Below are 72,089 nucleotides of genomic sequence, written 5' to 3' on the forward strand. Positions count from 1 at the left end.
GGGACTATGGTGGTGGACTTTGGTGGCGGGAGCACTGTGGTAACAGCACCTGAAGGGGGGCTCCTATACTGACAAAATACAAACAACAATGAAATATCAATAAAAGTTCATTCATTCATTTAAAAAAGAATTGTACTGGACTTCTCTTCAGAAACTGTGCACGCAAGAAGAGAGTGGGTTTGTTGGAGAAACAGTATGCCCTGAATGAACTCCGCCACTGATGTATTATGGATTCCAGCCCCAGCTTCATGCCAAAGAGATCCCAAGCCCCAAAGAATTACAACTCCCATCATGCCATGAATCTGCCATGACTCTTGACTTCTTGAAAGGGAGATCGCTGAGAACGAAAGGTGGAGTTAAGCAGCTGTGCTTGTTATAAAACCAAAGACATATGGGCCTGCAGGGGCTGCTTGGTTTTGCCTGCTTTCAGGGCCTCAGCTTGGACAGCGTTACAGGTAGGAGGTATTGGCCAATTAATCTCTTTCTCTCTCTGTCTTTCTCTCTCTCCTTCTCCCTCTCGCTCCTTTCATTTCCCTTGTAAATAAACCTTTTATTGACCTTTGTTGCTTGCCCTTGGGTATTGTTCTGAGTTTTTTTTAAAGCACGTGAAGACTCACACTCAGGCCATCGCATTTCCCTTGGGGGCTGCCCTGTAATAGGTTGAAAAATATGAAGTATTGAAAGAAAAAACATTACTGAACTAAAATTCTGTAATTGATATTCAAAATGAAGACGAAATAAAGAATCCATGGAGAAAATAATTAAAATGACAGGCCTTTTGAGGTATTATATGCAATAAAGTTAACCCTTTTTTAGGTACAGTTCTGGTTTTGAATAGCATAGAGTGATTGTAACTATTATCACATAAACACAGATTTTTAAAAAAAAATTTAAAAGATTTTTATTTATTTATTTATTTATTTATTTATTTATTTATTTATTTGTTTGTTTATTTATTTATTTATACAAGCACTGGGTACAGTCAGAAGCGCAGGAGGGTGAGAGAATTCACCAGAGCCAGAGCGGGGAGCAGAGCAGGCAGAAGGACCGAAGTACACTGCTGAGGGGAGCAGCGGGCGGCAGGAGAGGTCTGTGCACCACGTGGGACCCTCCTCCGGTGGCCGGGGAGCAGCCGGGGATCGAACCAGTGATGCAGAGGCTGCAGGCAGTTTCACAACCCAGTGCTCAAGCGCTGCGCCACCGAGGAGGCCCATAAACACAGATTTTTGGCATCCCCAATGTCTCCACGTGTTTCTTTGCAGTCAATGTCCTCCATCTCCTCCTGCAACCAGTAATTTAATTTGTTTCCCTTATAAGTATGTCTTTTCTAGGCAGTTGTATAACTGGAATCATAGAATATCCAGCTTTTTTGTCTGCCCTCTTTCAAATCGCATAGTGTTTCTGAGATTCATCTATGTTAGGGCATGTAACTGTAGTTTGTTTCTTTCGCTGCTAAATAGTGCTCCATTGTATAAATTTATTTTTTTCTTTTGTTTCCTGTCCTCTTTGTTTTATTTCTAAGAAATCTTTGCCTATAGGTCACATTGAATTTCTCTAGAAGTTTCATAGAGTTTGGTTTTACATTTAGAACAGTGGCACACTGGAGTTATTTTTAATATGGGGCATAATAAGAGTTAAAGATCATTTCTATCCATATGGTGGTCCAGTTATTGCAGCATGATTTGTTGAAAATTCTATCTTTTCCTCCATTAAATACCTTGTCACTTCAATTGTTGAAATCAATTAATTAAATGTATTTTGGGTCTCTTTCTAGACTGTTGCATTTTGTTCCATTGAGCTGTATGTTTACCCTTTTCCCAATACCACACTTTCTTGATTACAGTAACTTTATAGTAAGTCTTGAAAGCAGGTAGTATAACTCTTCCAGTGATTTTTTTTTTCCAAAATATTTTGGCTAATCTATTCAACTTGATCCAATATGAAACAGGGTCCTCAACTATCCACACTCATTATATAAGACATAGTTAGATACGTGGTGATTATCCCCACTTTTAACAACCCATTTTGTCCTGTTCTTAACTTGGCAAGAGTGAATGGCACCTCACGATGGATTACCTCAACCTTAGTGCCTGGCTGCACCCATTAAGGCTCCCGTACTAATTTCATGTTGCTGCTTTAACAAATTTTCACAATCTTAGTGGCTTAAAACACCCCAACTTTGTTATGCTGTAAGTCTAAGTTTGACTAAAGTCATTCTGGGTTAAAACAAAAGTGTTAAAATGAAACAACAGGGCTGTGCTCCCTTCTGGAATCTCAAGAAAGGAGATGGTTTTTCTTGCTTTTTCCAGCTTTTGGAGATTGCCCACATTACATGCCTCATGAGCCCTTTCCACCTTCCAAGCTAGCAGTGATCATTCAGAACTTTGTCATGTCACATCACCCTATCTGATTCTTCTTCTGCGTCTCTCTTCTGCTTTTAAAGAACCTTATGTTTCCATTTGTGGCCACTAGATAATCCACGACGATCTCCCTGTTTTAAGATCACCCGATTGGGTACTTAAACACCATCTGAACCTTTAATTCTCTTTTGCCACATAACATAATATATTCACAGGTTCTGGAGATTGGGACATGGACATCTTTTGAGGGTAAATATTCTGTTTATCACAATCATGATGTATTTTGTTTTGTATATATTATGGATATAATTTACTAATATTTTATTATTTTTCCATACTTTACTTGTGATGCCCCTCTCCGGTTTTGATATCAGAGTAGAGATGGCATTAAAAAAAAATGTTGGCCAGTGTTTTTTACACTTAACATTTTCTGGAAGAGTTTGCATATAATTTATTTTTCCCTTAAATGCTTGAAAGAATTTTCCACTGAGGGCATCTATGGCTGCAGTTTCTGTTTGTTCATTTGGAGATTTCTAACAAAGAATTTAACTTGCATACTTGGTAGAGGACTATTTAGGTTGTTTATATTTTTCTTGAGTGAGCAACCATAATGTCTTTCAAGGGATTTGTCCATTTCATCTAAGCGATCAAATTTATTGGCAAAAAATTGTTCAAAATAGTCCCTTACTATCCTTTTATTTTCTGTAATATCTGTAGTAATGTCCTTCCCTCCTTCACAACATTAATAATTTATGTCTTATTTTTTCTTCTTGATCCATATTTCTTAAGGTTGATACATTTTATTGTTCTTGTCTTAGAACCAGGATTTTCTTTTATTGATTTATATTGTTTTCTCTTTTCCCTGCCATTGATTTGTGTTCTTTGTATTTTCTCACCTTTTTGGCTTTGGGATTTAATTTTTTTTTCCATTTAAGCTGGAGGTTTACATTATTGATTTGAAATCTTTCATCTTTCCTGATATAAACTTTTACTGCTATAAATTCCCCTCTAAGCATGTTTATTTTTACATGCTGTATTTTCATTTTCATTAAATTCAAAATATTCTATAATTTCCTTTGCGACTTCTTTGACTCATGGATTTTTCAGAATGATATTGTTCAAATAATTAGAAATTTTCCAGAACATTCATTTCTAGTTTAATTCTGTTGTGGCCAGAAAATACTTTCTATGACCTCAATTGTTTTATTTATTTTTTTTTTTTGGACTTTTGTTTTCTTTTTACAGAGGCATGTTTTATTTATTTATTTGTTTGTTTGTTTGTTTTGTTTATACATGCACTGGGTACAGTCAGAAGCGCGGGAGGGTGAGAGAATTCACCAGAGCCAGAGCGGGGAGCAGAGCAGGCAGAAGGACCGAAGTACACTGCTGAGGGGAGCAGCGGGGCGGCAGGAGAGGTCTGCGCACCATGTGGGACCCTCCTCCGGTGGCCGGGGAGCAGCCGGGGATCGAACTGGCGCTGCAGAGGCCGCAGGCAGCTTTGCAACCCAGCGCTCAACCGCTGCGCCACCGGGGAGGCCCTGACCTCAATTGTTTTAAATGACTGTTTCTTTTATGTACCAGAAAATTAACCAGTTTTTGTGAATGTACTGTGTAGCAGAAACCAATGCATGTTCTCCAAGATACATCATTTTCTTTCTTTTTTCCTTGAAAATGCCTATGAACTTTTAAAAGGACTAAAATATTCAAATAATGTCTTTTATATCTACTTTTATTTTTATCATTTCTTTCTTTAGAGGTAAGTTTTCAACCAATATCATTTCTTTCTACCTAAATAAATTTCCTTAACGTTTTTTTGCAGCATATGCTTGCTAGAGGTAAGTTCTTCTAGCTTTTGTTTGTCTGAGAATGTCTCCCTTTTCTTTTCATTATAGATAAATATTTTCAATAAATATGGATTTTTTAGGCTGACATTTTTTTCTTTCAACATTTTAAAGATGCCACCTTATTAGCCTGTGGTTTGTATAAGTGTCTGATGAGAAGTCTGTTGTGATTCTAATTTTTGTTCTGCTGTATGCACTGAGTCTTTTTACTAATAATTTTTTGTTTTATGGTTGGTTTTCAGAAGTTTAGCTATGATCTATCTTAAACAATATGTATTTGTCCTTATGCACATTCTGTGTTTCTTGTATCTGTGATTCATAGTCTTTCATTATTTGGGGGAAGTTCTGTCATTATGCTTTCAAATGATCCTTTGGTGCTATTTTTTCCTCTGTGTTCTGAGGCTCAAATTCCTTGTATGTTCATCTTTTATGTATCATCCCATAACTATTCTAAAATCGCTATCTAATCATCCCCATATCTGCAACATCTTTGTGTCATGTTTGGTTGATTGCTTTATTTCTTATAAATGGATTCTTTTTCCTGCTTTTGTGTTTTTCTCTTAATTTTTAATTTAATTTCAGATGGTGTTTAGAAGAATAGTAGAAATGAAGATAAATAGTTGTGTGAGGAAATGACCCTGCCTCTTTTTCTATAAGGTCATTTAATGGTAGAAATGAATCAATACACTCAGTAGGTGCGTGCTTTGTGATTGTGCTGTCACATCAGTGCGTCACCGGCTGTGTCCTCCAGCGGTAGGCTGCTGTGGTTAGATTCTTAGAGTGAGAGTTACGTTGCCAGAAGGTTTTTCTCAGGGTTCCTGCTTCCCTCTAAGCTATCAGTTGCCCTTGAATGTTTGGGTCACAGCTGGGTGCCTCTCCCCTGCCCTTCCTTCAGCATAAAAATGTTATTGTTATTTGGTACAAAAATGGTTATTTGGTACTAAGCTCTGCGTGGGAGCATAACACATTCTCTGTCGCTTGATCCAGTATCAGTCTCAGATGGGCACTGTACACCTGGGACTTGGAATTGGAACCCCCTAATATTCCTGGTCATCCTTAGAGTGGCTAGTCAACTGTGTGCTTCATCTGTCATTGGTCACAGACAGTTTCCTGTCCCTGCCCAGGCCGTAGCAGACCTATGTTTGGTATGTTTGTAAGATCTTAGGCCTAAGAAAGTTTTCCATCTCTCTTTTAGAGGCAGAAGGTTTGTTCATTTTCCTTTAAAGATTTATTTATACAAGAACAGGGGTGTAGGTCAGAGGTGCAGGGGTGAGAGGATTCACCAGAGACAGAGCGGGGAGCAGAAGAGGCAGATCCACTGAAATACACTGATGAGGGGAGCAGCGGGTGAGACAGGAGAGGTCTGCTGTGCCATGTGCGTCACCTCCCTGACCAGGGATGGAACTCAGGCAATAGAGGTGATAGCGCTGAGACTTAACCCTTAGGCCACCAGGGAAGCCCCTGTTCCCATATATGGAACATTCAGATTCTTTTATGTATTTGCTTATGCTGCTCCCCTTGTATGGAAAACCCACTTTTCTTTTTAATATTTATTGTTTTTGAAGTGCCATGTTTACCATCCATGCTAGTGTTTTGACAGTGTAGGGTCTCCCCCCTCAGGTGTCATCACTGTACCCTCTCAGCACCAAGCCACCGGCAGTCCTCCAACACAGTCCTCCACCGCAGTCCACTGTGTTCTTCTTCCTCTCCTCCCTTCTTCCCATTTCTCTCCCTTCGCCTCTGAAACCCACAGATCTTTAGTCCATTTTCAGGGGTTGGAAAACCCTCTTTTATTCTTAGCAGATTCTCAAATTCTTCTTAGCCAAGCTCAACTTTTATTTCTTTCTAGATAATTTCAGAAAAGTTTGTCTCCCTTGCAACTTATTTTTATCTATTATTTTTTCCAATTTTCAAGTGGACATATAAATGTGTACCATTTAATACTTTGTCACACTTTGTGATACTGTTCCCAAATTGTGTCACAGGGTCCAGCCAGATCTACAGTAGGTGTTTAATGTCCTGACAGTAGAATTTAGTTAGGAAAAAATGTGTTAAACTACATTTTGTCACACTGACTGCAATAATAAAGCAAATACAGCTCCACCATCATGTTGATTAGTGTTTGCATGATATTAGCCTATTAACAGATGTGCTTTATAAATTATTTCTGAAAGGCAGTGTGAGTCTATAGAAAGAGCAAAGATATTGATGACCAATGGCTCTGGATTGCATTCTTGGCTTCACAATTCACAGGTTGCATGACTTTCAGCAAGTTACTTACCCTTTCCTGAAGATTAAATGAAATTACATTGTCTACACGAGCATGGAGAAGATGGTTCAAGATGAAGAGACATAAAATAGGCTGAGTTTGCTAGGAGTAAGAGAGGGCAAATTCCTGGGTATGGCTTCAAAAGTGTGAAACAAGAATTAAAATTACTGTGTATGTGTATGTGTGTATGTTGGGGGTGGGAGGGAGTAGGTAAGTAGGAAGAAATGCATTGGTATAGTTTTAAAAGCATTGGCAGAGTCATAAGAACTTGAGCTAGGCCTACACCACCCAGCTTTGTGGATCGTAGACAAGTAACAACACCCTCTGGTCTTCAGCTTCTTCACCAGTAAAATTGAGGCAGTCAATAAAAATGCTTGAATAACTTTAGATACCTGTGTCAAGGACCAAAAAAAAAGAAGAACAAAGGAATAAGAGCACACTGTGAACTGAAAGGAACTCCACAAAAGTGTGGCCTTTATGATGATGGTGATCCAGATGATGAAACTAACAAGTTCTGTGGCTCCCCCTTGGCAAAGCCATATTAAATCAGTCTGCTGCCAACTCAATTCCTGCCCAGAATGGCACTTGATTCGGTGATCACAAAAACGTGATTAAGGGTCTCAATTTTTCTGTTATTTCCTTAATATCTATCTCCGATTTTATGTTACTTCTAGGAAGGTGGATGTGAAGTTGCCTCAATAGGGGCAGGCTGAGGTAATAATTTGGAAAATGTTCAAAAATGAAATATGGTTGTGGGCCTCCCTGATGGCGCAGCGGTTGAGCTCTGGGTTGCGAAGCTGCCCGCAGCCCTGCAGCACCGGTTCGATCCCTGGCTGCTCCCTGGCCACTGGAGGAGGGTCCCACATGGCGTGCAGACCTCTCCTGCCGCCCGCTGCTCCCCTCAGCAGTGTACTTCGGTCCTTCTGCCTGCTCTGCTCCCCGCTCTGGCTCTGGTGAATTCTCTCTCCCTCCCGCGCTTCTGACTGCACCCAGTGCCTGTATAAATAATAAATAAATAAATAAATAAAAGAAATATGGTTGTGAGAAATTTGGCTATGGCCAACGAGGACAATTGTCTGTGGACTGTCTCTGTGGACAGTGAGGTGTGGTATAGGGAGGGTGATCTGTCATTTAGTAGTATAATGAAGGACAAAAATGTGGTTTGGTGGGGTATTTTCCCTGTTTCCAGATCTAAGTTTTACGTTATTCCAGAGAAGAATGTCCTTCAAGTTAAGACTAGTAATCCTCAAACAACAGTTGCCAAAGATAGGTGAGAAATTGTATTGGAAGTTGTTACTTTTTTTATTAGCAAGTTAGGGAAAACCTTAAGTGCTGGGGTGGGCAGAGAAAAGCTTAGAGTAATGGAAAGCAACATTTTTTTTTAATTTTAATTTTTTAATTTTATATATTTTTACATCATTTTTCATTTTTGCACTATGTATGCATTTTCATCTTGGTTATAGTCCCCATACAATTCCCACTGCCTTTGTTTTAATCCTACTCCCTTCTCCCCTACCCTGTAGTGTGTCTCTGGCTTATAGTTGCTTGTTGATTTTGATTTTTACTTTATGGTAATTAGTCTTTTTCCTGGTCCCTTATTTAGGTTTTCTAAATTCCTGCTATGAGTGAGACCATCCGGTATTTTTCTTTTTCTTTCTGGATTATTTTGCTGAGCATGATTCCTTCCAGCTCCATCCATGTTGCTGCAAATGGCATGAGTTTATCTTTTTTGATTGAAAGCAACCATTTTGAGAATATTCAGTTTGTCTAGTTAGTCCAGGAACTGTGACTAGTTTGTGTATGAAAGCATGTGTGTGTGAGAGTGTGTGTGGTTTGTATACTTTTATTTATTTATTTATTTATTTATTTATTTAATTTTCTAGAGGCATGTCTTATTTATTTATTTGTTTGTTTGTTTGTTTGTTTGGTTTATACATGCACTGGGTACAGTCAGAAGCCGGGAGGGTGAGAGAATTCACCAGAGCCAGAGCAGGGAGCAGAACAGGCAGAAGGAGCGAAGTACACTGCTGAGGGGAGCAGCGGGCGGCAGGAGAGGTCTGCGCGCCATGTGGGACCCTCCTCTGGTGGCCGGGGAGCAGCCGGGGATGGAACCGGCGCCGCAGAGGCCGCGGGCAGCTTCGCAACCCAGCGCTCAACCACTGCGCCACCTGGGAGGCCCGGTTTGTATACTTTTAATACGCATGTTTGTGGACTTGTATTTGTGTGATAATATGTGTTTGGCTGTTTTTTTTTCTATTTGCATATGCTTGGACATAGGTTTGTATCCTGTGAACATTGCAGTTTAGTATGTGTGTATATGTTTTTCAGAGATTGAGGTATGTTAGAAGCTTTGGTAATTTATGGACTCTTTTTTATAGAATAAGCTTGTGAGCCAAAAGGGATGCTTGTCCACTCTGAGGTATTTATAGACAAGACTGCAATTTGCTATCATATTTCAAGGTAATTCTATTGATCCTTGTCTCCTCCCCGCCCCCACAGCCGGTGTGGTCATCTGAGTGCTCCCACTCCCACTGATGCCATTTTTCTGTATGGGATCAGATCTTGCCATTACTTTTGGCAGATTTCAGAACGAGGCACAGAGACGGGACTTTTGGCTATGGAACTGACATTTATTAAGTGTGCTATGAGCCAGGCACGCTTATAATTGACATTATTGTTTCAACAATAATGTATAAATTGAAGAAATTTTGGGTGGATGAAGTAAGTGTAGATGTGGAGTAGTGAACGCCATGCCTGGCACAAAGTATGCATCCAATAGACATCATGGCCTACACCATGCCCCAGCACTTCTCTCCCCAGCACAACACCATTTAAAAAGATGAAGAAACAGAAACCAGAGGGATTAAGTAACTTCCCCACCCAGTCACCCAGGTTTCCAGCCCCTAATACTGTGTGTACCCTGTTACTTTGCACTGTCTCTGGGCTGTGAAAGCTACAGTTATTTCTCCTGTGGACCTGCCCCATTAGAACACACAGTTTAAACAGTTGGCTTAGAAGTTTCCCACTCTCTGACTCAGTTCCCCTTTGTGATCCAAGGCCTGTATTGAGGAGGTAGGTGCCCAGACGTTTTCAGGTGCAGTACGGATTTCCCTACGTAGGATTATAACTGGTCCCACAGAGCTTGAACCCTCCGTCTATGCCTCATTAACACCAGACTCGCATTCTGTGCCAACCATCCCCGAAGGAGGTACTCAGGTCACCCAGGCAAGGATTTTCTGGAAACTTTGGCTTTCAGTTCTGTTCCCCTGATGCAGGTTATGGGAGGATGGCCTTGTGGGGAAAGAGTTGGGGGCATGTTTAAATAAAAGAAAAGCACATTTGCTTGCTCGGGATTGAATTCAAAAAATCACATCCTTGACTGGCAGAATATTGAGAATTATTGCAAGAGTGGAGGATGCAGGAATAGCTACAACCAGAGAATGACACTGGCCCTAGGGAAGGAAGAAGTAGGCTGGGATTTGCTTATCCAGAGGTATGGTCTTTGGCCCACAGGGGATGTTGCTGAGATAAATGATAAAAGACTGTTCTTAGCGGCAACATTATGACTTGAAAATAGAATTCTTGTGAGGTCCATCAAGTTCCGTCATCCTCTGGCAGCCTATCCTGTGTTGCTACTTATTTGGCAGAAAGGGCCACATATGCAAAGGTACCCAGTGGTAGAGGTTATAGCGGAGGTAGTTTTGTATGAAATTCTTCACACACTGGTAACTACCGTGTGTACAGAATAATTCTGGCTTTGGGATGACATCCCTATATCTTTACTATGAGAATAAGCAGGTAGTTCAGAAATGTTGCTGCACAAAACAGATTTTGTGGTTTCTTGTGATTCCCCTCCACCTCCAGGGTGACTAGCATGACAATACTTTTCTTTCTCTCTATCTTTGTCTTTTTCTCTGTCTCTCTCACTCTCATGGGCTACAGAGGTCAGTGCGTTAATAGAGCCCTAGTGCTAGGTAACAGAAATTTCAGCTTCTGAGTCGTGTCCAGGAAAATTCAAAATACTTTGCTTTGCCTATAGAGAAACAAAATTTGCCTTCTGGAAGTATCTTGACATTCTGGAAAGACTATAGGCTTTGCAGACAGGCAACTTAATTTTTGGTTCAGAGTCTTCCATGTCCTAACCGTTTGACACTGACCAACTCAGTTTAACCACCTTGGACCCAATTTTGATCACCTGTAAACTTAGGGTAATTCTTGTACATGCACTAGGTGTGTTGTGAAGATCTACTGAGATCATTTATAAAGAGAATTAAACACAGTATGTGTTGAAGACATACTTGTTGAAAAAAATGAACAAATGCATGGATATTGGTTTCTTTCCATGCCTCCCTGTGTTAAAGTGCTGTTAAAAAAGGCTCTTGCTAGCCTTTAATTAAGTGACAAGAGCATGGATGTAAAATTCAATCAACTCAGGGTCTGCACTCTTAACTCAACCATTTACTAGCTGTGTGAAATTTGTCTGAGCCTTATTATCTTTATGCAAAAATCTGGAGAGCAAGGCCAAGTATGCAGGACTGTTGTGAAGATTAAGGGGAATAATGTATGTGATAGCACACAGCACAGCGCCTGAGACATGGAGAGTGATCTGTTATGCTAGGTCCCTTTCTCTGCCTCCCCTGGGCACCTTTGCATATGTGGGTTCTTTTAATCCTCAGAACTGTCTTGTGAAATATGTATTACTGTCCTAATAAGATAATGTATGTGGATACACCTAGTACATTATGATGCAGGTAGTCAATAAATGTTTGTTTCCTTCCCCTCCTTTTTTTAAATTAAACTAATTATTATCCTGCCAACAATCGTGCTTTTGCATGAACTATGTGAATATTTTAAAGACTGAGGTGCTCATCTTATATTGTTTTCAATTTGGAAGATAGTCTGGACACCTGGCTTATAATAAGAATTATGTTGATTTTAATAAGATGACAAAAGATCACAGAGTTTATAGATATAAAGTGCTTGCTTAATTTTTCCTTATTATAGTGAGTTATGAATAGATTAGTTTGATATTTCAAAATGTAACAATCACTAGAACAACATTTTCATATAAATTATAGTTTTACATATTAATGTAATACTTTCCTTAGCATTTAAAAATGTCATTCTTTACTCATCATGAGAAAAAGAAAGGTTTTGATATGTTTTTGGAGCCTGGGGCTGGCTGGTGTTGGGGTCCTCTAACTTTAATGTGGTCTCATCTGATCTTTTTTCACCTGGTGCCATTTAATCTCCACTAAGCTGTGTGTTAGACTATGATTTGGAGTGGGTCAAAGAGTGGATCACATTTGTGGTTGGGGCAGAGAGTGCCAGGCCAATATAAAATGTGATCTATGGTCACAGATCAGCTTAATTTCCTGTAAGTCACCATGGACAAGTTACTTAACATCTTTTTCCCCCTTAGTTTCATCATCTGACAAGTAAATATATTAGTACTTAACTGATAGGATTGTTTTGAGGATTAAATAAGATAATTTATGAATAAATTAGTTAATCGGTATAGAAGCTTCAGCACAGAGTTCACCATGTGGTGAGGGCTCAATAAATGTTAATAGCTGCCATTGCTATAACCTCTACCACTGCAATGCTAAGATATAACAAAACCATTGCAGATGGGTTAATGAGTTGACTGTCTCATAGGGTATTCCAGAACTCTGAAGAGTGGGATGAGAACTTTCTTAATTTCAACCTCCATTTTTGAAATCTTTGCAAGAAGCCTGTGCCCATCCATAACGCTTGAGTTACTTTGGCAAATCTGGGCTCGTCATTGAATCCTGATGCACTGAGACTCTTTGAGGGCCATAAGCGATCACTCATACCTCTTGTTGTCATTATCCAAAGCTTTAGCTGTAGAAAGTGTAGGAAACTGGGCTGAATGTAATTTGAATGCAAGAGAGCCCTTGACTATTTTTAACTTTAATTGTGATAGCATCTATTTCAATTTTTTCTCCCTTAAAAGCAGAATATATTAAATTATCTTAGTAAAGTTCCATCTCAACTAATCAGAATTTTACAAGAAATATCCCTGTCTCTAAATAAACCAGATAGCCTGTTTTATAGAGGGATTTTCTAGTTGCCATGAATATACGAGGAGGAAGGAAAAGGGAATACAACTGGGTTGATTAAATCCTTTTTATTTTGGAAAATTGACCAGTTGTTTGGCTGCTTTGGAGAATAAATTAATACAGGTAAATTTTCTAAGTAGCACATTGATAGCTCAGGTGGGACTAGTGAACCTTGATGTGTAGTCTGGAAATTTTTAATCAATTACAGACTAGTGTGTGAGCATGACTTTACTGGCAATAAAAATGGGAGGCAGAAGAGTCATGGAGACTTTTGTCCCATGAATTGTCACAAATGGAATGATGAAAGCTTCAGATAATCTCCAGTGTGGGGGCCTTTTATGTCCCCTTATGGTACCTCCAAGCCCTTGGAGATTTAGAATATATTGTTTTAGCACTATGCCTTTAAAATTTTTTAAATCAGATATTTCCTTCCTTCCTTCTATCCATTCTATTATTCCTTCCTAGAATATTTCCTAAGTAAACATTAGATGCCTAGGCTTTTTTAAAAAGATTTATTTATTTATGCATACAAGAGCTGGGGCACAGGCCAGAGGTGCGGGGTGTGAGAGGATTCACCAGAGACAGAGTGGAAGATGCTTAGGCTTTATGCTAGGTATTGGGGTACAGCATGTTCAAGACAGAAACTACCCCTATTCTCAAGGAGTTGACAATTTATAGTGATCTCAGGTATACTCAACTTGATATAGAAGAAAGAGAGCTTCTCAATCATGTTTGAGATTTATCTTATACACAACTTCTTATATGTACTTTCACTTTTTTTTTTAAAAGATTTATTTATTTATTTATTTATGCAAGCACTGGGTACAGTCAGAAGCACAGGAGGGTGAGAGAATTCGCCAGAGCCAGAGCGGGGAACAGAACAGGCAGACTGAGGAAACACACTGCTGAGGGGAGCAGCGGGCGGCAGGAGAGGTCTGCACACCATGTGGGACCCTCACCGGTGGCCGGGGATCGAACAGGCGGTGCAGAGGCTGTGGGCAGCTTTGCAGCCCAGCGCTCAACCGCTGCGCCACTGGGGAGGCCCTGTACTTTCACTCTTTTCTTTAACTTGCAGGATTGAAGGATTTAGGTTAAAAGATCCTTTTAATATTTATTTACTTATATCTTTATATTTCATTTTTATTATAATTTTTGAATGGATATGAACATTGAGAGAATTCCATAATCAGTCCTGGGGTATCTTGCAACACTAACACCTAGGAATAATTAGAGTCAGTCCACTTATTTTATCTAAAAGGGAACTCAGGGCTGGACTGCTGGAATCCCTCTCTCACCTCCCTCCCTTCAAAAATGAATATGATTTATCTTGGCATCAGTTACTAACACTGGCCCAGGTGGCTGCATGGTGCCATCAGAAGTTTGTGGAATCCCCTCCTGCAGGAATAGAGGAGCAAAGCCAATTGTTCTGTGAATGTCAGCTGGAAGCCATAGGCCCATCGTGCAGGAGCCATGGCACAGGACTTGGGAATTCTAAGAGATCGTGCTTAGGAAACATAAAATCTATGACCAGTTTTCATCTACTTATTCATGAGTGGACAGATCAAAAGGGCATTAGTACTGACTAGTATTGGGAATAAAAGAGCACACCAAAACACCTTTTCCACATTTCCAGACTCAAAAAGTATCATTTCCATGAGTTAACAACTTCCAAGGGGACAGTGGCCATCAGGCAAGTAAACAAAGTTGGGAACAGAAGTATGAGTCCACTGATACTGTACTTTTCCTCTTCTTCTAGAGCTTCTCAATGGATTAATTTTCTTTTACCCAGAGAAAAGAAAATACAGGTGTGTGGGTAGAATGAAATCACAGTATCTCTCTCCAGTTACTGAAAGATAATATAGATTAATATAATACCTACTACATATAGAGAAGGAGCTAGAGCTCTGTTGTACTGAATCAGTGAGTAGACCAGGGATGAATGGGCATAATTTAGTTGTGATTTTGGTTTGTTTCTATTATAACTTATCAGCTAAGGAATATGGAGTGTAGGAGCTACTAATAACTATAATTATATTTTTATAATTGATTTTAATGTATTTTATAGATAGTACTTTAAATAATTTTAAAAATTTCATTTTTTAATAGAAATAACACTTTAAAACACAACATTTTGTTTAGGGGTAGAGGTTTACAGTTCTTCAGAGGAATGTTACCCTATCACACCCACCTTCAAAGCTCCCAAAATTCTCCATTAAAATCCATTAGGCCCTCTCCCCAATTTACTTCCCAACGCCCATGGTACCCTTTGGTATCTGCAATTCTGTCAGATTCCTAAGGTTTGGTTCGGTTTATTTTGTCTATTGTTTTATTTTTTTCTTTATATTATGGATATGTGTGAAATCATCTGGTATTTCTCTTTCTCTTTGTAATTCACTTCACTTAGCATAATACTTCCACTGCTATCCAAGGATTTCATTTTTTTTTACAACTGAGTAGTACTGTAATGTGTATATATACCACATCATCACTTTGACAAGATTCCCTTTATGATAAAAACTCAAAAAATGGGGACAAAATAAACATACCTCAATATGCTAAAGGCCACTCATGGCAAACAAATAGTTAACATCATTCTCCATGGTAAAAATCATAAAGCTTTTCCTCTAAGATCAGGACAAGATGGAGGTGTCCACTTTCAGCATTACTATTCACCATTGTATGGCAATTAGGCCAAAGAAAGATATGAAAGAATATAAATTGGGAAAGAAGTGAAACTATAACTATTTGCAGATGATAATGAAAAAATATATAGAAAACCCTAAAGACTCCACTTAACGATTTTTTAAAGATTGTGCCTAATCATCAGCACTCATTTTGTCTATAAGACAAAGCATATAGCATTATTCTTAATTTCCAGATGAAGAAACTGAGGCTCAGAAAGATTAAGACTGTTATCAAGGTCACACAGCTAATATGGGATAACCAGAAGTCAATCAATTGGTCTTGAGGGTTTTTTTTTTTTAAAGATTTATTTATTTATGCATATAAGAACTGGGGTACAGGCCAGAGGTGTGGGGGGTGAGGGGATTCACCAGAGACAGAGTGGGGAGCAGAACAGGTAGATCTACTGAAATACACTGCTGAGGGGAGCAGCAGGCAAGTCAGGAGAGGTCTGCTGTGCCGTGTGGGTAGCTCCCCTGCTGGGGATCAAACTCTGCTGCAGTGGCTGCGGATAGCTTCAGAGGTTGCGCCTTAACCCCTTGCGCTACGAGGGAGGCCCGAGGGAGTTTTATATATATATATATATATATACAAGAACCGGGGTACAGGCCAGATGCGCGGGAAGGTGAGAGGATTCACCAGAGACAGAGCCGGGAACTGAACAGGCAGACTGACAAAATACACTGCGGAGAGGAGCAGCGGGTGAGACAGGAGAGGTCTGCTTTGCCATGTGGGATTCTCGCTGGCTGGCCAGGATCGAACCGGCACTGCAGAGGCTGCGGACAGCTTCACAGTGCAGCACTCAACCGCCTGCGCCACCAGGAAGGCCCCCCGAGGGAGTTCTTAAGGAAGGATTCCCTCCCTAGCATTCTCTCAGGGTATAAATAAGCTCTTTTTGAATGAAATTGGCAGCTCAGACTTCCAATGAGGCAATAGGCATTTACCAGGCCAAAGTCCAGTGTAGAACTACGCTCTGCAAAACCAATCCAGATGAAAATGAACTATTTTGTTTATTGCTATTTCTATTTTAAGTTTGTGTTCTCTGATTTTGATGTGAAAATATAGGGCTGGGATGGTGGGTGGCATCATGTATACCCCTTCTTGTTTTGTTACAGTTACATTCACAGTTTCCTGTGTGAACTAACGTACACTTGTATGAACATATGAAATTACTTTTCCGAGCTCGAAAACACACCAGTTTCACAATTTCCCTGAAACAATGTGCCAATGCAAAAAGGGGCAGGTTTTGCCATTTTCTGCATAAAAACAAACAAGTGAATTCATTCCTTTAATCAACTTGTTCATTTTCCCAGTAGCTTTCTTGGCATAGGGACGGAAACTTCTCTGTGAGAACGGTCTGTATGTGTGAGTGTGTGAGGACCACCCTATAGCAGTGTTTTAAAACTTTTCCTTTTCTTTTAATATTTTTTCCCAAGTTCTGCCTGATAATCATGGCTTGTATCTGGAAGCCCACTCGCTAAGAGCAGGTTGAGTCATAAGTAGGTTGTAAGAGGGCAGGAGACCTGCAGCGATGACTAAGAGAGTCATTATTTGATCAAAAAGGGAAAATAGGTATTGGTTTGAAAGAAAGACTGGGGGAGCATGAAGAACTTCTTGAACAGGGGAAAAAAACACTTGGAAGCTAGCTGGCAGGGTGAGTGGGGACCGGAGAAAACCAGTCTTGTGCAGTAGGACTTGCTGCTGCATTTTAATCACATCTCTGTGTGACTGGTTTTTTTCCCCTCATTCTGTTGTTTCATCAAGCAAGAAAGGACACAGAGGGGATTCAGTAGTAACCTAGCTGTTTCAACTTTGTACTGTATGGAATCTCCCCCCTTGCACATTTTAAAATTGGCTTCTAGAATTTTTCATTGCAAGTTCAAGTAGATACAAACACAGTATACTTTGTCACCTTGTAAATGTTGACAAGGAGAATATTTAAAACTGAACTGTTCATCACTCTATTTAAACTGCCTCAGTAGATTCTAAGTATGATAGCATTTGGATATTTACGGTTACCCATTAAAATGTAAATGGACAAGTTCTCTAACAGACATTTAGCACCATTACCTGTTCTTGAACTCATGCTTCCGTTCACTTTCCCCATGGAGTTTTAGCCTAACATCATACATATTTTTACACTTTCTCTTGACTTATCATAAATCTCGACAAAAATATGTATAGCCAATTAAATTTGAAACTAAAAAGGTCATCCATGTGACCAGAAGGCTCCAACGTATTAAAGTAAATAGGTAGGGCCTCCCCTGGTGGCGCAGCAGTTGAGCGCCATGCTGTGAAGCTGTCCTCAGCCTCTGCAGCGCTGGTTTGATCCCGGCCAGCCCGAGATGGTCCCACATGGTGCCGCAGACCTCTCCTGCCGCGCCTGCTGCTCCCCTCAGCAGTATATTTCGTCAGTCTGCCTGTTCTGTTCCCCACTCTGTCTCTGGTGAATCCTCTAACCTTCCTGCACATCTGGCCTGTACCCTGGTTCTTGTATAAAAAAAACAAAAGATTTTCTAAAAAAAAAAAAAAAAAGGTAAATAAGTAGTTACAAAGGAAGTGAAAGGGAATTAATTAGAACCCAGGACTACTGCTCCAACTTCAAGATCTAATCCATTCTGCTCCTGCAGCACCCTTGGGACCTCCAAGAATAAAACGACTGCTGTCATAGTAAGATCCAAGACCTTTCTGCTGTGAGGTGGGAGATGGCAATTGTGAAACGAATGGTGAGAGGCAGACCAGAATGACTCTTCAAATTCAGGCACATTCACAGCAGATCAGCTTTAGAGGAAGGTCTATGTATAAATTAGAAATTCATTCTCTTAAAAGTATTGCTGCCTTGGGAAGCAATTATGTCTGTCTAGGGCAGGATTCCTCAAGAGCAGCACTATTTTTTTTTTAACATTGGCTTTATTTATTTGTTTGTTTGTTTGTTTGTTTGTTTTTAAGATTTATTTATTTATTTATACAAGCACTGGGTACAGTCAGAAGCACGGGAGGGTGAGAGAATTCACCAGAGCCAGAGCGGGGAGCAGAGCAGGCAGAAGGACCGAAGTACACTGCTGAGGGGAGCAGCGGGCGGCAGGACAGGTCTGCGCGCCATGTGGGACCCTCCTCCGGTGGCCGGGGAGCAGCCGGGGATCGAACCGGCGCTGCAGAGGTTGTGGGCAGCTTCGCAACCCAGTGAAGAGCAGCACTATTAACAATTGGAGCCAAACAACCCTTTGTTGTGGCAAGGACTTGTTGCATGTGGGGTAGAGCGTTCAACAGCTTTCCACACACACCATGTGCCTGGAGCAGCCCCCTCTCTAGTTGTGACAATCAGTAACGTCTATGGATTATTTCCAAATGTATGTGTAGGGGGCAAAATCACCCCCAGTTGAGCACTACTGATCCTGGCTTACCCATAACGCAGTCTGAAGATTGCATATTTAGCTTGTTGGATTGTGAACAAGGGCAAATCAGTCAAATGTGTTATTTGTGATTTATTCAGGAAAAGGGCAAAATCTGGTTGTTTGTGTTTAATAAATTCCCTTCCCACAAGAGTGGGAAGTTGTTGAGCCCATGGGGATAGGGAGTTAGTTGCTGAATATATCTGAAAGGTTGTTGGGCCTGACCAAGCCTTGGGTCTTGAGGGGACCAAAATTAGGTTATGAGAGTTGATTTAGAGATTCCAGAAAAAAGGGACGAGTGGAAAGGGGGATGAAATTACTAGTAACAGAAATTGTAATAACGGCTGCCGTTTACTGTTGGCTAGCTATTGTGCTAAGTAATTTGTATGGATTACCTGGCTGAGTAATTACAATAACTCAGGAGACAATCACTTGTTAGGGTATAGGTTAAACTGTTGTAACAAAAACACTAAAGAAAATCAGTGACTTAGACAAAATAGAAATACACTTATCTCCACAGAAAGACCAGGTAGACTGCATAGGATTATTCTGACATACCATGTTGAAAATCCAGGATTCCTCTGTACTCTTGCTCTGTTATTTTTAATACTCAGCTTCCATCTCATGGCCCCGGATGGCAACTCTCAATTCTGCTATGCAGTCAGTATTTCAGCCAATGGAGAAAAGGGAAGGGGGAAGGCAAGGATATGAATTTTTCTTTTAAGGGCATGATCTGAAATTTGTACATAATATTCCATTCAAATTATTATTATTTTTTAAAGATTTATTTATTTATTTATTTATTTGTTTGTTTGTTTGTTTGTTTGTTTGTTTGTTTATTTATACAAGCACTGGGTACAGTCAGAAGCGCGGGAGGGTAAGAGAATTCACCAGAGCCAGAGCGGGGAGCAGAGCAGGCAGAGGGATGAAATACACTGCTGAGGGGAGCAGCGGGTGCGGCAGGAGAGGTCTGTTGTGCCATGTGGGACCCTTGCCAGTGGCCGGGGGATCGAAGCTGTGCTGCAGAGGCTGCGGGCAGCTTCGCAGCCCAGCGCTCAACTGCTGCACCACCAGGGGAGGCCCTCCATTCAAATTATTGATGTGACCCAGCTACAAAGGAAATGAGGACTCCAGCTGGACAGCCACGGCTCCAGCTATTGGGGTCAGTAAAGAGCCCAACAACAATTTTCAGTAACATTTTATTGGCACATAGTCATTCCATTCATTAATGTATTTTTTTATGCAGCTTTCTTGCTACAGTGGCATTGTTCAGTAGTTGTGACAAATACCAGATAGCTTGAAAAACCCAAAAGATCCTCTGGCCTTAAAAAATAATCTTTGCTAATCCTTGTTATAGAAGAAGGAGAGAATGGATATTTTGGAACACCTTACAGCCTCTGCTACAATTCTTACTTAACAGATGAGGAAATAGAAGCATATAGAGGTCAAGTGAATGACCCAAGGTGACATACTGATAAGTGGCAAAGCTAAGATCTGAACATGGGTCTGTTTGGCTCCAGGGTAAAAACACCATTCACTATATTTTATTGCCTCAACAATTCATTCAGCAAATATTTATTGTGTGTATTCTGGGTCAAACAATATTCGAGATCCTGGGGATATGGTAGTGAATGAAAGAGAGAGAATCCATTCTCTTGTGAAGCTGACATTAAAGGATACAGACTATTAGAAGAGAATTAAGTAAAATGTATTAGGTGTCGTAAATCAAAATAAATCAGGAAAGAAGGAAGACAGTCAAAGTCGGGATTAATTTGTAAAAAGAAATAGGGAAGAATGGCATCACTGTGGGGGAGACCAAGAAGAATGAGTCTGGGGCAAATTTTTTGAGGAAGAGGTGAAAGTCTGGACTGAAAAACTCCAAAACTCCCCGAGTTTCCTCTGAAACTGGAGCCAAAGTAACCAAGAGAGCAGTGTGGAGGCCCATGGCACATGTATTTTTTTATGCAGCTTTACAGGTGTAAAGCACCTGTGTAGGAAGAAGACTGGCCTAGAGGTATCAGGTATTATCGTGGAGAATTTGCCTTTTTAGACAGAATTCTAAGAATGCTTTGCATATCGGACAACGAACAATACATGTCTACATGTAATTAATAGCAGGCAGTGAGTTGGCCTGTCTGTTGCAAACTCACAGAACTGTATTTAAATAATATCAGCTCAGATTTATTTGCTTTCAGGGAAATTGTTGTTAGTACTGTTATTGTCACAATTTATTGAGCTTTTCTCTTTTTTTAATGATTTATTTATTTATTTATACAAGCACTGGGTACAGTCAGAAGTGCGGGAGGGTGAGAGAATTCACCAGAGCCAGAGGGGAGTGCAGAGCATGTAGACCGACGAAGTACACTGCTGAGGGGAGCAGCGGGCGGCAGGAAAGGTCTGAACGCCATGCGGGACCCTCGCTCGTGGCCGGGGATCGAACCAGCACTGCAGAGGTTTTGGGCAGCTTCACAACCCAGTGCCAACCGCTCAGCCACCGGGGAGGCCCAATTTATTGAACTTTTCTATGCGACAGGCAGTTTATATACATGGTGTCATCTAGTCATTATATAACTGTATATATGGATACTGCTTTCTCTTTTATTTAAAAAAAAGTCACTGCTATTTTTTCCTCCAATTTTATTGATTTACCGATCATTTCCTAAACTTATAACCCGGGGATACAACTTCACCTCTCCATATATGCAAACACTTTGGTCACCCTCCACCAAACCTGCAGTGCCAATGCCTCATCACCTTCCCTCCTTTACCCCCTACTTCTTTACCCACCCCCTCTGGCAACTAGTACATTTTTCACAGTCTAGGAATTATTTTTGTTGATTTTTTGCCAGATTGTTTTCTTTTGCTATTTATAGTGTCCAAATGAGTTAAACCATTCGGTAACTGTTTTTCTCTTTCTGACTTATTTCACTTACCATAATCACCCGAAGATTCATCCAGCTTGTCCCCAAAAAACACTGTATCATCTTTTTAGATAGCTGATTAGGATTCCATTGAGTATATATTCTACAATCTCTTTATCTAGTCATCTGTCAATGGGCATTTAGGTTGGTCCCATGCCTTGGCTATTGTGAATAATATGGCTGTGAAGATGGGAATACATCTTTTTGTATTAGAGTTTCATATTCTTTGGGTAAATATCATACTAGTGTTATCTTAAATTATCTTCAAGTTAAATCAAGTGGTGCAATAAAGAGGTGTTAGGTAGCAAGTAGTAATGAGAAATGTACAATTTTCCTCCTGTGCATTTATATTGCTTAATTGTGTTTACGTATAGTGATTAGTAATGTTGATTAATGCATGCTTCTTTTTTTTTTTTTTTTTTGTGGGACCCTCGCCAGCGGCTGGGGAATGAACCGGCGCTGCAGAGACTGCAGGCAGCCTTGCAGCCCAATGCCCAACCACTGCACCACCAGGGGAGGCCCGATTAATGCATGCTTCTGCAGGGCTTCTTTTATAAAGAATTTTATTTTGTAAGGAAAAAATAATGTTCATTTAGTGCTTGCCATATGTTAGATATGGTTCTAATTACATTACATATAATTAATTTTCAAAGCAACACTGTGAGAAACTACTATTATCCTCATTTTTTAGACAAGAAAACTGAGGCCCAGAGAATTTAAGTAATGTGGCTAAAGTCACAAAATAAATGGAGAGGCTGGAAATTGACTTTGCATAGTCTGACACTAATCTTCATGTATTGAATCATTATGCTACACTGCCTCACACAACAGACCAATAAAAAAATTAAATGACAAAACATGCTAGCTTCTCTCCCACCGCCCTAGATGTATATAGAAAGCCTGGTAATTTACATGTTGAGATCTAACCCAGGATCACTATCTCCCTAATATCAGTGTATCTGAACTGCAAGCAGAGAACCATGGAGCAAATATTTCATTTCTAGATGTCTGCTCTGGGAAAAACAAATTTAAAAAGTGACAGCAGGATCATAGCATGTGTGACTATCTACCCTAGATTGTGTAGCTCCAGATGGAAGTGTGTGCATGTGTGTTCAGCGATGTGAAGTTTCAGATGTTGGCTGCTGGGATTTCTCTCCAGATGATACAGCTGGGGAGATGCTAAAATGATGCTTTTTATGAGGAAAGATTTAAAACTAAGAATTTTTTTTTCTGTTTTAGGATATACATTACACCTGGCTTTCCAGGTGTTAATTCTCTCCTGCAACTACCATTCTTCAAGCTCAGGGATGTCGCAACAAAACAAATATGGAAGACCAGTGCCAATTTCACACTCTGATTAAGAAGATCATAAATATGATTTATTATCTCGCCTGCCATTCCTTTGAATTGTCAACATTTCATAAAGATTTTCCTTGTGAATTTCTTATGTCCAAAATGGCAATACAGATGTCAAGCATGGACCTACACATCTCCTTTGAATGTGAATTTTGGTGGGGAGGGAGTCTTGACTTACTATCAGTATGGTTGTGCTCTGGATTGTTCTCTTAGAGATTGGAATAGATTTTCACTGAGCCATTCCTTCTCCTGTTTATATCCCTCATCCATATTTCACACCCATGCCAGATTACAGGATCAGTTGAATTCCATAAAAGAGTTTTCTTGGGAGCACATTTAACCGGCTATGATGAGGACAAATCCCTGGAGATGGCTATCATCGCTTCAGAAACTCTACCTATTGATAGAATTTACTGATTCATTCTGATTTACTGATAGAGTTGGACTGTGTAGGAAATCTATGTAGTGTGATCTGACATAACAGCATGGGGAAACTGACACTTCCCCAGGAACTTCTGACTTCCATGAGACCAGAAAATAGTACTCTGAAAGTCACTGAGTTTATCATATTGGGGTTTGGAGACCTCAAGGAATTGGGTCCCTTACTCTTCCTGGTGTTTGGCATTGTCTACTTAGCTACTATTTCTGGGAATCTCCTCCTTGTGGTTCTGGTGAGCACTCAGCGGGGACTCCAGACACCAATGTACTTTTTTCTGGCAAATCTCTCCTGTCTGGAGGTCTGTTATACATCCAATATTGTGCCCAGGATGCTGGTGGACTTGTTGAGAGAGAATAAAGTGATCTCCATGGCAGGTTGTATTATTCAGCTCTATTTCTTTGGGGCTCTGGGTAGCACTGAATGTTACCTTCTGGCAGTGATGTCATATGACCGGTACCTGGCTATCTGCCGGCCCTTGCACTACCCAACCCTTATGCATGGGACCATATGTGTGGGGCTCGTAACTGGATCCTGGCTTAGTGGCTTCACAGTGGCAGCTGCGTTCCAGGCAGCTATGGTGTCCAGTTTGACTTTCTGTAATGGCAATGAGATCGACCACTTCTTTTGTGACTTGAAACCTCTGCAGAAGCTCTCTTGTTCAGATCCCTACCTTGTCAACCTGGTCTGCATGAGTTTAACAGCACTGGTGACTTTGGCTCCCTTTGGACTAACCTTAGCCTCCTACTGGAGGATTCTTTCCACAGTCTTGCATATACCTTCCATGGCTGGGAGGCAGAAGGCATTCTCCACTTGTTCTTCTCATCTAGTGGTTGTGACCTTGTTTTATGGGACCTTGATTCTGGTCTATGCTGTGCCCTTGGCTGGTCGGGTGCCAGTTGTCAACAAAATCTTCTCCCTGCTTTATACTGTTGTCACTCCCATGTGTAACCCTCTCATTTACAGTCTGAAAAACAAAGATGTCAAGGATGCCCTGAGGAAGCTGAGGATTTGATCTTATAAGGATGAACTCCATTCACTCAACAAAAATGATGGTGGACTGAAGGCCAAGGTGCTCTTCCCATCCGCAGGGAACTTCAAGGCTGACAAGAAAAACAGGATAGATTATAATCTCTGTAACCTGAAAAAAATATTTTTTATTGAGGAAACATTAGTTTATAACACCATGTATAACATGAAATATTGTGTAATTCCCCAACTATCTCTTTAGATGATTGGTGTTTGGGGGTTAGGGGGTGTTAGCCGACTTGTCTTGGTTCCAGCACCTTGAAATGATCTAGTTTTCCCTGAGCATATTTACACTGCCAGAGGGAGGAGCACTTCCTGGTAGATGGGAGGGGAACCTTTCTGGGACAGATAAAAAATAATTGCTGGATTTAATTTCCCCAAAAGCTCAATTTTGGGCTGGCAGGTGTGCTTTAATTGTGTCCAGTTTTCTCTGTGTATGTGTTTTTGTTAAGTCAGACTGGGAATCCCAGGGTTGAAGGAGAAGTAACTGCACTACCCCCATAAGAATGATGAAACACCCTAAGTAAAGGGGTCTAGTTTATTTGCTTCAGCACTCAAGCTCGAGTTCTGTCTAAAAGGCTGACTTTTCAATGGCTAAGAAAAATGCTGCACCTCTACTTAGCCTGGGATTAAAAGGCATAAAGAAGAAATCGAATAAAATATGTGAAAACCCAGTGGAAGACCAGTTCTGGAAAAATATGCATTGAGCACTTACAGCAATTTGTTAGACATGTGGATTGCCTCAAGGCGTTCTTTTCTAAGTTGAATTTTCTCTGACATTTACAGCTACCACAGTGTTTTCATTTCATTCTTTCCGTTCTCCGCCCAGATCCTCCTTCTTCTGGCCTTACTTGTGCTTTTGTTTCTTATTTTTGTATGTGTTACCAGCTACCTAACATTATCAACTGGTATATTCAAGCTACTTTCCAAGGGGGGGGCAAAAAGATTCAGCTCTGATAGGGAAGATAATACATGTATTCATTTACTCAATAAAAATACTTATTGAGAGCTTAATATTATCCCGTCATTGTGCTATGTGTTAGGAATAGAATAGGGACAATATAGATGCAGCTTCTGACCTGAAAGTTATTATAGTCTGGTGGCCTTGATGTTCAAACTGCTCAGAATGTAAATTTTTATATTACTATAGGCTATGCAGATCTTGAAAGTACTTCCTATAAAGAGAACCTCTGCAGGTAAATCCCAATATTCTTATTTACCTTAATTTACAGAATAGTTAAATAATTAATATGAAACAACCAAATGCTAAGACCTAACAAAGTTTTTTTTTTTTAAGGATGTATGAACAAATACAAATGTTCAGTATTCCCTCGCTCAGCTAAATTAATACTTTTTTTTTTCCTTTCAGACCCTGCTTTTCTTGGTATTCTCCCTGACTGTCCTACTCATGTCACTTCCTCCCCTGAGAAGCATTTAATTATTCCTCTTCATTTGACAAGTAGTGAGTACAGCCCTGCATTTTCTATGTATATGTCCTATCTTCCGAGTGAGATTATAAACTCTTTAAGGTCAGGTGCAGGATGTCATTTCTAGATGTCCCCTTACTTACCCAACCCTTACATATCCAGCCTAGTTCACTGCACACAGATGTTTGAGACCTATTTTCATAGAATAAAACCCTCAACATGGGACTCGGGATCTTCTATGATCCCTCTCTAGCTTCTCTCTCCAATCTCATCTCCAGCCAGGCTCCATTTCAAAAGTTACCATTTAACGCTTGCAATTTTTTTTGGAGCATTTTTATTTTATTTTATATATATTTTACATCATTTTTCATTTTTGCACAATGTATGCATTTTCATCTTGGTTATAGTCCCCATATGATTCCCTCCCCCTTGTTTTGATCCTACTTCCTCTCCCCCCCCCCATAGCGTGTCCTTGGTTTATAGTTGTTTGTTGATTTTGATTTTTTCTTTATTATAATTAGTCTTTTTCCTGGTCCTTTATTTAGGTTTTCTAAATTCCTGCTATGAGTGAGACCATCTGGAATTTTTCTTTTTCTTTCTGGCTTATTTCGCTGAGCATGATCCCTTCCAGCTCCATCCATGTTGCTGCAAATGGCATGAGTTTATCTTTTTTGATTGCTGAGTAATATTCCATGGTGTATATATACCACATCTTCTTGATCCAGTCATCTATTTTGGGGCATTTGAGTTGTTTCCACAGCTTACCTATTGTAAATAGTGCTGCTATAAACATAGGGGTGCAGGTGCCCTTTCCAATTAATGTTTCTGTGTCCTTGGGTAAAGACCTAGGAGTGGAATTGCTGGATCATATGGAAGCTCCATCTTTAGTAGGTTGAGGAATCTCCACACAGCCTGGACCAGTTTGCACTCTCACCAGCAGTTCAGGAGAGTTCCTTTTTCTCAACATCCTCGCCAACATTTGTTGTTACTAGTTTTTTTAATATGTAATGGTTGTAATTCTTACCATGTGTTTGTTGAAAAACCCTGTGCCATGTTTGCTGAAAAACCCTGCACCATGTTTGCTTTTCACGCAGCTAATGCCCTGTCAGCCTTTATTCTTAGTCCATCATCCTCACCAGGAAGTAGCGTCTGATTCTTTTTTCCTACCTGACATGTTGAAGTGGTGCTCTTCTGGTTTAAGTAGTAGCTGTATTTTCTGGTAGTTTCCCATTGCAACTTCAGGACCAAGAAGAATGTTTGGCATAGGAGACTTTCAATGAATACTTGGTGAATAAATAGCTGATGGGTTTATGTCTTCCTTTCTTACAAGATTATTATTGTTTCCATGGTTTCAAATACTATGCATATACTGAAGATCTCTCCACAATTTAATACTATGATCAATACTATAAAGGAAAAGTAGAGGGTGCTAGGAAGGCACATAACAAGAACTCCTAATTTGCATTGGGTTGGGAATATAGGTGAAGATGTTGCAGAAGATGTAACATTTGAACAGAGACTTGAAAGAAAATAAGAGTAAGCCAAGCAAAAGTCAGTTACTAGGTGGGTTAAGAGCAGGAAGGACTTCAGCAGAGGGGCTAGCTATCAGGAGGGTCACTGGTGGTAAATACCTTGACGAATTTTAGGAACATGAAAAGGCTAGAGTGGTAACAACACAGTGATGGGCGAATACTAGCACAGCTGGGGCTGAGAAGGTAGGCAGGAACCAGAAACTGCAAGACCTCACTGGGTTTCATTGCGAGATTTGAACTCTTTGAATGTGTTTGGTAGAGTGGCATGATCCACTTTATGTTTTAAGATCACTCTGGTTTTTATGTGGAGAATAACTTTTAATGGAAGTGGAGGGCTAATAGATTTTGGGAAGCCACTGATTATAATATTACCAGTGAGAGATGGGAGTAGTGTGGACTTGTAGAGCAGTGACAGAGATAGGAAGAAATGAATTGAACTTGATATACTGAGAGGTAGAAATGATAGGGTTCGGTGATGGATTATAGAGGAAGGCATCAATAATAACTTTCCAGTTATTGGTTTGTAAATTGAATATGTTGCTTGTACCATTCACTGGGATGGGAGAACTCTGGAATAGAGCCAGGTTTGGGGGAGCAGAAGTGATGAGATCAATTTTGTATGAGAGTATTCTCATAGAGCAGTGGATATTAAATAGGTAGTTAAATGTACTGGTCTGGAGCTCAGAAGAGATATCTGGACTGTAAATATGAATTTAGAGGCTATCAGCATGTAGATGGCATTTAAAAGCATGGAAATGGATGAAATCATTTTAGTTTAGAAGGAGAAGAGTCCAGAGTGGAGCCCTGAGAGTTCAGTCATTTAGAGGTCATGTAGAGGAAGTGAGCAAGAAAACCCTAAGTGTGTAGACTCACACAAGTGGAGTGAAGAGACTGTTTTAGGAAGGAAATCCGATAAACTCTACTGAAGGTTGCTGAGAGGAGCAAGCCGAGGCCGATGGGTCCATTGTATATGAAAACATGGAGGGCATTGGTAACTTCACTGAAAGGACATTTGGTAGAGTGACGGGTGCAGAAAGTTAAATGGAGTGAGCTTTCAAAAAATGAATAAAAGGTGAGGAAGAAAAGACAGCATGTGAAGATAATTCTTTGGAGAAGCCTGACTCTGAGAGGAGAATGATTTCATGACTGCTCGGAACAGGGAGCTTCAAGGAAGATATTTATTTTTGCAACGTAAAATAAAGAGTATGTCGGAATGCAATTATGAGGAATAATTCATTAGAAAAGGGAGAAGTTGAAGATGAAGAAGATCAGAGGGATGTATTGTTTTAAGGTCCTGCAAAGGCTGAAAGGCCAAGGCCTAGAGCATGTGTGAAGCTTGCAAAGGAGTGACACTTACACGATGACAAATACACACTGAATACCTGCTCTGTCCTTGGTGGTGTACTAGGGGTACATCTATGAATAAAGCTTGGACCTTGCCCTATGGAGCTCATGGTAGTGAAACAGACAAGTAAACAGACAATTGTGACCAGGGTGATTAATGCTACAATAAATACAGGTTCTTATGTCAGTGCTGGGGAAAGTCTTTGTTATGGATTGAACTGTGCTCCCCAAAGAAAGCTATGTTGTTCTCCTAATGACCAGAACCTAGGGAATGTGACCTTATTTGGACATGGGTGTTGACAGAGGAATCAAGTGAAAATGAGGTCATTAATGTGGGCATTAATTCAATATGAATGTTGTAATTATAAAAGGAGGAAATTTAGACACACAGACACAGAGAGAATGCTATGTGAACACACAGGCAGAAATCTGGTGTTTATAGCCAAAAAATACCAAAGATTGCCAGCAAGCCATCAGAAGCTAGGAGAGAGGCATGGAATCAATCCTTCCCTCATTGCTTTCTGGAGTCCATGCTGCCTTGATCTTGGGCTTCTAGCTTCCAAAACTGAGAAAATAAATTTCTATTGTTTTGCCAATTTCTTTTGCTTTGTGGTACTTTGTTATGGCAGCACTAGCAAACTAATAGAGGCACCCAACCCAGTCTGGGGGAAGACGGTTGGTCAGGTTAAGGGAAAACTTCCCAGGGGAGATGTTATCTGAGCTGAATCAAAATAAATAAATGGGATTGCATGGGTGGGGCCTGGGGCGTTCATTCAATGTAAAGTGATCATCATTTTCAAGGACCCGGAAGGGGAAGAGAGTGTGTATATCCCAACTACTGGAAGTCATCCATTGTGGCCGGTTATAGAGTATGTGGAATGGTGACAACTGAGACCTGAAAAACTGGAGCCTATTCATGAAGGGCCTTCCATTCCAAGGCAAGGATTTGGACATTAGCTTGAAGCAAAATGGCTGAACTTTAATTGTTCATTCCCCTTCCCATGATTCACCTGCTGAACTCCATTATTTTCCCAGGAACCTTTCTCTTACGTTTATTGTGCGATGCCTCACGCAGAATTGTGGAAAAAGAAAAAAAAAAACAACTTTCTCCTTGTTCTCAAATACACAACAAGGTCCTCAAGGGAAGTGGCTTTGTTCTGTTTACTGAGATACACCCAGCACTCAATAAATGGCTCTGCGATGCATTCGCAGGGACAGCATTAGAACTTCTTGCCTCCCTTTGGAGTGCTATTTCAGGACACTCCATATTTTGCTTTCAGTCTTCTCTCTTCTTCCTTCCTCTCAATGATGGCCTAGGACCTTATACACTTGGCTCTCATTTCACTTCTCCACTTGGCTTTCTCTTTGGAGCAAGCACCCTGAGAACTTTCAGTGTGTTCCCTCCAGCCCAGATCAGAGTCTCTACATCAGGCAGTCTCTTGAGTATCTGGGTTCCTACTGTCTCCACGGGAGACGGGTTCACACCATGCAGAGCCCCGCAGTTCAACCTTGTCACTTTGCTTCTGCCCCTGGTTCTGCCAGGACTAGTGCTTCACTTAGCCTAAGCAGGGTCATTAGGTCAGTTTGAAGGAAGTAACTCTGGCCATAATGGACCAAAGAACAGGTGGCAGCTTTGGCAAAAGGATGCAATTGAGGCTACAGGATGAGGCAATGGGTCGCTGGACTCAACGGGCAGACAGGGTTTTGGATCATCTGCGCAATCCCTAACTGAGCAGAATGTGACCTGTGGGATTCCCATTGAAACAGGTAAAATGGGGCGCTGGAGCTGCAAATTAGGAAGAATGATGGTCAAGCCAAGATGCTGAGCAGAAACCATGTGTTTTCATCAGATTGAATTCATTAAAAATTATACTTCCTCCCACCTGCCCATTTCTACACGTGTAAACACTCCCCAACTTGAGTGAACACACACACACACACACACACCCCAAAGACACAAAATGCTGACATGCAGACCCCTACCTATTACACTGGCATAACCTCATGTTGGCAAATACCGTAACATTTGATCTACTGGCAACTGCCAGGAAAGAAACTGCTCTTCACAAGTGGAGGCCCCCCCAAAATAGTCGTATCTTTAAGTCACCAAGTCTTTTTTACTGTAATCATTTCAAATAGATTATTTTCTATCTACTTATACCAAGTGAACCTGATAAAATTAACTTTTTCTGGATGATTCCATGTCATCTCTGTGGACACTCACAACTGGGGGCTGACTGAGACATAGGTGATGTTAGGAGCTATTTGGGAGTATATTGGCCTCTTTATCCTTCCTCTAAATGATCCCATATATCCATATGTGTGCGCATACATAGACACACTCATATGATCCACATATGTGCACAGATCTATGTAAGTATGAGTGTATACACACATGTAAATGTCTCCATACAAGATGCACACATAACTTACACCATTTAAATATACACAGCGCAGTTACTTACAGCAACCTATGCGCTCCCTGCAACTATATTTGTAAGTGGCTCCCTTTCTTGTAACCAATAGCCTCCTTCTTTCGTCATTTCCTTCCTTTCCTGGTGCATTAGTGGCTGGGATTAAGGAGTTAGGGGCCTCATTCACAGCAGAGTTGGTGCTTCTAATTGGCCGCACCTGACTTAGTTAAAGAAGTTATTTTAACTACAAAGAAATTCACTGGGAGATGGGCTCAGGGGGAGTTATTAAAAGTAAGTGCATAACTGCTCCTTGGGAGGTCATTATTTTGCCCTTTTCCTCCCGCCCTCCCCTCCCCAGGCATATTTATTATTGGTAACAAGGTGAGAGGAAATTCCCTGACTTCATTAGAAACCTGGAAAAATAACTTCCTTGCCAATACCTTCTTTTCTTGCTAGACCATATTTCTTCTGGAAGGTATTATGGCAGAATAGCTTGCCCCAAGCACCCTTTTTGTCTAAAGGGCAGCCTTAATAAACTCCTTGGGGCTTCAGGACTCACCCCTGGAGAACAATCACCACCCGCCAACATGCACTCACATACACACATACATGCAACAAAACAGCCACCTCATTAACTTGGCATTGTAAGCAACTCCGACATCATGTAGACCAGTGATATGCACATGTGTGTCACCTTAGGGAGGGGAGCGAATGTATCAAGAACACTTGACTAACATTTGAGTTACATAGACGCAATGTACTCATCACAAACCCTTTACAGGCAAGTCCCCAAATATAGTGGCATCCCATTAAGTAACCAAGTGTTTTTTTTTTTTTTGTAATCATTTCAAATAGATTATTTTCTGTCTTCTTATACCAAATGAAAACGTTAATCTTTTCTGGATGATTCCATGTCATCTTTCTGGACACTTTACGTTCCTTGAAGCCAGACTGGCAGAACAAAGTATGACATGCCTGTTTGGCAGATACCTTAACAACTGATCTGTTTGGCACTGGCCATGAAGAAAAAATGTTTACAAGTGCACATCCCAAATAATGGAAGCATCCCTTGCGGTGGCCAGCTCCTTTTGTTCGTTATCGTTTCAAATGGATAGTTCTCTGTCTTTTCATGCCAAGTGAAGCTGATACAACTAGCCCTTTTAAGGTTGGTTCAAGGCCATCTTTACAGACACTAATCATTAAGTTGAGCTAGGATGTAGGGGTATCCTTAGGAGCTATCCTATGGTGTATCAGATTGTTTAATCATCCAATAAATAGCCTCAGGCTGTCCATTATTTTAAAAGAAGTATCCTCCCTCTTTCTAAAGGCTTTACTTGCTGATGACATGGTGTATGCTTCCAGTAGCCCTTTGACATTTCCTATTCTACCCTAGGCTCAGAAACTAAGCTGAATTGCAATTGTGTATAAAGTAAGATTGAGAGCCTTAGGAGGTTTTCTGTAAGTACTCTGTATGAATTTTGGTGTATAGATTTTGTATCATCTCTTTTGGCTGTTCTAAGGTTTTTAAAGGTTAATTCTTAGTTTTTAGCTCTGAGAGTACTTGACAATTATGGTTTCCAGGAAGGGAACCTTCATATAAGTGATTGATTATTGCAGTTAGGGTTAATATAGATAAAGTAAACCTCGTTAATTTGGACTCTGCTAGTTCATAACACAAAGCTGTCTTACTTATAAACTGGGCATTGGAGTTTACCATTTCACTAGCTACAAAAAGAATAAATATGTTTAGTAAATTGATATATTTTTTTTTAAAAATTATTTATTTATTTATACAAGCACTGGGTACAGTCAGAAGCATGGGAGGGTGAGAGAATTCACCAGAGCCAGAGCGAGGAGCAGAGCAGGCAGAGTGACGAAATACACTGCTGAGGGGAGCAGTGGGCATGGCAGGAGAGGTCTGTCGCGCCATGTGGGACCCTCTCCGGTGGCCGGGGATCGAACCGGCGATGCAGAGGTTGCTGGCAGCTTCGCAGCCCAGCGCTCAACCGCTGCGCCACCAGGGGAGGTCGAGTAAATTGATATTTTAAACAGAATCACAAGAGTGTTGCAAGTGCTTGACTGTACTTAATCCATTTTTAGTATGGATCTCATTGTCCATTTAAGTAATAATAACCAGTGTATATATTTGGAAGTAAGAGTAACAAACGATAATGCCTCAATTAATCAATCCACTGATAGGAAAGTTCATTTGAATAATGTCAATCTGGTTCTTAGAGATATAGAGAACTAATGGAAGGCCTCAGTCCTTGGCTAGTGGTAGTGGCAGCCAAAGAGAAAGAGTGACCCAAGGCCGTTTGGTGGAAACAGTAATGGTCTGGTGTGTCTTTAGCACCAGAAGAACTGGTGTTGGCACATGTCCCATGGAAATAGATGAATATCCCACAAATCTGAGATAGTCTCCAATCTTTCCCTGGAGCATGGCTGCAATGGAATATTGTCTCTGACATTACTCTGTAAAGGAAGTTGCTGAACAAGAAGTCACTATTAATAGAAGTTTTTCTTTATAACTTTGAAAGATAGTCTAACTTTTCACTACCTCAAGGTACCTCAAGGTAGTCTTCCTACTGATTAATAGTAGAGAACTCAAACATGTATTAGGTATCATGCTAAGTATTTTACATATATTATTTCATTTAAACCTCATACATTTTGCAGATGGATATTATCTCCATTGTGTAAATAAAGAAAAATGCAATTTTGTGAAAGTCATTCACTTGACCAAGTTAGGGACTGGACCAATAGGGTTTCAAACTAACTCCAGAACCTGCTATCTTAACTACCACCATATATTGTAGTTTCCTTAGAGATAGGATAAGAAAACATTCTAGGTTGCTATAACAAGTAAATGTCAGTGACTAAGCTGAGCCTCATGCCAGCAGTTCCTCCCAAATCCTACATACCTACCTGCCCGCCCCCCCATCCCCATGGGGTGATGATGTCTAGCTTGTCCAGGCTGGACCAAAGATTACAAAAAATACAAAAGAGAAAGGACCACATAAATGTTCTAATTTCTAAAATAATCATCCTTGAAGTTACATCTACACAACCTAAAGGGAATTTGTTACTCAGTGTTGGACACTGTGGCCAAGGCCAAACTGGCACATGTTTTAACTTTCAGGAACAAAACTGTCAAAGTCAGTTGATCATTCTTGTACTAGCATCGAAGGTGAAATGGATGCTATTTTCTTTTTCAAATTTTATTAAAAGTAAAATATTTTATTGATGTGCCATTGGTTTACAATATTGTATAAGATTTATAACTCTTTAAATGTATGTCACTACCCCACCCCCACCCCCAAAGCACCCATAGTTCTCTAGCACAGTCCACTGGTCCCTCCCCACTTTGTTTCCCAGCCCCACGCTCCTCTTCTAATAGCCTCAGTTCTACAGCTAGATTTCTAAGATATGTTTTGGTTTAGTTTTTTCTCTTCCTTTTTTTTTTATATTCCACATGTGACTGAAATCATCCAGTATTTGTCTTTTTCTTTCTGACTTATTTCCCTTAGAGAATCTGCTGCAGTTCACCATCCACGTTGTCAAAAATGGCAAGATTTCATTTTCTTTTTTTATATATTTTTTAAAGATTTATTTATTTATGCATACAAGAACTGGGGTGCATGCCAGAGGTGCAGTGGGGAGGGGTGAGAGGATTCACCAGAGATAGAGTGGGGAGCAGAACAGGCGAATTGACTGAAATACACTGCTGAGGGGAACAGTGGGTGAAGACAGGAGAGGTCTGCTGCACCATGTGGGTAGCTCCCTGGCTGGGGATTGAACTCGTTGTGCAGTGGCTGTGGTTAGGTTCATAGTGCTGATGCTTAACCCCTTGCACCACCAGGGAGGGCCCCAAGATTTCAGTTTCTTAATAACTGAGCAATATATCAAGACTTGCTGTCTACTCAGTTTTTTGGGCACATAGGTTTTTTTTTTTTTTTTCCATAGGTTGGCTATTGTAAATAGTGCTGCAGTGAACACAGAAGTGCATATATCCCTTTCAATTAGTATTTTTTTTTTTTGCAAGCTTTAGTTACATACCTAGGAGTGGAATTTCTAGATCATAAAGTAGATCTAATTTTAATATTTTGAGAAACTTCCATATTGTTTTCCATAGGGGCTGGACAGTCTACATTCCCACCAAAAATGTACAAAGATTCCTTTTTCTCCACACCCACCCTAACATTTGTTGTGCTGGGTTTTTTGATGTGGATCATTCTCACTGGAGTGAGGTGGTGTCTCTCTGTGTTTTGATTTGCATTTCCCTGATGAAGAGTGATGACAAACACTATTTTTTCATGTGCCTGTTGGCCATCTGTATGTGTTCTTTGGAAAAGTGTCTATTCAGCTCCTCTGCCCATTTTTTGATGGGATTATTTGTTTTCTTTTTGTTAAGTTGCATAAATTCTTTGTAGTTCTTGGGTTTTAGCCCCTTGTCAGATGTATGATGTGTAAATATTTTCTCCCACTCAGTAGGGTATCTTTTCATTTTAATGACAGCTTCTTTTGCTGTTCAGAATGCTTTTAGTTTGATATAGTCCCATTTGTTTATTTCTACTTTTGTTTCCCTTGCCATAGGAGTCAAGTCCCCAAAGACATCACTGAAGCCAATGTCATGGAGTGTTTTGCCTGTGTTTGCTTCTATGTATTTTATTGTTTCTGGTCTCACATCCAAGTCTTTAATCTGAAATATTAATAGATGTTATTTTATGCCACTGCAAAAATGAGTGTCTATGCTTTAGAATAAAGAATCAATATAAAATACTATGTTGAGTGAGTTTGTAAGTCATATATGTTATGAGATAAGAGAAATGTATAGGAGAATAAATAAAATCATGAATAAGAGTTGGGACTTCTCCAGAAGATTTAGAAAAGGAGTCCATGATGATGCAAGAGTTGGTCATCTAGTCATCCACGGGACTGTTGGAAATATTAAAAAATGTAGGAGATTTGCTTCATTAAATGTTTTAATGCCTTGCAACTACAAGAATGATGGCTGAAGAATTAAATATGGATGAAGAAGCTAACTTGCTCTGGAAGAAACCCTAAAAACAAGCAAAGTTTCTGAAAAGATGTCAATGCATTTTGAGTGATGAATGAAAACAGGAAGGACTTGACATTTGTTTTGAACTTTCAAAAGAAACTCAGCAAAATAAGGTGTTCTTGAGCAGAATAGTAACCAGGATGGAAGATCATTTTTTCAGTGTGACCAAGAAATGAAAGTGCTAGAATCTTCAGAGGAAAACGTCAACATGTCAGAGACCCCCAAATGGGTGCAAAATCTCACCACAGATGAGGATAATAGACTTGGGTTATTCTACTAATAATGAGGGTACTGTCCATGTAGAATTTACCTCTCAAAGGCAGTGAATCAGGATTTAAAGGTAACCCTAGAGGAATTGTGTGATTGGCTTCTTCACCATAGCAGCACTGTAATTGACAAATCACTTCTACAGTTTTATATCTGAGGGCATTCAAAAAATCCTTGTGGGTTGAATTCTGTCCTTGGCTCTTAGAACAATCTTAGTTCTATGCATGGGAAATATTAGGCCTACTCTAATTTGTCATCTGGCAAATTTACTTGGAATCCCACTTAATTTACATTCTTGTAGAATCCAAGTCTGTTATTTGTTCCTTCTACCTCAGAAAATTCAGTCCTCTGAGACTAGGGTTTTTACTTGACTCTCATCAGGCCTTTCTAATCCTTACTTCAATACCATACTTCTACCTGTTCTTGGGATGCCTAAATCCTTTGTTTATTTCTTGCCTTGACCTCTTCTATTACCACTGCTACATCTCCTTGACACTTTGGTCACCTACTTGAATTTGGTCCATAATATTTAGGTCCATAATATTTAGCTGATATAAGCCCTGCTTCTCTCTCTTCTATTTAGACACTGGCCATCTCTTTCTTGGCCCAAAGGCCAAGACAATATTTAATGTCTTGTAATTTTAAGAATACTAGTTTAAAAATCCAATTTATTTGAATGGTACTGCTCAAGTTAATCTCCAAAGTTATTTATTAGATCAAGCTCCAAAAGACATTAGATCATTTGTAGAATACAAACACATCCTCGAAAGATGGATGTTAACCTCATCTAATGAGATTTAAAAGAACATATCTAAAAATTTAAAGAAAACACCCCAAATAATGTCAAGTTACTTTGCTTTTAGCATCAATGGAATAAGTATATAGTCACCCAGTGGACTTCTATGAAAGGATAACACTCATTTGGATAAATAAATTCTCATGAGTTTGTTGCACAATCCCTCCTATTACTGTAGAAGTACTGTAAAATGCTTTTTGCTGTCATCTTTATTAAACAGCAAACTTGGCCAGCTAGAAGAGCATTAAGGCCAGAAACTCTGTTCCCACACTTGTGTCTTCTTTCATATTTATGCTAACAATGATCTTATGCTACAGATGAAGTTGAGGATAGAAGGTGAACTTGAGAAACCTGTAGGACATTAGAAGAGGAAGAAATGGAACGAATTAAAATTTAGAAGTTGTACAGCCCCTGCCAGAATCCCCTGAATATAGTGTGCCCCTGCTCCAGGCTTGTGTTACAATTAGCATTTGAATGCAGTGCTGAGACCCACCTCATTGACTGGGGGCCCTGATACCTGTGTACCTCTTGTCAGTCTGTTCCCCTGGACATACTGCCAGACATACTGCCTTAGGACATAATTATAGCCTTTCCCTGTGTAGTTCTGATGCCCCGAGGGCCACACACCTTTCCTATTTGGTAGCTTGGCCCTTTGTATTAAAACACTGATACAAATAGGTGCCTGTTGTTGAGAAAGGTGCTATCTGCAAACTTCCTCACACCATGACAGAAGCCCACTCTGCCTCTTCTTTCTTCTGACTTGCCCATTCCAGGTTTCTTTTCCTTTTTCCTGAGCAGCTGCTGAGGCCCTAGCAAGCCATCTGGCTAAAACAGTGGGGGTGAAGGTATAAATTGAAGCTAGTGCTCTTCTAATGCAGTGTGACAGTTTGTACTGATCAGGTTAATGGGGATAATTTCTTTTTGGCTTGTATAGAGGCATGAAAATTTAATCTGATTTGCTATTAATTACTCTGTCCAGTCATTAACATAATACTTCACTAAACAGAGAAAATCTATTCACATTGCAGAAGCAAGTGTAGCAAACAAAGCACAATAATAGAAAAGTGTTGCCCTTTGTGTTCAGCGGGGAAGCTGTGCTGCCACTGTGAGCAGGACATGCACTTTGACACGCTTCCCTCCAGTGAGGATGGGCCTTCCCGAGCCGAACACTCTCTTCCAGTTCCCTCCGGGGAATTGCACATGTTGGTGAGATGATAGGCAGGGAATACAGAGGTACATTGTGGTTTTGGGAACAGAGTGAAACTAATTGGCCCACAAGAAGATTAAATAAACACATCTTGACTGAGAGCAGCACAATGCTTTATCAAATAAATGAAATGACTTTAAATGGCTCCATTTCATTATTTTATTAACAAGTATTTATTGAACAATTGTTCTGCTTTAAGGATGTTCTGGGTACTGAGGCTATAGTTCTAAGAAACAGGTACAGATCCTGCCGTTGTGAGGATTGTAGTCCAGGTAGAGGATCTCTCTCTCCCCTCCTCCCTCCTCCCCTCACTCCCTTTCCTCTTGTGAGAAAGAAAGGAGAAAGTCAGGGTGCTCTAAGAACATATTATAAAGAAACTGGGCCTCCCCGGTGGCGCAGTGGTTGAGCGCTGGGTTGCAAAGCTGCCCGCGGCCTCTGCGGCGCCGGTTCGATCCCGGGCTGCTCCCCGGCCACCGGAGGGAGGGTCCCACATGGTGCGCAGACCTCTCCTGCCGCGCCCGCTGCTCTCCTCAGCAGTGTATTTCGTCAGTCTGCCTGTTCTGTTCACCGCTCTGGCTCTGGTGAATTCTCTAACCCTCCCGCGCGTCTGACTGTACCCAGTGCTTGTATAAATAAACAAACAAACAAATAAAAATAAATAAATAAAAATACATGCCTCTTAAAAAAAAGATTAAAAAAAAAGGAACAAATTATAAAGAAACTGGATAGGACCAAAGAAAGAAACATGTGAAGGAGTGACAACGGGGAGAAAGAATAGAACGTGGGAATATTTGGGGACATAATGGAGTTTGAGGAACTTAAAGACATCAAGGGAGGGAAGGAATTCAGAGAGCAAGAAAGCAACAAAAAAAGAAACTGGAGATGGAGACAAGCGTCCTGTCTTTTTCAGCCATGCCTGGGCTCTAGATCAGCTGTACGTACCGAATGTTGTGACAGGTAAAGCGGTCACTTCCATGAGGTATTTGGACTTTATCCTTAAGGGCCGTGGAAAGCTGTTGATGGTTTCTAAGCTCTGTTGATGTTAGGGTGGATGTTATTAAATTTGCCAATGGCCAATACACGAAGTAACCCCTCAACCTATCTAAAAAACCCGAACTAAAAAACAAGAGGTGTGCATGGAACCGACGAAGCATTGCCGCTCTGTACCTGCACAGAAGGCTAGGAAGAATCCCTGAGAGGCTGAAAAGTAATTACACTTCTACTCTGGATCCATGTCTTAACCACAAGGAGTGTGTTCTACAGGCTCTACTTCCTAATTGAGGGTAATTACAAGAAGTTAAAACTAGATTAGAGACAATTAGACCCTACACAAGAGGGAGTTCTGTGGGTGGTCGGGAAGGCAATAGGAAGAACCAGCTTGGAAAGTGTTTTCCAAACTGCTTGACATTCTTTGACTCACATTGTTGGTGTTTTCTTTTTTTTTGGGGGGGCGGGGGTGTCTGTATATGCTCCTAGCAGTGCTTGCCTGGAGAAAAATGAAGTGAAAAACAGCAACAACAACAACAACAACAACAACAACAACAACAACATATATCACTGACAGCCAATCAAGATTAACTTTTTCTGAAGCTAAAGTGCTTCATAAGCCAGAAGCCTATAAAATCAAAATAAAATGCTTCTGCACAGTGAAGGAGACTGTAAGGAAAACAGAGAGACACTCTACAGAGTGGAAGAAAAAAAATTGCAAACCATATCATACAACTCAACAAAAAGAAAACAGGTAACCCAATCAAAAAATGGGCAGTTCTCCAAAGAAGACATACAGATGACCAATAGGGACTTGAAAAAATGCTCATCATCACTTAACATCAAGGAAACACAAATCAAAACCACAATAGATACCACTTCATACCCATGAGAATGGCTCATGTCCAAATGACCAGAAACAACAAATGCTGATGTGGGCGTGGACAAAACAGAACCCAATTATACTGCTGGCAGGAAGAGTGCAGCCCCTGTGGAAAGCTGGGTCCAGCCCCTGTGGAAAGCTGGTTTGGGTCTCTCAAAAGACTGAAGTTGGATCGGCCATGTGATCCAGCATTCCACTCCTGGGTATTTACCCAAAGAGCACAAAACACTAATTCATAAGGAAGCCTGCACCCCTATGTTCATTGCGCACTATTTACAGTGGCCAAGATATGGAAACCATCTAAGTGCCCAAGGACAGATGATTGGATTAAGATGACATGGTATATGCGCACAAGGAATACTACTCAGCTATCAAAAATATAAACTCAGGCCATTTGCAGCAACATGGATGGAGCAGGAAGAGATAATGCAAAATGAGATAAGTCAGGAGAAAGATAAATATTGGATGGAATCACTAATCTGTGGAATATAGAGAAACCAAACTAAGAACCAGAGACAGAAAACCTTATAAGCTAACTCTTGAAAACTGAATATATAACTGAAGCTTATAAAAGGGAGGGAGCAGTGGACTAGGAAAAAAGAGAGAAGGAAGCACAAATGACTACAGTGGCGGACTGTGGGTGATTTGGTGGCGGGTACCCTGTGGTGGTGATTCCTGATGTTATTCTAATGTTATCCTAATGTTATCACAAATAACAGAATAAATAAATTTATTATAAAAAATAGAAACTAAGAGGAGAGGAAGGTGAGGATTGCTTTGCAGTTACATTGAAGACAAATTATTTGAGCAACTACTTTTTTGTCCCTCTCTGGATCCAGAAAGATATTGTAGGAGTGGCGTGGCAAGCTTATGATCTTGTCTTGAAAGAGCTGCCAAGTCTACTTGAGAAGTTTGCATCTGCTGGTGCATAAAGGAGGAGAAGGAAGCTGGTGAGGGTTGAGCTCAAGAGGTGGCCGGAAGCCAGGCTGAGGAGCCCTGACTCCACCCCGGGGGCATAGAATCACTGAGGACAATAACCAGGGCAAGGAAGGGATCAGATTTAGATTTTAGAAAGATACATTGGACCACTGTGGGGAGGGTAAATGAAGGGGCAGGGCAAGGAGCAAGATTGGGGGGTGGGGATCAATTGGAGTTGCTTATGGTGGGAGCTGGAGATATCTATGATCATGAGGAGGAAACTGGAGAGAAGAGGCCAGTGTGGGCAGAATAAAAGTGACTAACTTTACTGCCTTCATCCACCAAGCATCTATGGCTTTCATTAATCATTGATTCATTCAATCAACAAATAATTATGTTGCATCTGCTCTGTGCAGAGCACCATTCTAGGAGACACTAAGAGAAATAAGGAATATGTTATTCTAGTCTTCAAGAGGCTCCATTAACTAACTGTTCAAGTGAGTGGGACAGTCAATAGCTGCTCTAGGATTTCAGGGATGGTTCTGAGCGGTAGAGAGGTGGTGATCTATGAAACAACAGATGACAAGGAGAATGTTCATGAAACCTGAGGATGCACAATAAAGGTCATTGCTAGGCAGCAGCTGAGGGTGTATATTGGAAAATACTACAGATACATTAGATGGGTAGGGTATGGTGAGAATATGTGTATGTATGTGTTTGTGTGTGCATGTAAGCATGCTTGTGCATGTGTGTGTGCACATGGGAGCAGGTGTGTAATGGAGCCAAAAAACTTAGATCTAGCAGATATGTCTATGAGAGAGAGAGAGAGAGAAAGAGAGAAGAGAAGAGATTGAGAGACTTTTGTGGTAGACAAGTGAACAAGTTTGGGTCTTTTGAATTTTCCCATAAAAGGCATCTATGTATGGTGGTACTGCCTGACAGAATCACATTTGTCTGCCAAACTTAATTTCACCATGAAGGATTAACTTGGAATTCTCAAGAACATGAGGCTAGGATCTGAAAGTGGGCCTCTGCTCTGCTGGTCATTTCCCTGGAAGAAGGGAGCAGCAATGGTCTGAACCCCCAAATACTCAGTCAGCCTAGTGCCTGGCCTCCTTCACAGAAGCCCAGGTGACTCTGAGAAAAGGGACTCCCTAGGGATGGTGAGGGCCTTAGGTCCCCTTAGCATAGGCCCACCGACTCACGAGCCTCCTCACTGCCTTCTTAACATCCTTGTTTCTCAGACTGTATACGATGGGGTTGATCATGGGGGTGACTACAGTGTAGAGCAGGGAGAAGATCTTGTTAAGGGTAGCCGCCTGGGTTGCCGTGGGAATGGCATACACTGTCCCCAGTGTCCCGTAATACAGAGTGACCACTATGAGGTGGGAGGAGCATGTGGAGAAGGCCCGTTGCTTTCCTGCAGCCGATGGGATTCTGAGGACGGCAGCAACAATGCGGACATAGGAGGCCACGGTGAGCAGGAAGGGCACCATGGTGACAAAGGTGGCCATGAGGAAAGTGGTTTTCGCCACTGTCTCGGAATCAGAACAGGCCAGCTTCAGCACAGGGGCTAGGTCACAGAAGAAGTGGTCAATCTCATCAGCTGTGCAGAATGGCAGCTGGAAAGTCATGGTGACTGTGAGCACGGGGGTCAGGAACCCCCCCAGCCAAGACCCACCTGCAAGCAGGATGCACGTGCGGATAGTCATGAGGGTTGGGTACTGGAGGGGGCTGCAGATGGCCAGGTATCGGTCATAAGACATGGCTGCCAGCAGAAAGCACTCCACGACTGCCATGGAACCGAAAAAGTAAAACTGGGCCGCACAGCCTGCAAAGGAAATGGCCTCGTGGCCTGAGAGAAGGGTCTGCAGCATCTTAGGGGAAATTGAGGTAGTGTACCAGATCTCGAGGAAGGAGAAATTGGACAGAAAGAAGTACATAGGAGTTTGCAGGCTGCGATCAAGGGAAATGACTGTAAGTATGACAATGTTCCCCATCAAGGTAACTACATAGACTCCCAGAAATATTCCGAAAAGGAAATACTGTAACCCATGGAGGCTCCCAAATCCCAGAAGAAGAAATTCTCTGATCATGGTCAGATTACCCATAGCTGTAAGACTCATGCATTAGACCTGAGAAAAAGAGAGAAATACAGCCAATTGGAAAAAGAGCAGTGCATCAGAAATGCCATCTGGTGTATAACTCAAAGGCCCTGTCTTTTCTCTTCTGGAACAAATCTTCGGTCTCGTGCTTCTAGGTGTATTTACCTAGTAGGTCCTGCAGAGTGAACAGAGAGGGCATGGCTGCCCTGTTCCACTCTTCACTTCCACATAACCTGCCTGTGTCTACCTTTGCGAGTCTTGCAGTGGGAGGCAAATACCTCTTAATGGTGGTATGGTGTGTGGAAGCTTCTCTGAACTTCTGAAATACAGTTTGTAAGACTCAATAGAAGTGTGAGTACACAATTCTTAAAAATAAAATCAAAATTCAGACCACCTTATCTCCCACTGAACCCCTAAATCAGGGTGGTATTCACCCCGAATGTAATTGGAGGGAGGAGGGGAATTCAGAACTATTGGTCTTAAAGTACCTGTAAGAAAAATAAGAGTTTCTGCCAGGCTCTGGGGACACGTAGCTGATTGCTTCCATGGCATCAAATTCCTATGGAAATTGGGGAGAAATGTATGTAAAGTTATTCACTTGAAATGTTAGAGAAAAATAATGTTCCATCCTTCATAAATGAAAATGACATTCCTGACTCACAAGCAGTAGGATGTGCATTTAGAGGTGTTTTTTTCCAGCAACTGAGATGGGTTAGCAGTGAGTCACGGCTGCGCTCCCCCTTCGCCACCAGTCCCTCCTGGAGCTGGAAGACCTGTGTTGTGAAATGGCTGGCTGGCCTCAGTGCCCCGGGCAGGCCGTGGTGGGATTACATGCCGGTCTGTGGTATGGCCTGCATTAGGGGCAAGTGTGGGGCCAGTTCGAAGCTCCTTTCAGTTGGTGTTCTAGGCTGAAGGCTCCATTGGTGACCAGGGAATAAAGTGAAAAGTCATCTTCGATGCTTTGCTTTAGGTGATGACAATGTGTCCCTAAAAGGTTAAAGTTAAGTCCTATTTTAAAAATGAGATCCTGTTTTAAATTCATTCAGAGAACTGGCTATTCAAAGGAATCCTATTAAGAATGCTTCTCTAATATGAGTGGATTTCTCCATAATTTGCCCTTTGTGCCAATCTGGATTGTAATACGCTGGGCTTACATAAAGAAAGGTCCACCTATAATGGGGGTAGCCAGGACATTTAGGGTGCCTAAGGTGGTACTGAATATAATTAAAGTGTTTAAGGAAAATCAATCAGCAGCGAGAGTTGCCCCTGGGGGTGACAGCTGCTTCCTAATTGGGGGATTAAACTGCAGTGTCCTATTACCATTTTGCCTTGTCTTCAGAGACTGCCAGCCAGCATTCAGAACCAACATTAAGATCATTAGATTTTTATCATTCAATCCCAAGTCTCATTACTTAATAATGGAATAAACTTGATTTCCCCTTTTGGTGAACAGACGTGCTCCTTGGTGCCTCCAAATCAAAGACTCACGAGCCTCCCTAACTTCTCTCCCACCCTCTCTTTTCTGGCCACGAAGACAGAGTAGACATGCAGAAGAGTCTTCAACTCAAAATTCTCTCCATTCTTTCATCCGTTCGTTTGTTCAATGGCCACATATTTGGGATCCTACTATGTGTCACTTATCGGGCTGGGTAAGCATCAGGGATAAAATCATGAGCAACCAAGGCGTGGTCTCAACGTCCCCAGCATTTACATTACATCCTGGTAGTGGAGGAAGATATTAAACAAAGGATTTAAAAGATAACCGTGAAACCCCCACTATAGGTGGACCTTCCTTTATGTAAGCCCAGTGTATTAACAATCCAGATTGTCACAAAGGGCAAATTATGTGATGAATGCTATGAGGGGAAAATGTGGGTCCTGATACAAAGAATAATCTGCCTGGAGAGGTGATTTAGTTTTGGCAAGATGGTCAGGCAAGGGCTCCCTAGGAGTCAGATTTGAGTTGAGATCGGACAGACAGGCAGCAGTTGCTGTGAGGAGAGGCAGAGGGGGGCTATTACACTAGAGAGGCAACACATGCAAAGGCCCTGAGTGAGAAAAGCACCTGGGTACTGGGAGAATTAAAACAAATAAGGAAATAACAAGACAGCATCAAGATAACCACTGGTGGGAAGCAGGTAGGGGGACAAGTGATAGGGGGTGAATTTGTCCAAGGCACGAACTGATTTATATTTCGGAAAAAAAATAATCCTTGAAGCTTTTATGTTGAGAATAGCCTGTAAGGGGAATAAAAGGGAAAATGAGAAAACTGGCGAGGAAGCTAAGACAGTATCTAGGTAAGAGATGGTGCCAAGGATCAGGCTGGTTATTTTTAGGGTGCTTTTATGTGGTAGACTTGATATACGTTTGTGCACTTTTCTGAATACATATTATACTTGAATAAAAAGTTTACCCTAATGAAATGACCTGAATTGCAGATGAAGTGTATTGGAAGAGGGCGTGAAGGACAGGGAGGAAATAAAGATGAATCCTAAGAATTAGGCTGAGCAAATTTCATGAATGACTCTCTTTCCCTGAGATTGGGAAGACCTAGGACATAATTTAGTTTGGGAGAAATTTTCTTCTCCCTCCCCCCGTCCCATCCTTCCTGTCAGATCTAGTGGGCTCTTGATCCATAGCTGAGATGATCGTTTCAATCCTTTTGTGAGTCAGTAATCTGGTAACAAACAGCTCTCATTGTTACCACACAACAAGTTGTTAAGTAGAAAGTGAACAAATTCTTGCTCCTGGTCTCAAAAGGGAGCAGACAAGAAAGGAACGGGGTCATTATAACCTTTATCACCCTGTAGAAATTGCTCAAAGCCCAGGGTTAGCAGCTGTACAGCGGGCGCACCCTCTGCATATGAAACGCAGGAAAACCCAGTCCCGGGGCACGGTTAGATGCCCTTCCATGTCAATCTGGAGAACTTTTGCTAATGGCAACCCAACTACCCAGAGCTTTCAATTATCTGCATTTTTTTTTTAAATTCTGTGTTGTCTCATTTTGTTTTTGCATGAAAGAGATAGATAACGAAACAACCTCAGTCAAGAAAACAATTTTCAGATGTCCTGGGGTCGAAATACTCTCCGTCCTACCCTTTCTCTCTTCTCCCTCTTCATGTGCAGTTTTGACCAATCAGAATTAATGCTAAAAATAATGACCAGAGGCTCTGAAGGATCTTCAATCAGTAAAGAATGATTCAAGTATATCATTATTCTTGATTTAGTGAATTCGGACAGTGTACTCACATATCTTAACAGTTTTTTTTTTTTTTGAAAACAGTGGAAAGCAGCTTTGTTCTTAACTTTCAGTTACCCAGAAAATCTAATTAAACATATTCCCTTTCCCCCTTTTCCCTGGTAGCCTCTTAATAAGGATTTGTCTTTTCCTATGTCCTTTACAATAACCAAAAGATAATCATTAGCAAGAAAAATGTTCGGTGCACAATATAAAATACCCTTCCCCAACTCACTTCCCCTCACCACCTGCCAGATGCTAATAGTTGCCAAAGCATTATCATAAAATGGAAGGTGTAGCAGAATAACAAGGGAGTGGAAGACTATAGAAATCCAAACTCATTATCTCTTATAGTGTCAATCTAGGAATACCTCTTGGAAAGAGGCGTGGTGAGGAGGGATCTGAAGAATGGCAGCTGAAGGTTAACTGCTGGATGGGAGAAACACACAGCTTGATAAGGAGAGAAATGCTATGAATCAGTTACCATATGATCCAGTGATTGCATATATGTATATAAATATATATATATATGTCCATGTATGTAGATACAGAAATTACGAAGAAGTATCTTCACTCCCATCTTCTTCACTGCAGCGTCATTGACACTATCCACGTATGGAAACAGCCTAAATGTCCACTTATGGATGAATGGACAAAGAAAACCTATAAATAGGAATATTATTCTGTCTTCAAAAATGAAGGAAATGTTATCATTTGCAATAACATGATGAACCTGCGGGGATTATGCTAGCTGAAATAAGGTAGAAACAGAAAGACAAATGATGTATGATTTCACTTATATTTGGAATCTAAAAAAGACAAACTCATGGAATTAGAGAGCACAACAGTTACCCTCTGCAAGGGGAAAAGGGGAGACATTGGTCAAAAGATACAATCTTTCATAAGATGAATAAATTCTGGCAATCTAGGGTACAACATGGTGGTCAGAGTTAATAATTACTGTATTGGATACTTCAGATTTGCTGAGACAATAGATTTTAAGTGTTCTCACCACACACACAAAAATGAAATTAACAATGTGAAGTGATGGATGTGTTAATGTACCCTGATTTCAGTGTGTTCATATATCATTTTGTTAGACATCCTTTAAAAAGTCAGATATGTAGTATTCCAACCCCCACACCTCTGTCCATTAAAAAAAAATTGAGCAACAAATACATAATACTCAAATGTGCTCTTAGATCTTTATTTTCCCAAAAGTTATACCAGATTGATATAAGGGAAAGTTTGTTTAATGATCAATATCAGGGGCAATTGGTAGGCACAAAAGATGATCTCGGTAATCCAGCCTAACAATTTAGGTCATCCGTTGGTCCAAGTACACATATACCCGCCCTTGCAGGTGAGATCTGTGAGAAACTGGGCTGCTGAGCAGAAAAACCTCCCAGAGACAGAGTCTTTAAAAGAGCAAAGCAGAGAAGAAATTGTTAACTTGTTTCATGCTGCTCTTCTACAAATACAGGAAGTTTTTTTTTTTTTTGTCAACGCTTATATGTAATACCTTTCTTGAATAAGGTAAGTTGAATAATTTAAGTTTATGTTACTCAGCAAGAAAATTTGGTTAAAGGTTTCCTTTGTACACAGCTTGTAGAACATTATAGACGGTTCACTTTTTAAGCAAATTGCACATTAATGTGAGAAACCCGTTGGTGTCCAGGGAAATGATTTTGTTATTTGTGTTTTTATTCCTTGAGACTTGCATACAGGCATTATTGAAACCCGGAGACAGGCATTGCTGAGATGTTTAAAACAAACATTATTGAGACCCAGACACAGACTGGGAGATCAGCATTATTGAGACATGGTGACAGATATTTCTAATTCAACTATATTCTAATTCAACTATATTTTTTGGTGCAAGATACTGTTTTCCTCCCATCCCCCATTCTGTTCCAATAAAATGGGCCAGTATCTTGGGCCAAATAATGTGTGATGTGTCATTATGTGACATACCTAGTCTAAATGTGAAAAATGGCAAGAATTATCCTAGTAAGTTGTGCAAAATATAATGAGCTCATGCATCTGGTTTCAACTGTCAAGCTATTTCCCAGACACACTAGAGGGTCTAAATAATCTGTGTAATGCCTAAGTTTCTCATTTATCCTACCAATACAAACTATAATTATGGCTATTGCTTTATAGCAAAAATCTGAAATAGATGGAATTCCAAAGATGTTGAGTCAAAAACAGTTTAGGGGGGAAAAAAAAAAAGGTCTCCACAATGCCAAATACCCAGTGTGAATGAGTTTACTTTATAACCAGTTTTATTTTCCTAATTGGCTTCTTATGTTCATCTTGTCCTCTGAGTCAATAAATAGAACTTGCTAGACTTTCTGTGCCTACTCCTTTCCCTTATATTCAGGACAACTGAAACATCCCGACCCATCATTCCAATACTTATCTTCTTGTATGCTCAGCATTCTACAGGCATCTGAATAGTGGTGACATTTATTTTCTTGCATCTTTCACTCATCATCCTGGTGTTTGAATCTGACAATGGAGAAAAATCTCAGCCCCCTCCTACTTAAAGCTCTCTAATCTCACCCTGTAGCATTGAAGAGCTCAACCTGTCACCACTCACATTTCCTTTTTTGAAGCTTTCTGCTCCTAGACTTTTTCTTTGCTGATGCTGACAAATTTACAGTGGTTAGGAAGCTGCAACAGGCACAGTGACATGGTATGTTCTGTCTGTACTAGAGGATTATCATGTCTTAGGGAAGCAGAATATTGTAGCAGTTAAGAGCACCGTTGGTGTCAGACAGACCTGAGTTCAAGTTCTGCCTCCACCACATACTAGCTGTCTGACTTTGGGCGAGGGACTTGACCTCTCTGTGCTTAAGTTTCTCAAGTTGTAAAATAGGGAATAATTATAATAATAAAACTACCCCAAGGCATGTTTATTAGGGTTGAATGATATCATTCATAGAAAGTGTTGGCAAGGTACACAGCACTTTACTTAAATGCTCAATCTCATTCTCTTTTTACGATGTCACAACATACGTGTATGGTTACTCTTAAGTTGTTCCCTGTGTGTCTCCTTTAGAAAATAGTAAGTGCATCAAAAGTAGATGCAATCTTGGGCCTCCCTGGTGGCGCAAGGGGTTAAGTTTCAGCACTATGAAGCTATTAGCAGCCACTGCAACATAAGTTCGATCAGCCACTGGAGCATGAGTTCCATCCCTGGCCAGGGAGCTGACCCACATGGCTCAGCGCACTCTCCTGCCTTGTCTGCTGCTCCCCTCAGCAGTGTATTTCAGTAGATCTGCCTGGTCTGCTTCCCACTCTGTCTCTGGTGAATCCTCTAACCCCCACACCTCTGGCCTGTACCCCATTTCTTCTATGCATAAATAAAATCTTTAAAAAAATTAGATGCAATCTTGTAGTTTTTCCATTGTTGTCCCCAGATTTTCGCACATCTATCCCAAGAAGTGAGTATCCACTCGGTTCTTAGTAAATGATGATTGTATAACTTTTATTCTCATCTCTGTCAAAATCTGCAAGCTCTATTTTGGTCACTGATGACAGAAATCCGGACAGATTTTTCTTACCTCTCACTGACCTTTTCCTCCAAATGAGTGACTACAATAAGCCCATGATCTGGATGTTTCATTCATTCTGACAGAGAATCAGGATCCACCTTTAAGTGCATTCTTGGTCCGGTTGGTATCCTCACTACCCAACTTAATATCCTGCCTTAATGTCTTCCCATTAGGGAGTTAGGTCCTGCCTGTTTGCCCAATATGTTATTCTCATGAAAATCAATTTCCCTTAAGCCTGTTTCTCAAGGGTACTACTCCCCCTCCCCACTGGGAAAGTTCAATGAAATGATAGAGTATGCAAAGAACACCCAGAATGTCTCATGCCAACAAATTTCTCACCAAACCCTGAGTTCTGAAGTTTGTGGGTTCAGAGGCATCAATTACAATTCTGCAAGTCAAACTTCTCTGTGGTGGTAATGGGGCCAATCCTCAGCAACACTGGGATTATGGGAAAGGTTGATGGGCGGCTGCATTTCCTTTTTCTTTCTCTAGCACATTTCACCTTGGTTAATCCCAGTTTCATACAGTCTCTGAACCCTTCCCCTCTCTCTCCACCTCCAGTTTAGTACTTCTAGGAGTTCCTTTCAAAATCTTACTTTCATTTTAGTTTGTAGTTAAATTCACATTGAAGTTTAAGGAGCTCTCTCTCTTTTTTTTAAAGAAGATTTATTTATTTATACAAGAACTGGGGTACAGGTCAGATGCGCAGGAGGGTGAGAGAATTCACCAGAGTCAGAGTGGGGAGCAGAACAGGCAGACTGACGAAATACACTGCTGAGGGGAGCAGCGGGCAGCAGGAGAGGTCTGCTGTGCCTAAGGAGCTCTCTTAATATAAAACTGAACATAGACCTGGGGTGAAAATCTTTGCCCATGGTAGGTGCTCAATATTTGCTGAAGATTGAGAAATATAATGATTGCCCTTTGAATAAGTTCAGTAATATATCAACAGCTAACAAAACGTGTGGTCAAATTTTCCCCCTGCTCCCACACATTTGGTTCAATCCTACTAGGAGAAGTATTCAAAATATCAGTCCTTCTTTTCAGAATTTTATCAGTAGTTAAATTTCTTGAATTCATTATGAATTGGGCAACCTTTGAATAACGACCTGCAGAGCTTGCTACTGCACTAGCTATGCGGGAAGAGTTTACTGAGAAAATTAATATTGTAAAAAAGGTTTTAGGGGTCGTACTTAAACCACTTCAAGAGAACAGAGCACACCAAGTAGAAATCAATATTGTTGATTACAAATGATTTTTGTCTATTCATTAAAGCAGATACCTCAGACATTTGACAACCTTTTAAAGCTGTTAATTCAAGTTATTGAATATACTTAAGAGGAAAATAGCTGCATTTGAGATTTTCATTCTATTATTCATTCAGAAAATATTTACTGAATGCCTGCAAGTTGCATAGTCCTATTATGGGTAAATCTTAAATTATATAATGAGCATGCACCATTAAAAAGATGTTTATATTTTAACTTGCATTGGGGAGCGTTCTAATAAAAGACATCTTGTAGCAAATTTTGGAACAGTGAGGAATATTTCATAATATGGATACTTGTCTGGTTCTTATATATGTTTTATAAATTTATATTTTCATATAGTATATTTTCTTAAAGTGAATTACCTCTGTAATATAAACTGACTTTTGTTTCTAATTATTATAATCTGCTAGCATGAGAACTTAGATTTTCTGGGTTTCAGATAGCATCACAGAAATATCTACCACTACACCCCTAAAATCTCTTTGGCAAGACAAATTTGAGGATCACAACTCCTCCCCCCTCCCCTACTTAACGGTGTTACCACTTTCTCTAAGGAAAGCATTAAGAGCAGTGGCTGACTTCTTTCTTTCTAGAATGAATGCATCCTTGGCTAATTCACTGGATGTATTTTCAGGACCTTTACCATATCTTTGTTTATTAAGGTAAAAATGATGGGATCCACTCTGGGGGGTAGAAAAGATAGACAGTAAAGTACCCAGAGATGATGGCAACATAAAATCTCACTTCAAAGTAGATGAAACCGTAAAAGAAAACATTCTCATTTCCATGGGTAGCAGGGGAATCACAGAAGGAGGGTGTCAGTATGCAAATTTGATGCCAGAGTCCCTGGAAAAGGCCCTCACCCAGTGTGCAAATGCCAAGATAAAGGCATTTCTTTGGAGATCAGGTGCTGACTCCCTCTGAGGCAGTAGTCCAGTGGAATGCAGAGAGCACATGTTTTGAAGCACCTCAGCTAACCCATCTATAAGATGGGGACAACATCTAGCTCATTAGGCCATTTGTGGTTTAAAGGCAAGTACCTTACATGCAAAGCAGCTACTAAAATAAATGTTGAACAAATGTAAGTTCCCTCTCTCTTCTACTCTTTCGTTTCTGTGATGAAAAAAGAAAATATATAATCGACTTCATTCCCTGCAGCTGAAATGTCAGACTGATGTTGCAATTAAGAGCCAGGAGCTGAAAGAACCAATATTTCTCAGCAAGCAGCATGTAAAATTCAAAGTGCATAAAACCCTATTTACTAATTGTACATTCCTTTGGGGCAAAGGTTTGACCATATCTTATTCTCTGCAATCACATGACTTAGTGAATTGTTGACCATTCAAGGGTCACCGAGCAAACTTAAAGGTGACCCCAAATGGGTCAAACTTTGTACTTAGCAGGACTTATTGAGGAGGTACCAAAGAAAGATAGTCTGAAAATTGGATGACTAATTTTCAAAGTTTAGTTGTAGACTAAAAGGAAAGTTTGGGCTAGGCAATCTTCAAGAACTGAAGAATGTTATTGATATAGAGTCGTGATTGGTATCTGGGCAGGCTAGTAAGTGCCATTACATAAAAGAGTCTAATTTCCTACTCTGTATTTTTATCACAGGTTCCTGATGGAGAATTGGATCATAAGTTTAATGAACCCCTCTTGTAAGAATTTGTAGTAGATAGGAGGGTGGTTTTCATCAAAGCTTAAGTGGTAAGGACAAAGGGATAAGATCTGAGGTTGTCATAGGAACCTCGTTCCCCTCAAGGGCTATCAGCAGGATTAAATAATGACCATGGTGCACATTGGCAAGACTAAGGACTTTACAGTCGGGAGAACAAGATGGAAAAGAAAGTGTGTGGGAGTAAGAGACAGCAAAAGAAAGGAGGGAAAGCAGGGAGGTGCTTAGAGCTACCGCTGGAGATTTTAATCTATCCACGGTCATGGGTTGCAGTCTCTGACCCCTCCATGTCTTCTTCTTGCCATTTAAGCTTGTGTTCAGCAAGCGCAGTCAGACAACAGGCATTGACTAAGCATCTGTTCTGCCCCACGTACTGTGTGGGTGTGGTGGGCAAGACAGACATGATCAGAACAGGGTCAGGGTGGGAAACATTTTCAGTCTGGCACTGAAGGCTGGTGACTTTAATCCAAGGCGGGAACAAGAGTGCCAGAAGAGGGATTCCCGGAAAGTGCTCAAGTTAGACGTAGGAGAGAACAGATCCTAGAGGAGGTTGCACTTGAGGTATTTTTTGAAGGGTGTGAAGGACTTCAGTAGGAGAGATTGGGAGAGGCCATGCAAGGTGAAAGGAATGGACTGAGCAAAGGGACAGAGGAGGATGTGGGTAAAAATTATAACAAATTCGACTCCCTTGTTTTGTCTATTTTCGCGTGATTTTTTTTTTTGCTTGTGCACCAGGCACTGTGCACCAGGAACTACATACATAATCTCATCTAATACTTATAACAACTTTGTGAGACAGGATCTCACTATTATCCATAGTTTATAGATAAAGAAACTGAGACCAGAGAGATTATATAAATTGTCCGAAATCACACAACTATGATGTGTTTCTAACTGGAGCCTGTCTGAATCCAGAGCCCATGCATGCAGTTGGCCACCAGGCTATTTGCAAGTCAGGTCATGGAAAGGAATGAAAGCATTATGTGGCTGGAACCCAAGCATGTAGAAAAGAGGAATGGTAGCTGCAGCCAAACTGTGGAGCATCTTATTGGCAGCATAAGGAGTGGGGGCTGGATCCTGTAAACAATGGGAAACCAAGGGAAGTTTTAAAGTAGTGGCTGACAGTCAAAGTGGTGCTTTAAGAAGATTAATTTGTCAGCAGTGTGTAGGATGGATGGAAAGGGGAGAGACGAGACAGTTAAGAGGCTGTTGCAATACAACGGTCCGGGTGTAAGGTAGTGTATTAAGCACTTGAACTAAGAAAGCCAGAGAATGGACAAAGGACAGACATTGAGAAGAGAAAAGACAAAGAAGTTTCGTGACTAACTGGATGTGGGGGTTGAGGGAGAAGGAGAGGTATGAATTAAGTCAGGAGCACGGAAGTATGGAAACTATTTAACTAGAAAAATGGTGATGCCAGTCACAGAATTGCAAGACTGCCTCCCTGGAGAGAAACTTGGACTTGAGATTGAAACTGGGAGAAATCTTTAAAAGTGATCCCTGCAACTGTGGAAATGCATGAGACCAACTTGGGAGGAGACAGCAGTCAAGAGCAATAGCTTGGGGGATGCTTCCCTTGTGCTGATTTGGTGAGGAAAGATAGTAAAGGAAGTCATGGAGACAGGAGAAATAGGAAATTGTGAGAAAGGGGTTTCATGAAGGTAGTCTAGTCAATATTATAAATGTCGTAGGAAAAGAATATTCACTTTGGTAATGAGGAGATCTTTAGTGATCTACCAGGAACACTGGTATGAAATAGAACCAGGTATCTGAGACAGGGTATAGGGCACAGATAGGAGACAATGTAAAAAATGCTACGATGATTGAAAGGTATTTTTTAGGGTAAGCATGACCCTAGCACACTTGTTAGTTGAAGCGAAATGTTTATTCATTGACATTTGCTGGTGCAGATGTAGAGATCAAAGATGTGAGTTCAGGTTAGGAGTAACTGTGTTTGGAACGAGATGCTGATGAATGAAAAAGAGGTAGGATCTAGAGCAAAGTGGAGGCTTGCTTTGGCAATGCAGGAGTAGTAGCCACTCCCTTGGAAGACAAAGGCAAGAAAAGAGGCCAATGGAAGAGACAGAAGTATTTGGAGATGGTAAGAAGGAATTAATGTAGAGACATTTGGAACTTTCAAGAAAGTTTATGCATCATGCACTACTGGTCTTCTTGTTACCAGTAGATTCTCTGTGCAAGAGAATGGGAATGAGCACAGGACTGAAAACTTTAGGAGTGTGTCCCCAGCCACTGGCACAGTGCTTGACATGGAGAATCATCCATAAATTTTTCAAATAAATAAGTGAATAAGTGGGCAAGATTTACAAGAACCACTATGAAACACGAGTGATGATTTTATAGTAAGGGAATAAAAGTTACATCCAACAGAATGGCTTAAATGAGAAAGTTAAATGATACCAGAGTTGGTGAGGACATAGAGTAACTGGATTGCTCACACACTGCTGGAGGGAGTGTGATAAGTTGGCAGAACTACTTTGAAAATTGTTGGCAAGCAATTTCTACTAAAGCTAAACACATGTGTGCTCCAGGACCCAGCAATTTCACTTTTAGGTGTATACCAAGATAAATGAGTACATTAGTTCCCTAAAAAACAAGAGCAAATACCGGATGGTCTCACTCATAGCAGGAATTTAGAAAACCTAAATAAGAGACCAGGAAAAAAGTTTAATTATAATAAAGTAAAAATCAAAATCAACAAGCAACTATAAATCAGAGACACACACTAGTGGGGGGGGGCAGAGACGGGAGTAGGATCAAAACAAGGGTGGTGGGAATTGTATGGGGACTATAACCAAGATGATTATGCATACATTGTGCAAAAATGAAAAAGGATGTTAAAAATATATTTAAAAATTAACTTAAATTAAAAAAAAAAACCAAGAGCAAAAATGTCCATGTCAATGACCACGCAAGACAAAGAAAGTGAGTACACTCATAAAGGTGAGATGATCCGTGTGGACTTGCTGAGGTCATAAATGAAAGAGGTGGGATTTGAACTCAGGGTTTTCTCACTGTTTTCACTTGCCTCTATAGCCTAGGGTTACTGGATATCAGATATGGTGTCTAGAACTTTATATATATTGTTGCTAATACCACAATCTTGCAGTATGTATATTATTGCCTTCATTTTACAGATTAACAAACTGAGAACCAGAAACTTATTGCCCGAAGTCATACAGCCAGTAAATGGTGAGGACATTTTTCTGGCCCAGCAGCTAAGATGTGAACTCAGATTTGCCTGGCTCCAAGGGGCATGCTTTTTCTCTTCTATGAAAGGGTGAAGGTTTTCTCAAATTTTGACAAGATTTAAGAAGGAAGTGCCATGGATGGAACTAATTGGAAACGTAGGAAGGTTTCAACGAAGGAGTCCAAGCTAGCCTGGACTTTTTTTTGCTCAAAAAGCAAAGACAGGAGCCATAGCTAAGCAATACCCTTCCCCATTTTCCTGTGACCCACTCAGTCTATTATAAGAGCCTGAGAATCAAGGATGGCAAAGAAGTGTTTATTTCTTTTTTTCTTTCTTTCTTTTTTTTTTTTAGCGCGAACACAGTCCCCCACTACCACAAATTATGCAGTCGAGTTTCCCACATTTGGGGAAATCGCAGGGGTCAGCACATCCAGAGTGCAATGGATAAGCCTCGCCCTGGGAAAACCACCTCGTGATCATGGTATCTCCCCTGCCAGGTAAGTATAAAGAAGTATTTATTTCTGATGTGCCCTAGAGGTTTTAATCATCCAGTTCATTAATACAGATCAAGAACTATCTCAAGTCACCCACATTCCAGTTCTAACTTTCTTCCTTTTAAAAATAATATTATTGAAGTAACATTGGTCTAATACAGTATATAGGTTTCAAGTGTTAGGCATTTTATTTTGAAATTTGCGTTATCGTTGCCACCCAACATCTAGTTTCCATGAGCCATCATAAAAGTAACTCTCTTTACCCAGCTCACCTACCCCTTCTTCTTGTCCCTCTGGTAGCCATCATTTTTTTTCTTATAATCCAAGAGTTTGTTTTTGTTTTGTTTTGTTTGTTCAATTATTTTGTTTCATTGTCTTCCACATACGGTGAAACCATATGGGGTTTGCCTTTCTCTGTTGGACTTATTATACCAAGTGATCCAAGTGTTCCGAGGTTTGGGCCAGTATCTCAAACTCCACTTCTTCCCCAATCCAAGGGTACTAGGACGCTTCCAGGATAACTCTGATTCCCCACACTCTAATATCTTCTCCCCAAAGAGCCTCCTCCATGACTTGGAATCATTAGTCTTTCATAGAAGCAATTTTGGCAGAAGAGATCCTGACCAAGGTTGATTGAGTCCCAGAGAACAAGGTTTGAGAACACCACTTTGGGTGTAGAATGTCTGGTCTTTGCCAAACCAGAAACTCGCGGCACAAGCCCTTTTGTTGTGTCTGTCCCTTCCCTGCCCCTCCTTCTCCTGAGTCAGGTGTCTCTGACTCAGATGAGAACTAGTAGCCATGTCTACCAGTGACTGTGCCTGGCAGTCTTTCTTTCAAGTGGTTCTAGGTCCTGGACATCTGTTCTGGATCTACATCTAATGTTCCCAAAACTAAGCCCAGGATGACATGCGAAGTTGTGTAGAATCTGCTCGTAGGTGATACAGAGTCCCTCACCTACATCCAAAGCAAGGGAAATGTAGAGTGGAAGTGGAGTAACAGGAAAGCAGAGTCCTGAAAAGGAACGGCTTGGGAGGCCAGGGTCACTAATTTAAGCTCATTAAGGGCTTCCTACCTACCCGCCATGGTTATGTTCTGTCCCCTGTTTTCTCCGATGCCCTCAAACAATCTTACGGAATATAAATCATTATCCTGATACACTAATGGTCTGAGGGAAATAGAAGCTCAGAGAGGCAAAGCAACTGCACTAACATTGTACAGCCGTGATTTCAACTTAGTCCTTATCTGAGTTTCCAAAACCCAAATCTCTTTGGATTGCACTGATTTAGGGTTTTTCATTGCAGGGAGGGAAAGTAAGAGCTGCTGAGATATCTTTCCTCAGTGAATGTGGCTGTGAATCCCTGATAGGAATAAGCATGAATAACCCCTCACCCTGCATGTAGTCTTCCTTCAGACATCACCTTTCCCTTCATACACATTTTCCCTCTTCAGGAATCTCTGTCTGACATCCTGAGGCACTCTACAATTTCCATCTGAACAAATGCTTACTATTCAAACATTCTCAGATAGATTCCAGAGGTTTTTTCCCCATGGGGTATCTTTGATGGCATGAGAAGGACAGCAAGATGGGCGAATTTTCCTAACAGAACAGAGAACACCTGTATTAGTTTCCAATTGCTGCTGTAACAGTTTGCCACAAAATTTAGTGACTCAAAGGAATACAGATTTAATTTCTTACAGTTCTGGAGATGAGACATCCAAAATCAGTTTAACTGGGTTAAAATCAAGGTGTCATTTGAGCTATACTCCCTCCAGAGGCTGTAAAGGAAAATCTTTTCCTGCTTCAAGAGCTGCATTCCCTGTATCCCTTGGAGCACAGCCACTTCTTCCATCTTTAAAGTTTGCAATATAGCAGCTTCAAATCTCTCTTTGCTTGTGTCATATTGTCTTCTCATTGTCAAATTTTGTCTGCCTCCCTCTTACAAAGGCCCTATTATTACATGTATGCCCCACATGAGTAATCCTGGATAATTTCTCCATCCCAAGGTTGTTAATCCCATCTTCAAAGTATCTTTTGCCATATAAAGTAACATTCAGAGGTTCCAGGTATTGGGACTTGGATATCTTTGGGGGGCCATTATTTGACCCATCACAGCATTCAAAACACACAGCTGTAGCTGTATGGTGAGAACCAGTTGTACTTTATCTCTGGAGAAGATGAACCAGGATGATAGGTATTCATGATAGAATAGGAGGCCCAAGCATGGGCAAAGTTAGGAGTTACAAATCCTTAATTTTGCTGAAATGATGTCACGCAGGAACAGGTAATTCCTCTTCTTTGAAAAGTCTCTTCACTTGCACACTACCCTGCAGAGAGAGTCAGAAAGGAAGGTAGATCTTGGAGGATCTTCTCCTTCTCTCTTTCAAAACGGTTGCCTCATAGTTATCTCTTGTCTTGGTGGTTTCTCTGGCAGAGCAGTTGAGGAAAGGTTGAGTATCTGACTCTAGAAATAAAGGGAGGAAGCTAGAACTCTCTCTAACCCAACTTTACTTTCCCTCAATCTTCCACGTTCAATATCCTCTTCCTTGACTTTGTTGCCATCCCAGCATCTCTCGTTTGTTAAGAAGTGAAGCTACAATGCAGTGAAGAGTGGGGTAGCGGATAGTGAATGGAGAAGAAAAGTTTCTTAGGAGAAACCTTCATGTCAACCCACCTCAGAACAGAGAAAATCTTTCAACATCAAGTAGGGAACTGGGGATGGTTTTCAAACAGAATGACCAAGAGTTACAGGGTCATTACTTGATAATAATTAACTTCTTTTAATTGGCACTGAATATTATTATTCAGGGTGTGGGGACTCTCAAAAACCCCTATCCACAAGGTTCTTTGCTGAATGTTTATCACAAGGAATCACTTAGATCACATCTGGCATTCTTGGCTAAAACCCAGAGAAGAGTGGAGAGTGGGAATTTGGGGAACTCGGATTCTGAAAATCATGGAAAGACTGGTTGTGATAGAAGGGTGGGGGTGTGTCTGGCCCCAGACTAAATTTTCATGGTCTTGGAGCATCATCAACAGCATCACAAGTTCACCAAAGTTTTGATTGATGAGCACCAGATGCATAGCTGTGAACTAATGTTTTCTGTAGTGTTAGCAGCTGGCTTCCCGCATTTTGGTCCTATTCCAGGACATCATCTATTATATTGCTCAATGCTCCTCCCTATACAAAATCTCATGACAAATTTTCCTCCAAGATCAGGGCCAGGAAAAAGTTTGTTTCTCCTAGTGACTGTGTCTCCTTTCTTCTGCCAGACAATGAAAGCACTAAAACCCATCACACAGAAGTATACCGCCTCATCCTACCCAGAGAATTAACACAAACTCTCCAGCTGTATGAGCTTTGGATCTACTGAGAGGAGGGACAAGTCAAGAACAACTTCAGAATTGACTCCAGACTGGGGAAGCAGGACAAGCCACAACTTCTGAAGAGAAGGACCAATTAGACTCATATGAACACATGACAGGGAATTCAGAGAATTCCAAGGCAACAGTGATTGACACCAACAAGTTATAAGCTGAATCACGTTAGGGAATTCTCTAGCAGAAATGAGAGTTTGGCTTGGCTCCTAGTATTACAAAGCATGAGGAATATGTGGGAACCATCTCAGACAGGTCTTTTCTTTGCATGTTAGTGATTTGGAGGACCAAGAAGCTCTGGGATTGGGTAGTAGTTAGGCAGAAAAAGACATAATCATCCATGGGATGTCCAGGAAGATTTGCTGAGCTGATACCTCCTTGTAGTGCACTGAGTCCACTATAATGGGGTACAGAAAATATTTGCTTTGCTAAGACTCACTAACTCCCTATACTAGTTCAATTATAGTTTCCTTCTAACCTTTTAATTGCTTATGAGACAAATGGGTCACATCTTGAAGAAATCCATGTGGAGCTCAGCATGAATAGTGCTATTTATAATCCAAGTGTTAATGTCGTATTTTGATTTTCACCTTGGTTGCCAGGAAACTCAGTTCTAAGTTGCATAGTTGATTATTTTAGCATTCTAGAAATCTGGGGAGGGGATGGATGGAGGATGAGTGTATTTTGTTTGTCCCCCCTCATCCTTCTCTTTGCACTGCTTTGATTCCTGATAAACAGATTTTAGTGTAATCATAACAAGAATTTATCAATTGTTAGCGTCTCCTCAAAATTTTTTGAAAGTAAGCAAGAAATAAATAAGCATGTAGATACATGATATTTCTTTGTAAGCTTATCAAATTCCTCATACACTCTTGATTGGATCCAGTGTGGCAGGGCTATTGACCTTGACTCATGCTATGTGCACCTTTGTTCTGAAGACTTGTTGCTATCGGCCATGAAGGGACCTAGCCGGTATGTCCTGCTAGCAGTTGGCAGAGTCATTGCTGCCAAGGAAAGAAAGCACCTCTTTTTGTTCGTCACTTGCATTACCCAAGGCATCGCAATAACACTTTCCTCGGGTTTCTTGCCTTGGGAACACCTAATGGCAAGATGCTTTTGATACTTCAGTAACTAAAGCTCCTTTAATGGGGTCCATGATGGACCTGCCTAGTTTTGTTCTATAGTGAAAAATGTTATAAGGAAGTTGCAGTATATATTTTGTTGGTAACGATGCCTTAAGCTATTAAGGCCATTTGTTATTTTCTGAAAGCAGGAGAGATAATGCGCACTTATACAATCCACTGCACTGCGGGTAGCTCTAGGTTTCTTCCCTACAGAGTATTCCATAGCGCTCATGGGTTTGCCTTCTTCTTATTTTTCTTATGTCCTTATAAAATGGGGAAGGGGCATAGCTTCTTCAGTGCTGGGGAATTGGATGCTGTCTGAATCACAAATAAGTCACCAGGAAGTCAGTTTAGTGCAAACTGCACCCCCTTTTTATAGCCCCCTCTCCTAGCCCCGGCTCCCCTGTTTGCTCCCTGTCCTCAGAGCCCAGCTTCCTTGAGCCACTGATTCTGGCATCGCCCTGAAGACCCTGTCCTGTACTCTCTTCCTCCTCCCCATCCAAGCTTCACACATTGAAGTTCCCCTTAACCCAATTTCTTCCCGAATTGAAAATGCAAATGTGCCTGCTGTATTGTCTGTAAGTATTAAGCCTCTACAAGAGGCTTTGTGTTAGGCACAAGGCTCTGTATGGGGCAGTGAAGGAAGGTGGGAGTCGGGGGAGCAGAGTGGCCTCTGAACTGCAGAGTGTCAGCAGCTGGGGAGCTTAGCGCCATTCAGGCCTGGGATCGGGGCAAGGAGCAGAGAGGGGAAATGGGGACAGAAGCCAGGAGGACTGTGGGCGCCATCATGAAGCCAGAGGGACTTGAGCTGGAGCGGGGAGAGCAGTCTCAGGGAGAGGAAGCTTTGATTTACATCTCACTCCAAGTTTCTGGGCCCACTAGTACTCACAACTCTGTCATGGGGCTTCAACTTCCAGTAATAGGAGGAAAACTCAGAAGGGAGCAGCCAGGGGCAAAGGCTGTGGGGTTTGCATCTTTCACCCAGACTAAATTCAAGAAGCAGGGAAAAGTAGCTTTCTCAGAATCAGTGCTGTGAGTTACACGCTGGGCCCCGAGGCCAGGTCCGTGAGAGAGGGACTCTAACAACTTTATGCGCATTAGTTCACTGGTAATAGTCACTCGAGATGTTTATTTCTCTAGCTTCTATCTTAAAAAGCCTCTGGAAGTTTGACAATATCAAAGTTTTGACTTTGACATGTGATGGATTAAAACCACTCTAGAGGACTAAAATTTTGTAATTACTATCTGACTGACTCGACTCAAGCGTATTACAGAGGTTTTCAGAGGGACAGGCTGGGGTGATGTAATCGGTGCATCAACAACTGGTTTCTTTTAAGAAAACATAAAAGCTATTTCCAGCCGAAATTCTCAGAAACACTATAGGATATTAGTATAGCTGATTGATGTGATCTCATCTAATAGAAATGGGAGTTGAAGCTTTATCCCACTAGAACAGGTGATTAGAGGCAAATGAGGGGCAGGTTCCCATGGCAACTGCTTGGCCATCTCTGACCCTAAAGAGGCCCCTGAAGGGGAGCTTTGAGAAGGAACATGAATTTTCAAGGGGAACAGACAGCAGCCTTGACTTTTAAGGACATGCTGGAATGTTTATGGAATTGAGGGTTACCTCTAGAGTTGTTCTGTGAGTACCGGGGAAAGATCTTAGATCTTGTTCCACTCTCCTGAAGTCTGAGGATGGTTCCTACATTTTGTTACTCCTCACTTCAACCTTCTTTGAGGGTCACCACTGCTGAAAGGAAACAGGGTAATGTGGGGCATTATCACAAGCTTGCTCAAGGCCGTGCACTTTCTTCTCAGCAGCTCTCCTCTCCTCCTTGAACTCTTACTATTGTGACCCCAGGGGGCGGGGAGGCTGTGGAGGCTCTCTGGAGTAGCAGTACTTGTACTAAGGGCAGTGTAGCAGGTATCACTCCTCCTTTTGTGAAAAGGTGTGGTTGAACGTGCCTGCCGACTTCTTTTTAGTAGGTTAAGGTCCTATTTAATGGGAGCCACTGGGAGACAGGGGATAAGCGAGGAGCAAGGAGGCACTGCTCTTCATACTCCTGGGACTTACCAACCTTCCCTCATCTCTCGTAAGCTGCAGCCTGTGTCCTATCACCCTGTTACTGCCTTCTCGCTCCTCTCATAAGTAACATATTACAAGGTCTTCATTTTTTCTTTCCCCAGCTATTTTCACTTCTCTGTGGCACTACCCCTTTCTCTTATTCATCTCCCCCTTCTCTTATCCATCTCCTTCTCCCTCCCACACATATCCCTAAGGTTTCTGCTCACATCTGAGATGTCAGACTTGATGAAATGTCTCTCTGTCCCCAGGAATTTCACAGGCGCTCAAGGATTCCTAATCTAGACCAATGCTGAAAGACAGAGATAAGTGATAGGATGTTACATTTGATAAGTCCCTACTATGTGCTTTTATATATGTGTCATATATATATGACTCACTGTGCTTGCAAAAAAGCTCTGCAGAATAGACTTTATTAGTCATATCTATTCTGCAGATGATAGAAGGGAGGCTTTCAAAGATCAAAGTGACTTATCCAGAACATGTAAGTGCAGAATGAGGATTTGAATCCCAATCTTCTAGCTCCGAATCTGTTCCTTCTTCTGATCCTTTAAGAGAGTGTGGGGGCTTGAGGACTGCATGTTTCTTGGAGATATTGTCATTGACTCCTGAAGGCTGGAATGTGGGATGGGGTCTTTGAAAATTCATTCTGTTTGATTGTTATGACTCCAGGTGCTTTGCAGTAGTACTTGACCTTGAGGTCTCTAATCTGTATTCACTCAGGGTGATGGAAAATAATTCATTCTCCATCTCCCACAGGAGAACATCCTGTTCCCACCACAGACCTTGGATGACATGAGTCAGGAGTTCTTTCTACTCTGGCTTTTTGAATTCCATTCAGTCACTCATTCCTTCATTTGTTCATTCATTCATTCAACTATTGATGCATTGAGTATCTCTCAGGTGCCAGATACTAAGCAGAGTTGATGATCCACCATCATGAAGCCATATTTCCTGCCATTATGTAGCTCATGATCTTCTGGAGGCTTTGGAGACTTCAACTGATAGTGGAAGTGTGATATGGTAAGAACAGATACAACTATTAAGGACTCATTAGCAGTCCACGCTAAGGACATTTTCACCAGAGATGGGGCCAAACGTGAGGGTTTATGCTTGCAGGAATCAACCTTTCCTGGCTCCCAGGCACCCCATCCCTTCTTCCTTCTCCAGGTTCCTATGACTAGCAAATACTTAAAGTCACTATTTTTAAAATAGATTTATTTTTTCTGGAGTGGGGGAGGTATGTTCATCATATGAATCACCAGTTTCAATTGTTGTCTTTAAAGAAAAATATAATGCCCAAATGCCCTTTTCCATTGAAATTCTGGGAAACATACTAGGAAATTAGCCCACAACTGACTAATACAATCCCCTTTAGCGGAAATAGTCCCATACAAATATATCCAATCAAGCTAGCAAGCTCAGACTGCCTTGGTACATAAAGAAGTAAGTGGGATGCATTTTTTGATTAACCTGCTTTGTAAATAAATGTCTCTGCATTAGAACATGATCTTTAAGTGCTGTCCTCTACACAACCCTCTTCCTGTGTACTTCTCCCTAGGGGTGGGTGCCCATGTGCACAGCAGTGACCTTTTCTTCTCTCTAATCTCCCTTTTGAAAGCTTGTTTTCTCTGGTTATTTTTCTTGGAACAGACCTAATACAGAAATTCACACTGTGGTGTGAATGGATGAAAACAACCATAATGTTGTACCTTTCATGAGGTATTTGCATTTTAATGAAGACGAGTCATTCAATTTAGAGACACAAGTCTTTCCTTTAAAATGTTATGTCCACAATCAATTTTTTTTTAAAAGAAACTCACTCCCAAGGACCTAAACCCCAGGTTTTTCAGACTTAAAAGAACGATGGGGTCTACACCTGAGGGGAAAAACCAATGACTGTGCAAAAATGAACAATGATGTAAGAAAAAAAATTCTCATGATAAAATTTCAGACACCAAGAAATTTGACCCACAAGGAAATATTTGTGAGTAGAGGGGACTCTTTTTCTTCCCTAACAAGTCCCAACTCTGACACAGCTGCTTGGGGTTTACCCATAAATGGGTAAACGGATGAGGTTGAGTATTCCGAACTTGAGGACAACACAAGTCTAAATAATGTCCTAGGGGTAAGAATCAACAAGATGGGCCCCCAAGACACTATGTAACCCAGCACAGTGTGACTAAAAGTTAAGAATCCCTGTAGGGTAGCAGAGCAAAGAATTCCTTCAAAGGTTATCTGAGGTCATGTTATGGAGGCTTCAGAATGTTCATCCAAAGAATGCATACTTAAAAAAAATCTATTATTTCAGTCGTTAAAGGCCAAGTTTTAGGAGCTAAGGAAGTTTTCATAAAGTATAAATGAAAAGATTTTCAGAATTGTACAGCCGAGATTGGAGATAAATCAAACACTAAAACCCCAACAGAAACATATTTAGTAAAATCAATCATTTAGCACTATGTGATACTAGATGAGGTCTGTTGTGAATTGTTTTTCCTTTGTACATCACAGAGAAAACATCCAGTATTGTGATTACCAAGGTAATTTGTCTTAAGGTTAATAGGTGGTTGGAGAAAATGATGTTTTGTTGTGTTCCATTCTACAGGGGCCAAAAGGTTCTGTTTGGCCTATATAACATTTACAAAGAAGGTACTGGTCTAATAATCCCAAAATGACAATCCTGGTAACATTACAAAATGACTTCTATTGTTGGATGGAACAAGTGGGATTCTAAATAATAATGGAGATGACTACCCATGTGGTACCCTCTGACCTGGGAGACCAGAGACCTGGATTCCAATTCCAGTTCTGCCACAAATTAACTATGTGACCGTGAACCAGTCACTCAGTTGCTGCCTAACTCAGTTCTCTCATTTAAATTAAAATGTGGGAGTTGAGGTAAAGTCCCTGACTGCTCTCTTGCCATTTGGGTGTGTGTTTAATTTTTAAAGTATTTTTCAAATTTCACATGTAATAACGGGCCTTATTTCATTGGAAAAATGTTAAACTATGCCAATGTCCTCTTGAAATCCTCCACTCCATCTTTTTCAAGATAAAAATGTATTTGTAGTGTAATCTTCTACATGATTGTTATTTATCCATCTAGCATCTAGCTAGCTAGTATCTATCTATCCATCTATCCAGTGGGGTTTATTTTTAAAATGAATGGAATCAAACTATGTGTGTTGATTTTTTTTTTTCATTCAGCAGTATGTCTTTGGGGATATTTTCATGTCAGTCCATACAAATCTGTCTCATTCTTTATAATTGTTGCACAATATGCACATACAGTGATTTGTTTTGCTATTTTCCCACTGATACATTTCTATAGGTTGTTTAAATATGATTACAGTTACAGTTCCGCAATGGACAACCTTACACATCTCCTAGTACACATTTGCAAGTGTTTCCTTAGGGTATAGTCTCAGATATGGAATTGTTGGGTCTGTATATTTCAGTTTTATTATATAAAACACTGTCAAATTGCTCTCTAAACCCATTTACACACATTCTAGCAGTTTCATTGCAACTTCATCAATATTTTTTCATTTGCTAGTCTTACTGTCCATTTGCATTTCCTTCTTTTTTAGTAAGTTGTTCATTCAAATCCCCTGTCCATTTATACTAATTACCTGTTTATATTTTTGGTATTGATATAGAAGATAACTTTTTATAATTCATATAAATGCATGTCTATTACTCTAAACTCATATCTAAATTGTAATTATATACTACAGTGTTCTTAACCTTGCGTATGATAAATATTGTTGCCCAGGAGTTAAAAATTCATGATCCTGACAAATTTATTCATTTTTTTTTCTTTATGACCTCTGGGTTTTGAGTTTTCCTCTAGAAGTCTTTGAATAACTAGCTTTCAAAGCATATTTTCATATCTGATAGAACAAAAACTCCTTTTTGTTTTCTTTTCAAAAATTTCTTGGATATTTCTTTCTGGCTTATTTTCTGAGTGAATTTTAGAATCAGCTTCAAATTCTATAAATGTTCCTACCTGGATTTTTACTGTAATTGCATTTAATTTATAGAATAAGCTGGATAGAAATGACATTTCTATAAGTGATTCATCCCATTCAGGATTACTGTAAGTCTCCTTATTTATTCAGTTCTTATTTTAAGATCTTAAGTAAACTGCTAAAATGTTCTTTTTATAGTTTTTAAATATGTCTCAGTAGATTTTCAGGTTTGAACATGTTTTATTATATTTCTTTTAAAGTACTTCATTATTTCTCCTATTGTGAATGAGATCCTTTTCCTATTATATTTTCTAATTGGTTGCTTCATTTACTTTACACTTTCAGCAAATAAAATTTCAGTGCCTAACTGTGCGACACACTCTGGCCCTAGGTATTAAAAAGGAACAAAACAGACATTTTCTTTTTGAGTTCTAGTAAGTTTTCATTGATTTACTTGGGGTTTTCGATGTAAACTGTTATATTTTTGTCTCCTTCTTCCTAATATTTGTGTTCCTTACTCATTTTTCCTGTATTGTTGAATTGACTTGGATCTTTAGTATAAAATTAGATAAAAGCAACAGTAGTTGACATCATTTTTTTTTGTCCCTGACTTTTATGGAATTTCTTTCCCATTATTACATGAAATGTTTGCTCTCTATTTATAGTAAATGACTATCGAAAATAAGGCTATTTTATTCTCTTCCAACTTTACCTAAAAGTTTCATCAAAAATGCAGATGTTAAATAGGTCAATATAAAATGCTAAAATATGTTCCCAAAGATTCAGCTGAACCTAAATCTTCACGGGATTGATTCAGTGAATGAATTTCTAACCATTCGATGATTATATTGACATGGATAGGCACTTGTTTTAAAAAGATATTTTTCTAGCATGAGTTTATTATAATATGCTTGTAGATGTTTATTTAATCAAATGTTTAAAAAAATTGAAGACTCTAAACATGGTTGAATTATATGTAAAACTCCAAGGCACCATGGAAGAAATATTAATAAAACTTTAGTGGAGAGGTCAAATGAACTATAAGATGGAAACTAAACTCCAAGAAAATGCAGACTGAATACTAGAGAAAGAGGCATGAAAAGAGTGAAAATCCTTAAGACTAATTAACCCAATGGACCACATTGAAAAATATTCAATAAGATGTTAGCGACATGGAAGAGTATAACTTGGAAATATGTTAGGGAAAATGGAGTATAACTATGGAAATATGTTACACCTGTAACATGCACTGAATAAAAACAGTAATGTATTATTAATCTTAAAATGAAGACTGTGAGAATAGTCTATGTCATGTTGAGAACAGCCAGTTTCATTAAATAATTCAGGGCATCCGCTGAGGGTGACTGTATAATTTTTTATATTTCAATCTGTTAATGTGAATTGTATTAATAAATCACCCAATGTTAAGTTATATTGATTTCATGAGAAAAGCCTTTTTGGTTATGATTTATGCTGCATTTTTCTTTTAATTCACTGCTGGATTTGAAGTGCTAATATTCTAGTTAGTATTCTGCATGTGTGCTCATAAGCAAGAGTGGCCCTATGCTTTTCTTTTTCTCTGCTGTATCTGTCCAATTTTTGACATTAAAGTTATGGTAGGCTTGAAAAATGAATGGAGGATATTCCCTTCTTTCTCTATTCACCAATGTTTTGTAAAATATGAGAGTGATTTGTTCCTTGAGGGCTTGATAGAACTTGTCTAGTTAAACATTTAGGGCTTTTCTCTTTTTAGGGGCACATCTATGATTATTTTCTAGATTATTGGCCTATTCAGTTTTTCTACATTTTCTTGAGTCAATTTTAGCAATACATGTTTTCCTGGCAAGTAGTTAACTGGGTGTCAATTTAAAAATTTTTACTGTCATAAAATTATAATTACATTTTATATAATACATTAAATAGCCTACATATATGTAGTTATTTTAATTATTATTCCAAACATTATTTATACATTCTATCTATTTTCAGATTCTATTGCTCAGATTTTCTCAGAGTTTTAACTATTTTAGTTTTACCTTTTCAAGTAAAGTGTTTCAGGCATTATGTATGAACATAATCTCTTTTTTGTTTGTTTGTTTTGTTTTGTTCTTTAAATTAGTCTTTTCATATTTATATTTGCTTTTATGTTATCAGTGTTAAACTTGTCACTTTTCCCCTAATATCTTGAGTTTGCTAATAGATTTATTTAGGTCTAGGCATTTTCTTAGAGTTCCATTTGACTGTAGTCTGTAGGTTTTATTATATAGTTCTTTTGTTCTTGTTAAATTCTAAGCAATTTGGAATTTTAATTTTGATGTTTTTCTTTAACCTGGGGTCATTGAAAAGTAATACATATACATGGATATATATAAGAAATATATATATACATATATGTATATATACATATGCATATATATAATTTTATTTATTTTTTGTACTCTTTCTTTATTGAGGTAACACATCTACAACACTGTGTATGATTTAGGGGTATAGAGTCACACCTCTTCAGTTGTCCAGCCTTAATTCTGCAATTAGATTTTTAGAGTTTGTTTTCTTGGTTCCTTTGTTGTTTTTCTCTCTCTCTATGCCACATATGAGTGAAATCACCCAGCATTTGTCTTTCTCCTTCTGAATTATCTCACTGAGCATAATCTCCTCCAGTTCCATCGTTGTTGTCACAAGTGTCAAGAATTCATGTTTTTTATCGCTGAGTAGTATTCCAGTGTGTGAGTGTGTGCGTGTGTGTGTGTGTGTGTATCTTCTTAATCTACTGCTCTGTTGATGGGCATTTAGGTTGTTGTGGAATGCCAATTTATTCTCTTTTTCTTATCCATATTAATTTCATTCATTTGAAAACTATGTTTCTATGAATAGTCTAATTGGCATTTCTCCTAAGTGAGTTAACTGATACAAAGTATCGCTCTTATAACTTCTATTTTTTTAAAGATTGATTTATTTATGCATACAAGAGCTGGGGTACAGGCCAGAGATGTGGGGGGTGAGAGAATTCACCAGAGACAAAGTGGGAAACAGAACAGACAGATTGACCAAAGTACACTGCTGAGGGAGCAGCGAGCAAGACAGGAGAGGTCTGCTGCGCCATGTGGGTTGCTCCCTAGCTGGCCGGGGATCGAACTTGCGCTGCAGAGGCTTCAGATTGCTTCATAGTGTGGTGTCTAACCCCGTGGGCCACCAGGGAGGCCTATAGCTTCTATTTTTTTCTGTATTTTGTTACTTGATATTACTATTGTTACACTTTATTTTTGTTAACATTTTCTTCCTGTCTTTCTTGGTTTATTTTCAAGTTTCATGTGCCAACTTGTGAAAATTCATCTCTTTTAAACTAATATGATTAGATTTTATTTGTACAACCTGAGGTTATCTTTTAATAAGAAGACTTAACTCATTCGGATTTAATATGATTATTGATTTTTGTCATTATCCCTGTCATGTTGTTTTATCTTTTCTAATACCATGATTTCTTGTTTTTTCCCTTTTTAGTAATTGATACAATGATAGCATTTTCTGAGTTTTATTTTTTGCTTTCTAGTAGTTTTCAAGATATTTTATATCTCATATTCTACTTGATACCCTTAATTTCTGAAACAATTAAATGCTTATTTAATTACAATCATTTTCAAGAACTTTCAATCATCTGTATTCTCATGTGCAAAGAGACAACAGCCACAGTTAGAGTTTACCTGCCTAAACCTCGTAATTTTCCATGTAGTGATCATCAGAGATTTAGTTTTATGTTGTTATTATTACTTTTCAATCAGTAATTTTTTTAAAGTACTAGGGGCACAATGAACAATAGAACACTACTGTATGACATATAGGAAAGTTGTTAGAGAGTAAAACTTAAGAGTTCTCATCACAGGAGAATTTTTCCCCGTTTTTTTTTTTAATTTTTGGTATCTAAATGAGAAGATGTATGTTAGCTAAACCTACTGTGGTCATCATTTCACAAAAACTGTAAATCAAATCAACATACTATATACCTTAAGATTATACAGTGATATATGTCAATCATTTATTAATAAAAACTTGAAAAAATATTTAGTTTTCATGATAACTTTCTCTGGATACTTTGATCCTCATTGTTTCTTTTACTACACATCATCCCTTTGGATTAATTTTTCATTTTGCTAGAAATTACTACATCTTCTAGTAATTCAAAGATAAATTGTGGTTGATGAAATATTTGAGTCTTTGCATGCCCTGCTAAAAAAAATTCTTCATTTTGCACAGCCTCAAGCAACTTAAATGTTAGTTTTTCTGAGGGTAATATCCTTACTTCAATTATATTTTCTTATGGATTGAAGCTAATTCACTACATTTTCTTAATGTTAAGTAATGCTGGTGAGCAATCTGACACTAGCTTGATTAGTATTCCTGTGTAGGTAGCCTATTTGTTGCTTTAGAAACTCACAAATTTTGTTTTCTCTTTCCTTGGAGTTCTGAAATTTCATCACAACTTGTTTTAGGCATGCATATATGTATAAATATTTTTGTAATTAAACTAGCTTTCTTGGTAATTACATATGCTTTTTATTTTATTTTTTAAAAAGATTTATTTTTATATATTTATGCATACAAGAACTGAGGTATAGGCCAGAGGTGCGGGAGAATTCACCAGAGAGAGTGGGGGGCAGAACAGGCAGATCCACTGAAATACACTGCTGAAGGGAGCAGCAGGCAAGACAGGAGAGGTCTGCTGAGCCTTATGTGGGTCAGCTCCCTGGCAGGGGATCAGACTTGTGCCACAATGGCTGGTAATAGCT

The 72,089-nt window shown here is 40.1% G+C and overlaps 2 protein-coding genes across 2 annotated transcripts; one reads left to right on the forward strand and one right to left on the reverse strand.

The window, feature by feature from the left end:
• Positions 1-23,428: 23,428 nt before the first annotated feature.
• LOC311187676 (olfactory receptor 11L1-like) lies at positions 23,429-24,355 on the forward strand (the record flags this gene model as incomplete). The annotated part of the gene is made up of 1 exon (XM_084259004.1): positions 23,429-24,355. The coding sequence occupies one exon, from the start codon at positions 23,429-23,431 to the stop codon at positions 24,353-24,355; it is 927 nt and encodes a 308-aa protein (XP_084115130.1).
• Positions 24,356-42,375: 18,020 nt separating this feature from the next.
• On the reverse strand, positions 42,376-43,314 carry LOC311187794 (olfactory receptor 6N1-like; the record flags this gene model as incomplete). The annotated part of the gene is made up of 1 exon (XM_084259138.1): positions 42,376-43,314. The coding sequence occupies one exon, from the start codon at positions 43,312-43,314 to the stop codon at positions 42,376-42,378; it is 939 nt and encodes a 312-aa protein (XP_084115264.1).
• Positions 43,315-72,089: the final 28,775 nt, after the last annotated feature.

Source organism: Talpa europaea, assembly GCF_964194135.1.
Source record: "Talpa europaea genome assembly, chromosome: X".
Taxonomy (NCBI): domain Eukaryota; kingdom Metazoa; phylum Chordata; class Mammalia; order Eulipotyphla; family Talpidae; genus Talpa; species Talpa europaea.